The sequence below is a fragment of the Coffea eugenioides genome, chromosome 2 (genome assembly GCF_003713205.1).
Source record: "Coffea eugenioides isolate CCC68of chromosome 2, Ceug_1.0, whole genome shotgun sequence".
Taxonomy (NCBI): domain Eukaryota; kingdom Viridiplantae; phylum Streptophyta; class Magnoliopsida; order Gentianales; family Rubiaceae; genus Coffea; species Coffea eugenioides.
Window position 1 is genome coordinate 30682840 of NC_040036.1, and position 72089 is coordinate 30754928.

The 72089-nt window shown below is 33.3% G+C and overlaps 2 protein-coding genes, 1 non-coding gene and 1 pseudogene across 3 annotated transcripts; 3 read left to right on the forward strand and 1 right to left on the reverse strand.

Annotated features, from left to right (window-relative positions):
• The first annotated feature begins 1714 nt into the window (after window positions 1-1714).
• On the forward strand, window positions 1715-16393 carry LOC113762293 (furcatin hydrolase-like). Its single transcript, XM_027305677.1, has 13 exons — window positions 1715-1882; window positions 2019-2088; window positions 4624-4682; window positions 4789-4864; window positions 13330-13407; window positions 14020-14107; window positions 14285-14552; window positions 14652-14767; window positions 15127-15344; window positions 15460-15491; window positions 15701-15803; window positions 15887-15989; window positions 16228-16393. Exons 1-13 carry the CDS (start codon window positions 1715-1717, stop codon window positions 16391-16393), a joined length of 1545 nt encoding a protein of 514 aa, XP_027161478.1.
• Window positions 16394-30277: 13884 nt separating this feature from the next.
• Window positions 30278-30384, forward strand: LOC113764215. Its single transcript, XR_003467501.1, has one exon. It is a non-coding gene; the product is annotated as a small nucleolar RNA R71 (small nucleolar RNA).
• A 5132-nt stretch (window positions 30385-35516) lies between these two features.
• On the forward strand, window positions 35517-44351 carry LOC113762292 (annotated as a pseudogene).
• Window positions 44352-54659: 10308 nt separating this feature from the next.
• LOC113759460 lies at window positions 54660-55349 on the reverse strand. The gene has a single exon (XM_027302038.1). It carries the CDS (start codon window positions 55347-55349, stop codon window positions 54660-54662), a length of 690 nt encoding a protein of 229 aa, XP_027157839.1.
• Between the last annotated feature and the right edge of the window lie 16740 nt (window positions 55350-72089).

Here is a 72089-nt window from a genome sequence, read left to right on the forward strand (position 1 = left end):
TCAATCTTGAACAAAATTTCAAGGTCATTAAGAAAAATCCAACAAATTTGAAAGCTATGTTGTTCGATTTGATTAAACTTATTTACACTTCATGTATTAATACTCTAATTCTAGATTGTTTCGTCCAATTGAAAGGGATGATTGCTAATCCGGGGTCTCTCCATTTCTCAACGTCCGTGAACTCTTAGAAAATTGGGGGTTTTATTCAGTTAATTTGTTGAATTCTCTGTGATTTGTAAGTGCAAATTTCATTGACAAACTTCTCTTGTGGATTGTGACAACTGTAGGCAACGCACCTCACATATGACAAATTCTACACTTACCTCCACTCATGCACAAGAATAATTAAAGAATTTGAGGACCTTTAATGCATTATATAAAATTCACCAGATTTTGCCAGATTTCCATTTAATCATAAATCTTGGGTTTGTCAATTAATATTCTGTCTCGAGCTGATTTGCATGAGCTGTCACAAACCCATGAGAAGATTTGATGAAGTACACAAATAATGTACTCATGAAAGATTGTGATCTCTTGTACATTCAAAGCCATGTCCTATCTTTATGGTGTTACATGTTTGAAGTAAGGCTTTCAGGATCAAAATGAGAGTACAAGTAAACCAATTTTTTTTTTTAAATTTTTTACCTACTAAAAAATATTTTTTTTTTACCGACCAATTTTATTCTTGTAAGACCTTTAGCTGTTTTATTAGTGGAATTAAATCCTTAATTTCATAAAGATGCAATTTAACCGTATTAAACAAGCATACTTTATTCATAAGATTCTGCAGCCAAAGGACTTGCCGGCTTCATTGTGGATCTCGTCATCTTTGCTATGTTATTAATGTTGACTAATTCACTTGGAAACTAGAAACAACCAAATAGCCACGTTGCTATAAATAATAATTTGCAAATGATAATCTAAAGTATGCTGTAGTTCCAAGTTATATATTGGCATCTTTTCAAACTTTCCAGTCTCCAGTCTCAATTCTTTCTTTCTGATTACCATCTCACTACATATATAATATAACGGAAATTATACAATAAACACTTTCGACAATCTCTAATTAATGAATCATATCTTCTGATTCTTCACATCCTATGCTCATTGGTGATATTGGACTAATAGTTGACGAAATCTTTGGCATAATTGAAGAAATAATTGATTAATTACGACGTGCATGATCGCGAGCAAGAAAACTCTCTAGATGAATAGCAAAACATGTGTATTGAAACAATCAACAAGTGCACGATGTGTGTTGAAAATCTCTACATTATTTTTCAACTCTAAGGCCCTGTTTAATAATCTAATTCAACATTTAAATTTAATGGATTCAGATATTAATATGTTCAAAAGCGTTTGATAATTAAAAATTAAATATATGTATTAATTAAGTGGCACTGAATTTTTTAAACAAAATTTACTCCCAAAAATAAATGATGAACTATTCACTTATCTCTTAATATAAAATACACTCAAATGTATCAGATTTAGTACTTAAAAATTCTACATCTTAATAAATTCAAATTTTAAATTAGAGATTAGTTTTATCAAATGTACCCTAGGTAAATGTGTATTCACGTAAAATTAGGATCACAACATTGTCTTATAATTTCATAAAAGTGCACGATGGAATCCACGTGTTTAGACTTTAATCGCAGTCTATTTAAATGAGTACCCAAGCTAATGGTGACTTTATCACAAGGAACTAAAAATGGCAGTTCAAGGGTCTAGTTTTGTTAGCTTATTAATTTTAGCAAACTTCTTGTCTGTGAATGTACTTTCAGCTGGAAGTACTGCACCAAGCAATATAACAAATGCACTAAAACGGAGCAGTTTCCCACCGCGGTTCATATTTGGAGCAGCTTCCTCGGCATATCAGGTACATAAATTTCTTTGGAATGTTCATAAGCTACATTTTAACATGGGCTTAATCATGGTTTGCAAAACTAATAACATTGGTTTACTAGGGATTCATTCAAATTCTTAGTTGATTGGTAATTTGCAATTTTTCGCAGTATGAGGGAGCAGCATTTGAGGATGGAAAAGGCCCTAGTATTTGGGATACCTACACCCACAAATATCCAGGTTTCTTTCTATCTCTTTCCCATTTCACAAAAATGGTGTGTTCTGCAGTGTACTTTATTGTCTTGCCCAGCCTTTTAGCAGGGCCATGCTACAGCGGATAGGACGAACACCAGAACCAAAATACAGGATAAAAGAAAAAAGATTATGCTAGACTTTCGAGGTTATAAGAGTTGATCAATGAACAAGAAGCTTGAATAAGTTTGGGAGTTCCTTGATATGCAAACCTTGGCGAGGCAAGCATAACTTTAATATTAGAACATAGTATGCAAATTGGATTGAGGTTCGGCCTTAAAAAAATTATGAACAAAAAAGGGTGAAATATACACCCAAAAAAAAATTGAAGTGATTTTTATTTCTTAGCTAGCCTTTACACCTTTAAGAACACTATATTGGAACATATTTATCTCAAATTTTAAGGAGTTGGTTTCCAGAGATCATTTGTTTCTCCCTTTTCATTAAGAAGTTGACTATACTCCATTGGTGTTTCTCTATTAAGTTCACAAAAACTTTTGCATTAGTTTACAATAATTTTCCGCTCTAGGTTCTCCTTAATTCATACCTAAACTCTAATGGTATTAACGACTGCAGCCCATGATCTGAAGCTGTTAATTTAACTTAGGCCTTGGTGTTTATTAGACGAATTAAAATTTGGTGCTCTTAAACAAGAGAATTAAGATTTGCTATGACTGTCATACAAAATGGATGATGAATCTTGCTTCAATTTAAAACCCAAGAGAGCTTCCTTTTTTCCCTTTTCAGCAATGTTTTAAAAACTGGACTGTTAATTGAACCGTTGAAGTGAAAGGGTCGAGGTTCAACTGGTCGGACCGGTTCAACCCTGGTTCAATGAATTTTTTTAAAAATAATTTATATAAATATATATGCACAAAATAAGACATGTAATAGACTAATTTAATACTTTATATGATGAAAAGTTTACTATTTTTTAATAACTTGGATTTTTAAAAATAAAATTTTTAAATTATAAGTTAAAACAAAAAAATTTCATCTCAATTTCAATTATATCTAAATCCAACCCAAAAATATCACAATATTTTGAAATTATACAAAATTCACGTCTATGAGAATTTAGATATTGTGAACTTAAATTTTAATTTACGTTTTGGGATTTAGAGATTGCAATTTAAAAAAGGAAGTTTGGAGTTCGAAGGAAGTCAAGAGAATCGAAAATAGAAATGTAAACTTGATAAGAAACAAAAAATGAGATAAAAGTGAGTGGTTGTGGCATTAAATAATTTGGGTTAAAGAAAAATAATTCTTTTTTAACTTTTTTCAATTTAATGGACAAAAACAAAATTAAAAGATGGAAGAAAACATCAATAAATTAAAAATAAAGAGGTTTGATTAAAAAGGGAGTGACAAAAGAAAAGAGGATAGAGAGAGAGAGAGAGAGTTGAAGATTAAAAAGAAAGAGTATGAGAGAATGAGATTTTGTAAGAAAAATGGAAAAAAAGAAATATGAGTGTTGTTTTATATAAATAAGTTATAAAAAAAACTAATAAGATGTGATGTAATGGTACAACGGTTAATACATTGGTATTCTATTACAAAGATCTTGAGTTTGAATCTTGATAGCTGCATTTTGCAAAACTTTAAAAAAAAAGGGGGAGGGGGGGGGGAAGTTGAAAACCGGAAACCACCGGTTCAATCCGGTTCAGCGGTTTTCATGGTTCGACCGATTTTTTGACAAAGTCAACTATGACATAGAATCGGACCAGTGCCATGGCCGATTCGTGGTTTAATCGGTCGAACCGTCCGATCCGATCCGATTTTCAAAACATTGCTATTCAGTTTTCCCACATCAAGTAAGATAAAATTGATATTACGTTGAAAAGAAGAAAGAAACACATTTTGCTAGAAAGTGGGATGATTGATAAAGTGTTTGGTCAATTTATAGACGTGTCATTGATAGAGAACACTCTGACTTTGGCACAAAACTATGGCTACCATGAGAAATCGAATATTGTTTAAGGCCTGGGTCAGCCATTGCTGTTTCAATCTCCTAGACAAAACTGCAAAGAGTTATATTAGTTAATCTTAGTTTTTAGTCCACTCAGTAATTTTCTATTTCGTAGCAGACGGGACTGTCAGAATAGATTATGATTATTCTTGCTTGCATTGTTATCAAGAATCAATCAATTTTCTGACTCGTTGGCATCGTCAAAATTAAACTTAATCTACATTTCCACTCTTGCCTTAATTAGGGGCATGCAAACTTGACCCCTTTGAGTAAATGGCTACAATTGTTCTGACAAAGTATTGTCATATTACAAACGTAAGTTGAATACCGAGTATTTGATGTTTCCAAGCCAATTAAACTAGGTAAATGATTCAATTTTGTATTTCTTTTTCTTGAAAACACAAGGGTTTCTCTCAATGATTTCACTTCTTTTTCCCATCAGTCATGTGTCATAAGGAATCTAAGGGAACTAATAGGGAATGTAAAAAGAAAAAATGATGGGAAGTATTTCAAGCACTATATATTAATGTCTTGGTTCTTTTATACATCTGTAGAAAAAATACTGGATCGCAGCAATGGGGACTTGGCTGATGATTTTTATCATCGTTACAAGGTAACAATAATTTCATTGAAGAAGACGTACATGTAATTGGACGTTTATGCTGAAAAGATTAATCATAACTGATAAATCCATGTCTAATATCGATTATGACATGCAGGAAGATGTCCGACTAATGAAATTCATAGGTTTGAATGGATTCAGATTCTCCATCTCATGGGCAAGAGTTTTACCTCGTAAGTTGGTTGAATTTTACCGTTTCATTCAGCACCAGTCAATTTTATCATGTCATGTTCTCTAGAAGGAAGATAATCGAATGTATAAATGTTAAAACAGTGTTGTAATCCGGCTTCCACTTCTACGTACCTAATTATTTTCATCCACTTGGCATTGCATGTAGATTCGTACATGCTTAATAACAAAAGCATTAAGTTGACTTAAGGATGAATTTATAATGTTCTTTATGATAAACCCAAGAGTTAGGGTAGAAGATGAATAGCTCAAGACTTTAGATCCAATCTATAGTAGATTATCCATTATAATATTGTACCAAGTACTCGATGTACTAACATTTAAGTCTATCCAATTACTAATCCGGTCGAAGTTTTTTAAAAGGATTGTCTACAATCAAGAGGAAATTCAGAACACTATACGGAGTAATCTCTAGCTATATGAAGGTTGATAAGTTCCTCTGGCTGGATATTTGTAATAGGATCACCATCAACTAATTCAGTGATATAAAAATTCGTCAATAATTTTCTTGTCTACATCAAATAAAGTTTTTCAAATAGGGACAGCATATATGCATATACCTACACACACACATGTAGAAGGAAGATGACCGAATCTACAGAAGTTCGAAAGAGAGCTCTATTCCAGCTTTTATTTCTACCTGATAATTTTTTTCATCAACTTGGCTATTGTCATGTTGTGCATGTAGATTCATACACAGTGAATAACAAAGCACTGAGTTGACTTGAGGATCATTTTAGAAAGTGCTTATGAAAAAACCAAAACTTAGGGTATAACATGAATGAAATAGACTTTAAATCCATTGAAAATCCATTAAAAAATGGTACGCAGTACTAGATGTACATGTAATTGCAATGCATAAATTTATTTGGTAGATCTCATAAGTCAGCGACAAAAGGGTAATAATTAAGGGGCCTAGATTATTCCCTCAGGTAAGGGGAAAATATATAGCTTACACCCAAGCTATGCCTTAATTCAAACTTTGCCTACCTGATTGTCATGTTGTGATGTAGATTCATACACAATGAATAACAAAGCATTAAGTTGAAATGAGGATGATTTTATAAAATGCTTTATGACAAAAAAAGACTTAGTACAAGATGACTGAAACAACTTTAAATCCATTGAAAATCTATTAAATATGGTGCACAGTAGTAGATGTATATGTAATTGCATTACATGAATTTACTTGGTAGATCTCATACTTTGACCAAACCTCAGCGCCAAAAGGGTAATATATAGGCCGGCTTAGATTTTTCCCTCAGATACGGGGAAAATATACAGCTTACGCCTAAGCTATGCCTTAATTAATTCAAACTTCGCCTACTTGAGTGTCATGTTGTGTATATAGATTCACACATAGTGAATAACAAAGCATTAAGTTGACTAACCATGATTTTATAATGTGCTTTATGAAAAAAACAAGACTTATGGTACAAGATGAATGAAACTGACTTTAAATCTATTGAGAATCCATTAAAATATAGTATGTAGTAGTAGATGTATATGTAATTGCACTGCAGGAATTTATTTGGTAGATCTCATACTTTTACAAAACTTTAGTGCCAGAAGGGTAATATACAGGCCGGCTTAGATTATTCCATTAGGTAGGGGGAAAATATACAGCTTACACCCAACCTATGCCTTAATTCAAACTTTGCCTACCTGGTTATCATGTTTTGCACGTAGATTCATACATAGTGAATAACAAAGTATTAAGTTGACTTGAGGATGATTTTATAACGTGTTTAATGAAAAACCATGACTTAGGGTACAAGATGAATGAACCAGACTTTAAACCCATTAAAAGTCCATTAAAATGTGGACGCAGTAGTAGATGTATATGTAATTGCAATGCATGAATTTATTTGGTAGTTCTCATACTTTGACCAAACTTTAGTGCCAAAAGGGTAATATATCGGCCAGCTTAGATTATTCCCTCAAGTAAGGGGAAAATATATAGCCTACACCCAAGCTATGTCTTAATTCAAATTTTACCTATCTGAAGTATTAATTGCATGAGTTAATCCACCCCATAAACTAATCTGTTGAGTCAAATCAATTGTGACATCACAATTTATATGAAGAAGATACCCAAATTGGGGATGCATACTTATCTATATCTATACTATATGAAAAACACCAATATAATTTAGTGGTTCAATGATTTAGTTTTCACTTTCTAATGATACCCTCACTAGATATTCTAAAAGCTTTGCCATACTTCTAAATCTAAATGTCTTATTTTTACTATGTTGAGGTTATTTTTGTAATTTTGACTTTGTGGTTGTACTTTATAAATAGAGTTTGATTTAGAAAAGGTTTAGGTTTTACTTGAAAAATAAAATTAGAATTGTATTAGAGAATTTGTTCGATGATGAATTTCTTCTTAATCTAAATGTCTTTTTTTATTATTATTATGTTGAGGTTATTTTTGTAAGATTGACTTTGTGGTTGTACTTTACGAATAGAGTTTGATTTAGAAAAGGTTTCGATTTTACTTGAGAAATAAAATTAGAATTGTATTAGAGAATTTATTTGATGACAAATTTCTTCTAAATCTAAATGTCTTATTTTTACTATGTTGAGGTTATATTTTTATAATATTGATTTTGTGGTTGTACTTTATGAATAGAGTTTGATTTAGAAAAGGTTCAGGTTTTATTTGAGAAATAAAATTAGAATTGTATTATAGAATTTGTTTGACAATGAATTTTCTAAATTAAACACAAATACAAAAGAGAGTTCCTTTCAACTAGAAAAGCTCTGTATTGTGTTTCTATTGTTTCTTTTGCCTCTTTTCATTCTTTTGTGTCTTAAGAAATAGAAGATGAAATTGTAGTCATTTTTTATGTTAGGTAGATTAAACACTAAAAGTGAAAGAAAAGAAAACTAGAGATTCTATTCCTGCCATCCACTTATAAGGATAGTCTAAAATACTAATTAATAGCATGATAAGTAAAGTTACATATTTACTCGGATATTAGCATTTGCCTGTGTACATTGAGTTATGCTTCTACCTTCATTACTATATATTTGTTTTTGGACTGGGAGTTGAGAATTAGCATAATTTAAGTATAAGAACCCTTTTGAAAACACATTATATCATTTTTATTTTGTTTCTTTTTCTTTTTGGGTACAAAAAGGTATATTATGTTAGATTTAGTGAATATCATCCTTATGATTTTGAAACTTTCCCTTCCGAATTACTTAACACTTAATACAAGTAGTGAGTTATGGCCCCATGCATAAATTGGCACATCTCAACTCTTTTGCATCATTTACCAATTGAAAATTTTCTTCTCCACTTTTTATTGGTTTCCTTGCCCTATAAGGGGAAATTGGAAAATAATATTGGTGAGCAATTGTTAACCATCAAGTGAAAGATTATCTTAAATCTCAATCTAGAAAGAATGGAAGATGGAGTTTAACAAAAATAAATATTGAATATATCATATGGAAAAAAACTTAAATTCACTTATTTCCTCTTGGAATGGAACTATTATTGGATGGCTTCTGAAAGGCATCCAATACTAGAATGAAAGTTTCTTCAAATTGTTTTTAGGAATTATTACTATATACAAACAGGAGAGAGACTTTACGTTTTGGGAATACAACCATCTTTAGCATATAATCGTCTACATTGAGTACTTATACATTAAGTTTCTTAAGGAATAATTCTGGAGATGATCGTGGGTGTAGAATTCTCGAGATGATTTTTACAAACTAGGGATAATTTCAGAAACCTCAAAATAATTTCATTGACCTCCCTTGAGGTTTTGAAAATAACACTGACCTCCCCTCAACTGATTTTGGGACCCATTGCTGATGTAACCTCGAATGAATTTACTACTTTGCCCTTATGCATAAAAGGGTGATGAGAAACGAATTTCTGGAAAAATATAATTAGGTCATTAAATAAATCAACTAATTAAATGATATTAACTATAGTTCTATCTCTAATAAGCCAATGTAACTACACTTAAGAAATGGCACTAATTGATGCACCAATATGGACCCATTTTTTGTGATTGGACATGACTTCAGAGAGCAACACAAGGATAGTATTATACGAAGACTTGGAGAAGATGGAAAAATGGAGCAAAAAGAAGGAGAAAAGTATGGCTCCCCTCATGTTAAAATCTGCTGATTTGCATTAAGATTATTGACATGCTACCCACTCATGCTTTCGTATATGGTTGGCATTAGTGACAAACAATCAATGGTCATGAAATTTGGCTTTGCAATCCTCACTATCTGCCTGATTCATCTAGGGCAGATGGTGTTTGAAACTATCTTGGATTGCATCGATAGTTATGTAGTACTACAACTGCTACAATTATAGCAATTTCGAACTAATGTCAAGTGACTTGTGTTGCCTTACTAACTAGTTCAACTAATAAGTTGTTGCTTATTATCTCTTAGTAAAGTTATAGTAGTAGTCATCAAACAACAGTCATACATTTCTTCCAAATATAATCCAACTGACAAGTACTACTGGTTTACTTCTTACATAATCAGAAAACACTTAAAATTGTTGATACAATGTCGTGGCACTTTTACATTTGTTACGAGAGTTTATCCAATTGATTTTGTATTTTGGATGAATATAGATACAACACCTAGTGTGATATTTATGATGAGTATCATGTTAACTATGGCCTTTGGTTGTTCCAGCCTTGCCACTTTTTATTACCTCAAAATTAGATAATCACACTAAAAATAAATTATTTCTTGAGTTGCTTGAGCCGTTTATATGCTTTTGAAAGAAACTTAAAATATGGCCATTGCACTAGCCATTTGTGCAAAATGAAGCTTCAAGTTGTTGTTACTGCACTTTCCCTAATTGCTATTATACCTACTAGAATTTACTACTTATGTATGTCTTTTAATAGTTTTCATTATTTACTAATACAAGTTGTGGATAAGCAAAAAGGGCATATGTGGAACACAAATATCATCTCACTCCTCAAAATATTTTTTTAATGCTCATTTTTCTGACATGGGTTGATCATGTTACTACAACTATAAGTTCAGGGGAGGTTTCTGTCATTTTCAAAACCTTAGGGGAGGTCAATGAAATTGTTGGAAATCTCAGGGGAGGTTTCTGAAATTATCCCTACAAACTATGGAGAAACGAACAAAGATTACATAGACTAAAAGATCTCAAAAAATGTCATCAAGATTGGCACATGAATATCTTTAGACATTCTCTCACAATTTCAAGACCAATGTGAAACTTTCATTCTATTATTGAAATATAGAAAAATAATTTGAATTCATTTATTTCCTCTTGGAATGAAACTATTATTAAATGACTTCTGAAACGCATCCAATAATAAAATGGTAGTTTTTTCAAATGGGTTTTAGGAATTATTACTATATATGAAAAGGAGAGGGACTTTTGAGGAGAATAGTTTTCTATTACTATATATGAATAGGAGTGCGATTTTGAGGAGAATAGTTTTTTTATTATTCAAAGGAGACTTTGAACCTTACAAAAACAAAGGAGAAAGGTAAATACTTGAGAGTCGAACATAATGGACCAAACGACAATCTAGTTAATGTCCCTACCAATTGAATTAGGTCTTAGGGACCTTGAAGATAATAATTGTTATATGACTTATTACAAAGAAAAGACACGGAACTCATGACTAACACAACTGTCAATTGTGCCTACAAATAAGAATCAGTAAGGGCAAATTAAGTACTTAAAGGAAATAAATAATTTGCAAAAGCATATAAAATGATAATAAAAGTAAAATTTTACATTTGGAAATGGTAAGAAACAACCATCTTAGCATATAATTGTCTACATTGAGTAGCTCTACACTAAAGTTTCTATATATAACACTTTAGTTTTTATGTTATGAAATTCTTTTTAAAGTAAGTTTTCTCCCACAAAGAATTTTAAAGATGATTTTTATAAATTATGGAGAAATGAACAAAGATTACAAAGACGTAAAAAAATTACAAAAAATGTCTCAAAAAATTGCATCAAGATTGGGACATGAGTTGAAATGTCTTATACTGCTACAGTATATTACCTGTGGTGACCAAAACTAGAATCATTTTTCAAAATATCCCGATGCTGCTTGTGAATGTAGTTAATGATATTGTGACTGCTGTGAAATTTACACTTTACAGTAGCTTCATGGTCTAATGTTCCTAGAACAAAGGAGAATTGACTTTGTTCCTTGAATGAGGTATTGATCATTAATACTTTGAAGTAGTTTCGGTTTAGTTAGATACTGCTTCTCTTGATAGGGATTAGTTGTATCATTTCCTTCCAAGTTTTGGTCTGAGTGTATAGAGTGAGTCCAATTATATGTATACAGAACCTCTAAAGCAAGCCTTTTGTTTGATCAATAAAAATTTTTACTTTTGCCAAAAAAAAAAAAGAATGGGACATGAATTATCTTTAGACATTCTCTCATAATTTCAAGACCAAGTTGGATTCCTTATCGATTGTATAAAATGGGTCATGCACAAATTAACTTTGCTTACATCAAGTTAACTTAGAAAATACTAAAGCTTTTGAATTGTTTTATAAAATATCTAGAGGCCAGTGGTTCACCCTTTTCTCTATAATGAAAATTCTTTCTTTTATAAGTAATTTCATAAGAAAGCTCTAAAAATTTTGTGAAGAATATTTTGTGATAAAATCATTATTATGGTGAACATGTAATGTTGGATTTTTGAAACATCTATTTTTGAATAAACTTGGATCAATCTTCCCTCTCAATAATGACTAACTTTTACTATGGTTTTCCTTTGGACAAATGATAATAAGTTGAGTTTTGTTTTGATTTCATTGCAATATCATATTCTCTTATTAATATAGGAGGTAATGCTACAATAAAAGAGTCAATAATTTTGAAGTATGTAGGGTTTGTTTTATTGAAATTCAAAATTTGTTCATGTGTCATCCATCCAATTGTGATAGTGTATACACTGATAGTACATATAAAATTTACTCTAATAACTTTACAATTATGATACGTTTTGAAAGCGTAATGCTTAATTTTCAAAACTTGTGGTTATTCATGGAAAAGATAAACTCTAAAAAGAATAAGAAGAAAATGAGCCAATATATTAAGAGTTGCAATTTGACATTGTATTAGGATGTGTGCTACCATTGTGGGTCAATTGTTAGCAGTATAGATTGTTTTATTTTTGTCGTATAGAATTTGATGCTTAATGTATGATATTCTAATTGATATTAAATTCTTTTTGTACAAATTGTAACAAAACACATTACAATGATTCCTTTTACTGCTAATGAGTGTAAGCTAATGAACTTCTCTTATTAATTGAAGTCTTATATTTTGCTAAATAAGATATAACAATTGTCAAAAGATGGCAAGAGATTAGCATATGAAGTTTAGAATAGTAGGACATCAAAATAAGTGAATAAAAGTATTTCTGCCATCAAAATACTACAATTTCATTGAATTATAGCATTCAGACAAGTAAACCAATCGACCATTATTATTGTAACTATTTAATTTACTCTTCAAGTAGCGGTGTAAAAGAATTTGGAACATAGTGAACATTATATAAAGACAAGATTTTATGACTTGTGCCTAAAGACTTAAAATCAATGTTAGGAAATTGTTCAAAAAGACTTGTGGAATAAAGTTTACTATTTTTTATAAGCTAAAATTATTGTTCGGACAAAAAGACTGTGGACTACCGACGGGATGGGTTTGATTTAAACCTTTATGAAGTGTAGATTCATCATATGGTAGTCCATGATTATCAAAGGATTATTAATTTATATTTGAACATGTATATTAACCATTGGATGAGTGCTTCATTTAATTAACTTTAACTCTTCAAACAATTTCAAATTAATTATATTACAATTTGGTTTAATAAAGGCATCTTTGACTATTAAGCTTATTGATAATGCCTTAAACCCAAAAAGCAACAACTGAAACACTAAAAATTGAATTATTGAAATTGGAAGAAAATACCCAAATAAAGTACCCTTTACATGACTTTCAAAAATTAAAAACCGTGGAACATAAAAAAAAAAAAGATTTACTTTTCACTCACCATATTGGTTTTGAGCAAACATAACCATTGGTTCTGTTAGAGAAGTAGGTTGATAGCGTTGCAATACTTTAAATAGTTAAAACTTCTATTCTTGTAAATAATTTTAGGCGAATGATTATTTTAGTATGTATCATGAGAACAAATAATTACAATATGCAATGCATGTGCTGCTATACTAGTTATATATAAGAATAATTTTCCTTTTCATATATTGTCTGCAAATTTTTCATTTTGTCAAAAAATTCACTAGTTTTTCATTGATATACATAGACTTGCTTACTAGACATTATTGTAGTGCCTTGGAGCTAGACAACACATTAAGATTCAACTGCAATTATATAATTTTGCTGACATTTTTTCCGTTCTTTTTTAAATACAATTTTGAAAGATGGTAAGCTCAGTAAAGGAGTGAATAAAGCAGGCATAGCCTTCTACAACAATCTTATCAACGATCTACTATCAAAAGGTCAGATTCTTCATCTATTATGAAATCTCTCTATATTTTGTTTTGTGTGAACTCTAATATAGTGGTCAACATGAAAGTCTTTCATTTCTTAGCACCTATTTTCCCCAATGCATGAACAATATGCAATGCTCCTTGTGTTATATAAACGTTGTTAGTTAATCCCATTGCAGAGGACTTAATTAATTGCTTTCACAAAATGTGCAACTTTTAATATAACCTTTTATGACAGAAATAATCATTAAGAACATTAGGCATATCTTCGTTGAACCTTTTATCACTTTAAGAGGGCAATCTCCTATTTATATGCCTGTAAAGACTCTTATTGATTTTATGTATTTTAGATGATTCAAACCTTAAGAACAGTTTGAAAAAAATATAAAATATTTGTAGATGGAGATATTTTAAACTATATCGTACAGAAAAAATAGCAAATCTAAATTGAACAATTCAATAGTGAATGTACTTTAGTTTCAAAATATGGAAGAGGTGTCTCAAGAATTATGCAAAAACTTTATGGGAGGTAAATGTAAAATTTATATAAAGAATTGGCTTTAAATTTTAACCTCTCGTTCTTATGTCCCACATCTAATGTTTATTTCTGCAAACCAACAGGTATACAGCCTTTTGTGACACTATTTCATTGGGATGTTCCTCAAGTGCTAGAAGATGAATATGGTGGCTTTTTAAGCCCTCATATTGTGTAAGTGCAATTTTCAAGAAGCTACAAATACGTTTGTATTGTAACAACATAATACGACTAAAATTTTCAAAATAAAAAATTGACTAGCACAAATATCTGTTACTTTATTTTCTCTCCTAATATGTCAATTGAATGTCTAAATTCTGACAATAATAATTACTATATTTTTGCTGGCAGGAAAGATTTTCGAGATTTTGCAGAGCTTTGTTTTAAAGAATTTGGAGATAGAGTGAAGCATTGGAGCACCTTCAACGAGCCATGGTCTTTTGCCACTGGTGGATATGACTCTAGCACCATAATAGGCACTCTTGCACCAGGGAGGTGTTCAGCATGGATGAACAAAGGATGCCCAGCTGGGAATTCTGCAGTTGAGCCTTATTTGGTTGGCCATCACATTCTGCTTAGCCATGCAGTTGTTGTTAAATTGTACAGGGACAAGTACAAGGTGAAATTTATAAATTGCTTTGTAAGAAATCAAATTAGTGTGCTTGTTAAATTGATGAAAACTAAAAAAATCTTGTCATTTATTTATTGTGTCGCATAGGCATCTCACAAGGGTCAGATTGGGATAGTGCTTGTGACTAATTGGATGATGCCTTTCTCCAATCTGTCGGCCGATGTTAATGCTGCCCAACGAACCCTTGACTTTTTCTATGGATGGTGAGTTATTTTTCATCATGTAAAAGTTCTCTTCCAAAATAACCAAATCATAGTGAGGACTAGTAATTTGAGAAGTTTGCAGGATGAAGAAAAACCTTGCCCAAACAATCAAGTATATAGCTTATTCAATTAGGATAGAAATTTTGTATTGTACATTATTCATGTTTTATACAGTAATGTTCAAAATGATTTTGACTGAAAAATAATTTAGTCCTAATTCAAGCTTTGCTATAGAGTTATGTACCCTAGTTCTTAATTAGCTTGCAACACTAAAATCAGCTGTGGCTAGATTTTTCTTGAAAGGCATGTTGTGACTAGTGATTGTAAGAAATTTGTGATTAATTTCATGATTTTGGCAGGTTTCTGGATCCCTTAACCTATGGAGATTATCCAAAAATCATGCGTAGCATCATTGGAGCGCGGTTACCAAAATTCTCTCCTCAAGAAAAACTTTTGCTAAAAGGCTCCATAGATTTCCTTGGAGTAAATTACTACACTTCAAGTTATGTCTCTAATATTCATGCTGCTAACAGTGTCAATATTAGCTATTCCACTGACCTTAGCGTTAATCTCACAAGTAAGTCTCTGGACAAGCAATGATTATTTGAGTTCTCATCTTTTGTCAACAAATATTTGTGAATTAATGTTAAATCTACCTCAGTAACATTGTCTGGTTATCCATAATTTCACAGGTGAACGAAATGGAAAACTAATTGGAGCACCGGTATGTTTATTTTGAAAGAAATTAAATTTGCAAAACATGGATAAATCCACATAACAACATATATTTGATTATTTCATCCACATTATTACTTTGAGAAGTTGTTTTTGGAACCTATTTTTTTTTATTTTCATCTTCTTTCTAGTGTATAATCTTTTTGTCCATTCTATATATATTCTTTCAACAATTGACTTTAAGTTACTTATTTGCAGACAGGAGTAAGTATCTTTTACGATTATCCAGAAGGGCTTACAGATCTCCTTGTCTACACAAAGAAAAAGTACAACAATCCCGTCATCTATATCACTGAAAATGGTAATTAAAAATGATTACCATTATTATGTATACAATTCACTCGAGTGAAAAATTCACATGATTTTGTTGTTATTAATTATCAGGAATTGGAGATGCCAATATCCATACTGTAAAGGAAGGAGTGAATGATCCACAAAGGATACGCTTTTACCGTGGCCATCTTTCAGCAGTGAAGGCGGCCATCAAGTGAGTCTATAGGATATATTATAGGAAAAATAGTCAAAGAGGGATTATATAGAATACCACCCTGCATGCTGATTAGATTTTAAATTTTTTTCTGCTCGTATTTCTTAAAAATAAAATAAAAAAATTGAAGGACGGTGCAAATTAACGACTAATGAATATGTAATGATAATTTGTTTTAGAATTATTCACTTTATTACTTACACTTGCCATAATATATATTCGACTTTGATTTTTGCAGGGCAGGTGTTAGAGTCAAAGGTTTTTTTGCATGGACGTTCATAGACACATTTGAATGGGGCTCAGGTTACACCTTGAGATTTGGCATTAACTATGTTGACTTTAAAAATGGACTTAAAAGGTACCCCAAGCGTTCAGCACTATGGTTGAAAGGATTCCTCAAGTAAAGAATACGTACTAGATTTTCTTCTTAAGCATGTCTTTGACAGTGACTATGCTCCAAAGTCAATGAACTTTTAGGGTTTAATATGCAATTGAATTATTTATATTATAATAAATGACATCTTTATTATATTGATTGTTCATATACTTTTATTTATATGATAAAATCCTTAGCATAAATCTAATCAATGAAATCATAAGAATTATAATGATGAGGTACATTCGATTGTTCATGAGGTTTATTCTTAAATATCACTAGCCAAAGTATTGAGAAAATAGGATATACTATACCGCTTCTATATGAGAAATAGTATAGTTGATTTACTATAGTATGTGAGACACATAAATTAATATATGAGTGATTGATAAGATGGTCAAACTCATTACATTAATCCACATAGAAAAATCCTTTAAGTGCCAAACGATCAATCTCTAAGTGACGTTTATGTAAGTGATTCTTATATTTAAAGATTATCATAGTATTTTGAATATGGATAGTTATACTTTGTCTGCTACATGATTGTTCTTGTAACAAGGAATGCCCATATCATTAGCATGTCAGTTTATACTTGTAATAAGGAAAGATGGCGAATAACCTATAAGAATTTACCACTTTTTATAAAACAGAAATTATCTCATGATTAGCCCCTTGTAAAAGTATAATTCCAAATTCTTAGCGTTAAATGAAAAATGTCTTAGAAAGTGTTTCTAAATACTCCTTCATTTGAGTTATATTTTGGTATAAGAAATGACATTGATCAAATAACAAAATAGGCACAACTGATTTCAAGATTAATGTGAGATAAGAATAGTAAAAGGATATAAGTTACATAGTCAACATTTACTGAAAGACAAAATCATCCACTTGACTTTTTTTATTACTTAAGTGGTCATGATGCATTACTAAATCCCAATCTTGATCTATAAGAATGAATTGATTTTGGTTAGTGGATTCAATGATAAATTAAAAGGATTTTTAATTTATCTAGTTCTTATTTATTAAAAAGTATAACTCATACTTATTATCAACGAATAAAAGAATCTAATGGATCACATACATTAAGAACTTCTTTAATTGGATTAAAAGAATTTCAAGTAGAGACTTCCAAAATAAGTTTTTATAACTTGTAGTTTAGTGTATGAGACAAATTAAACTTGAGGGACTTATGAAGAAATAAGCATAAGTCTTCCAAATATAAGAGTTACATTAGAATAAGTAAGTTAAATCTTATTGAAAACTGGTTTTAGATTTTCATAAGGATATGAACAATTTATTTGTATATAAATACTCGTTAAACATTTGCTAGTAAGATTAATCGATACACAACTTGTCTTGTAAGATTTTTGAGAAAAAACTTGAGAGAAAAAACTTAAGATAGTTGCGTGGACTTGATTCCGATTCTCGATTTCCATACCCTCTTAACAAACGCCACCTTAAACTGTATTTTCTACTTCGACAAGGTTTTTGTTTAAGAGAAAAATTCAAAAGGAAAATTTGAAACAATCATAAGTACACATGCATGTAGTTGCAAGTCTAAATATTTTGACCATTAATTTAAATGTAACTTTAGTTAAATCTAGCCAATTTGTAGAAGGATATGTTGATGAATCAACAAAGAACAGGGGGTATATACAGAATAAAGAGCAGAATCTACTGGATGAACATATTAAGAACAGAAAATAGTACTCAATAGTACAAAGAACCCGAAATTTAGTAGGACAATGAATATGGAGATTTTTTTTACATTTTGGGACGTGAAACACAATTTTTTCGACTAATGAATTGAAATGTTTTAGCCGGTTCACATGGTAAAGAGACTTCATTGTTACACTCGTGTTTCACATGTAAAGCATAAATCTATTTTGGGAGTTTCAGAAAATTGAGTGAATCCATTGCAAATGCAGATTTCACGTGGAAATAGTTAATTTGTTACTAAGCCTCCTTTAATGCTTCAAGCCTAGTGTTAGGCCAAAAAATGAAAGCAAATTAGTCCTTTTTGACAAGTTCTGTACTTGTTAGTGCATGTACTTGAGTCAGTGGCAAATTAGTCCACCAATTGATTGATGACAAAGCTAAAGAAAAGGTGAATATTCAAATTATTTTAAATGGGAATTAGATGTTAGCTGGCTATTGCATGAAGATAATAATTAAAACTGACAATGCTATAAGATGGTATGGTAGTTCATACATTGACATCCCTGTATGGCTTGCACGGGCGAACCTGTAGAACCTCAATGTTTCAGACTTCCAACTGGAGGTAAATTATTATGATTAATTTTCTGTAAACTAACAGTGTATACACTTTCATCATTGAATGCATGAAATATGATTCGAATTCAAATTTGAAACCCAAATTTTGCATACGTGTCATGCATCCAACCGTGATAGTGTATACACTATCAGTGTATATAAGATTTACTTAATGTTTCAGACCTCTAACTGGAGGTAAATTATTATTATTTTTTCATTCGTAGAGATGAAATAATTTTCCAATTCGTCCTATTTGGTCTGAAGAAGACAAATTGCTAGAAATCAATTGAGTAATATTGTTCAGCAGTTCAGCTATATGTTATTGTCTTATTAATTAGTAAAGCTTTTGACGCGTTTTTAATATACGTACAAGTTAAAATCCAATTTACACTCGTTTGACTGCAAGTATACAGGTCAAATTAGTAGTTTAGGGCATGTATCGGGTCGATCCCACGAGGAGCAATGTCTACAAGTACTAGGTCCTTATTTCTTCTATTATTTAGACTTACAATAAAATTGAGCAAGAAAATTGTAAAGCTACTACCTACAAATCTGATTTAATAAATGCAAGATACAAATGGAGAAATTTCACTAAAAACTTGAATCTAGGGATGTAGATTCCACTTATGACACAAAAGATCCAAATGAATAAATTTAACACTTGTTACTACTCTTGTTTAACTAGGGAGTCATTTCCAAAAATACCAAAATCCCATTCTCATGATAATAATGGTTTAGAACAGCTTAGTTTTTCCTAATCTCTTGGCAAATAACTAACTCTGTTCTTGTTCATGCATGAAATGCAGATTTCAACCACTTGAATGTATTTCTATTTTCATGGACTTACAACTCAAGCTCTACTTATGTTATTCCATTGTTTTTACCATTTCTCAATGAGTAATACAACTATAAACCTACTATTGGTGATCAAACAACAATAAGTAATCAAGCATACACAAGTAGACAAGTTACTACAAGATATCACAAGTGTAAATCACATTCAATTTATATCACTTGGCCATAAGTTTCATCTACTCCCTAAATATAGAAATTTAGCTATTCATGGATGATATAACAATCAAATTAATAACTTCATTGATGGAAAACATGACAAGTTACAAGTACAAGAAGGATAAAGAAAAGCTTAGCCAAGTTAATGGTGAAACCCTCCAATTTCTGCTATGACTTGCACTAGATGATTACAAGATGAAGTCTCCAAGTGCTCCTTGCAAGTTTTTCTAGATAGAGAGAAAAATGTCTACCAGCAAGAATGCTAGCTACGTCTCCTCTTGACTTCTCCCTCTTGTTCTGCATAAAAGCTAATTGAAAGTTCTCTTTTTCTCCCCTCATGATTCCAAAAATCTCAAAATTTTTAAGAAAGTCAAAAGAAATATTGTTTTGACTTGACAATAAATCATATTATCCTTCTTTTTGCTTCAGAAGCATGTGCTACCAAATTCTCTCACCAAAGATAGCCGGAAAGTAGTATGAAAAAGTAAGAAAACCGGTTGTGTCACTTGCAGAGGAGAGAGGCAGATCTGAGCCCTGGATTCGAGGGCTTTAGTACGATCCGAGCTCGGATCAAGGCTGCTCGAGGCCTTTTTCACATGAATCCGAACTCGGATCGACTGACCTTGGATCCACCAATCCAGAAGTACAGACGAGGGCTCGGATCCTCTTGTTGCACACGGATCCGAGCTCGGATCCCTTTTATCAATTTCCAGATTTTCAATTCCTTCCTTTTTTTTTTCTTCATTTTTGCTCCTAGTTTCTCTTGTACTTTATCCTCCAAATGATCCTTGCTTTTTCTGTAGCTCGTACATGAAGTTCACATAGCAATATCCTTCAAAATATCAAGATTGAAGCAATAATCGACTCATTTAACAAGTTTTGATTATTCAAACAACACTTAAGCAATTTGCACCAAAAAGAGTTCAAATATGGCTTTAATCTTCTCAAAACATAACAAAAGATCATACCAAACTTGTACAAAATGTACGTTAAATATTCACTTATCAAATTCCCCGCAATTCACACATAATCAACTTCAATGATTCAAGAGACGAAACAACATATGTACTTTTGTCAAATTTAATTTCTCAAAACTTGAAAACCAATCATTATGCTTTTGTTCAGGTTGCACTAAATACTCATAATATCAAGTTAAAGAAAGATAATTATACCCTAATTTTAACAAATTCAACTTAATTTCTCATCCTAACCTAATTTCACTAATAAGCAATTCACATAGTCAATTTATAGCCTTCCTCATCCTATAACCATCTTTTTTCAAAATTTAACAACTAAGAGGGAATTATTCACACTTCATTTTACTTAAATAGTGAAAATGTCTTTTTACGCAAAAATCGACACTTTTAGGTGAAGATTCTCGGTTACTCAACATTTCACTTATTCAAATTGTTATGCATGCTCTTAACTCAAGCACCTTTTGACGCGAAAATTAACATTTTTAGATGTCAATCCCCGGTTACTCGGCACAAGAATTATTGGAGTAAAACAAATATTACTATTATTTTTTTTATAACACAATAACTAGATATTCCCTCATTAAAAATGTATAAGAATAATTAAAGGAAGAGTATGGCTTTTTATTGACTAGATCAATCACTTACTTGTAAAATTAAGCAAAGAGGAGAAATCTTATTAAACATGTAAAATTATAGGCATAATTTTCCTTACTTAACCGGATATACTTTCTAAAATACAAAAATCCTAATTGCATAATAACCAATTCCAAGTTAACTGAGGATTAAATCTTCCCAAAATACATATAACATTTCAACAAATGGAAGAATTAGACACTTCAGGTTGGAACAATTTGGCCCATAAAAATGGAAATATTTGAGATATTTTGGCTATAATGAAATATTGAAAAAATTTTAAAAAAATTTTGACAGAGTTTTCCCTTATAAATGGACAAAACTCCCTGTCAACATTCCCAATTTCAAGAAAATTATCCACATATCAATATTTTCAAATATAATTCCAACATTTCTAAACCACAATGAACTGAAAACATGCACTTCAAGACACAATCAAGACATAAGGTAATCAAAACACAAAATACCCTCCCCCACACTTAAATTCTCAATGTCCTCATTGGGAAAGAAGGGAAAAGAAACTAGTACTCTCCTATAAAGAAATGGTGATGCAATTTGAAGCCACGAACATCACGAACATCCAAATTCTGTTCAAACTGAAACAAGGGATATGGTGAAACATAAGTAGCACAAGATTAACAAAAAAAATGAAGACTTCAAGGTTTTAAACATAAGAAAAGCAAGAAAAACAAAAGACTTCAAAGCTGTTATGTTCACAACAAAAGAAACATCATCAAAGGGATCTTCACGGCTGTGTAGAATCAGGATCAACGCACTCCGTAACACCTTGTGGCCCATGGGATGTGCCAATGTGACCCTCCTCAGTGATAGGCATCCGAGAAGGCGAACGACGAATATGAAAATGATCTTCCAATGCTCGAAGACGTCGATCATGCCTCTCCAATCTCTCTGTGAGTACACGCTCGTGTTGGTCAATACGCTCCATGACTAGGGGTATGTATCGAATTCGAAATCGGTAATTCAGAAGTTTGAATTCGAAATTTTTCAAAATTTTGGTATCTGATAATTCGACCAAATTCGATTTCGAATTCACCAATTTCGAATTCGAATTCGTAACGAATTCAATTCAGAATTCGGTAAATTCTGATTTCACCGAATTCGGAAAATTTTAAATTTTATAAATTTTATATTACATGTATAAAAAATATATATATTAAAAACGAATTTGAAATCGAAATCGGAATTCGAATTCCGATTTCGAATTGTGAATTTGAAATCGAAAATTCCGATTTGAAAAACTCAATTACAGAATTTGAATCAAATTCGAAATACATGAATTCGGAAAATCCGAATTCGATTCCAATTTCCGATTTACCGATTCAATTCGAATTCGGTCGGTAAATCAAAATTTTTCGATTTTGCACATCCCTATCCATGACTCTGGTCTCCATGCAGCAGATGGTATTGAGAACTTCTTGCTACCGAGATCTAGAGGGAGGGGGTGGAGGTAGAATGGGAGGAAGTGGAGTCGGATGTGCCTCCGTTTCTTGAGCTTCCGGTCGTGGTGTAGGATGAGGTGGAGGTTGAGCGGAGGTAGAAGCTTCACTAGTGTCGCAAACCAAAGAAGCGCCAAAGTCCGTTGGAATTCCCAAGGACTTGAGTAACGAGACATTGACTTCATCGGCAGCCTTAGTGACAATGGCTCGCTCGGCTCCAAGAGAAACCTTGAGCTTCTCAAAAAGAAGGGACAGAAGACGAGGAAATCCAAAACAGGTTTCGCTGGCCCTCATGCAAGCTGTGGTACGCATATAGCTAATAATGATGCTGCTGAGAGGAATTCCTGTCAACTGCCGACCTATTCCATTCATCATCTTATCCAAAAAGTATAGGTCGCTATTTCGTACTTCTCTTGTGCCACTCCTCTTAGGTACCACATTAAAAGCAAAGAGATAGAAAATAAGGTGATACCTAAGCTCAAATGAATCGGCATAAACGAGGAGCTTTTTCGAACTTCCTCGTTCACGGTATTGACCCTTAAGACGTGATACGGCTTCTCCCACATGCCATGGATCACGTGCCTTAAACTCCTTGGTCAATTTAACATCTTCTCCATCCTCCTTGAGTTTGACAAATCGGGCGATTTTCTCTCGGGTGATGGCCACTGTGGCTCTGCTTGTCCTCCACATTAGCATAAAATTTTCGGAACAAGTTAGGATAGTAATGCCGAGGCAACTTCAGAATATTGGCCCATCCGAGTCGACCAAATGCTATGGAGACCTTATAATGATCATCTACCTCTGGTGTCAAGTGTTTTTCGATAATGATCTCCTTGGCTAAGCCTGCCTCATACCACTGTTGATTTTTTAGCAAGGTGAATCGCGTGGTATCATAGTCCGGAGTTGACTCCTCATGGCTAGTAGATGCCCTCTTACGTCGTGAATATGGCGGCGACTCAAGAGAAGGAGATTCCTCCACTGGTGATTCCTCAGGTATTGAAGGAGTGCGCTTTTCACTTGAAGAAAGCGAATTCGTTCGAACAAAAGCCCTTCGTGTGCGAACCATGGTCCCTATATGAAAAAGAAGATCAATGGACATTAGAAGCAATCTTTACCCCTTGAAAATACACTGTAAAAATGTTGGAAAGTAATTTGAGAAAATTTCGGCAGAATTTCCCCTTGAAAAAGGAAGAAACTCCCTGCCAACCATCAACAAATTCAAGACCATATCGTACTTAACCAATTCACAAACTAAATTGCACATGTATTAAGTCCATTTCAATCCAAAATCGTATCACATGGCTTGAAAAATCCACTCACCACTCCATTTCTTGAAATTTTAAACACTAAGCAAAAAAAAGATAAAAACTAGAAATACAATAGATTTGCAAAGTTGTTGGGTACACATTCAAGCTTGGGAAACCACCTAAAAGTAACATTTCAATACTCATGCTAATATCATGCTCAAATTCAACCATTTAGCATTTTTACCCAAAGAATTCATACGAATTTATGCAAATAATCATATGTTGTCCTCTAATTGGTACAAAAGTAATCTCCATTTCTTAAAAACAAGTCAAACTGATCCAAAGAAGCAAGGAATTTTAGGTAAAATGTACAATGTGCCTTAACCTAATAATTGAGAAAAATTATACAAAAGATGTCACCATATTCACGAATTCCTCAATACTAAGCATAGAATTAGTTCCAATGACATGTAATAGCACAATGTAGCACAATTATACCACGAATTTTCAACATATATGTATTTTCCAAATATATAGAAAAATAGAAAAAATTAATAATGAGGAAATGTATAATTTCAAAGAAAGATGAAAATTCTTACTACAAATATGTAGAGTGATGCTAATGGGGGGTAAGGATGCCAAAATGAGGAAGAAAACAACCCAAATTTGTTGGATCAAAGTCTCTTGAAGATGATTAAAATCCCTTTCGAATGATGTTTTGATGCGAATTTGTTGAGGGTTAATGATCACAAGAGGTAGGGAGATGTTTTTATAGTGAAAAATTGGAAGTTTGGTGGTTAAAATGGGAGATTGGATAAAGGAGGCTAGGGTTCGGTGAAGAGAAATAGGAAAAAGCTGGAAAAATGCAGAATCAAAGTCTCGGTTCTGCTATATTCGCGAACCGATCTGAGCTCGGATCGGTTCCAACAGCCCTCAGATCCGATGGGCTTGGATCCGGTTCTTCAGAAGAACAGACAAGCCCTCGGATCCAAGTGGATCCGAGCTCGGATCTGTTCTTTTCTGCAATAATTGCAGAAACTGCAATTTTTTCAATTTTTCTTCCTTTTTCCGGCCAATTCCAAACTGCACCTTGGAAGAACTTTTTATCAATTCTAACCCTCCACGCAAGTGTAATATATCCTAAACACTAAATCCAACCTCTCAAAACATATCAAACACATTTAAATTGCAAATCGATGGGTGAGGTTCTTTGATCATTTTGGCACTTTAACACTAAAATTGCACTTTTAGGCATGAAATGCACACGAAATGAGTCAATGAGCATATACAAACATGTTATCACCGGAACTCACTTGAATACAATGAACATGCAATATTGGATATATGAACTGAAAATTTAGACACTTAACACAGAATCTAATAGAAAAAACTCCCTTTTTACAATTGTTGGTCAAGTGCACCTCCAAGATAGACGTTCATCATCCGGTAGCCCCCCTACAAACTATTAAAACATTAAAATTCACTCCAACTCATACAAAGCATATTAAAACACATTAAACTAAAGAAATTGTTGGATTGCCTCCCAACAAGCGCTTTTGTTTATAGTCGTTGGCTCGACTTAAAAGTTGGATTCTCAAATTGAAGAAGAGTCACCCAAGTGACATATAAGTCCCTTGGGAACGGTTTCACCCACTAAGTAGGATTTTAATCGTTGTCCATTGACCTTGAATCTTTCATTTCTTGAATTTGCCACTTCAACGGCTCCATAAGGAAATACTTGAGTAATTTCAAATGGTCTCGACCACCTCGACTTCAATTTTCCTGGAAACAATCTTAGGCGTGAGTTGAATAAAAGCACTTTTTGCCCTACCTGAAATTGTTTAGAAATAATATGCTTATCATGCCAAATTTTGATCTTCTCTTTATAAATTTTGACATTTTCATAAGAATGTAGCCGGTGTTCCTCCAATTTACTTAATTCAAGTAGCCTCCTTCCACCTGCAAGATTAAAATTCATGTTAATTGCTTTAATAGCCCAATAAGCTTTATGTTCAATCTCTACAGGTAGGTGACAAGATTTTCATAGACTAAACGATACGGCGACATCTCTAAGGGTGTCTTAAATGCCGTTCGATAAGCCCATAGTGCATCATCTAACTTTGTAACCCAATCTTTACGTGATTTATTCACGGTTTTCTCCAGGATGAGATTTATCTCTCGATTAGCTAACTACGCTTGTCCGTTGGCTTGAGGATGGTACGGAAGTGATGTCTTGTGTCTACAGCCATATTTAAATAATAAAGAATCAAGCTGCTTAGGTATGCCAAATCTGCAAAAAAATGTTCTTTTCCTTCATCACTTACTATAGCCTTAGGTATGCCAAATCTGCAAAAAATATTCTTTTTAAGGAACTGGAATACAACTTTAGAATCATTAGTAAGTAAAGCGATTGCCTCTACCCATTTAGAAACATAATCTACTGCTACTAAGATGTACTTATTATTAAAAGAATTAGGGAATGATCCCATAAAATCAATACCCCACACATCAAATAACTCAACTTCTAAGAAAGTAGTTAGGGGCATTTCATTTTTACGAGATATATTTCCAATTCTTTGGCATGCATCACAACTTTTAACATATTCCCTAATATCTTTATACATAGTTGGCCAATAAAACCCTGATTGTCATACCTTTGTCACAGTTTTTGAAGTGCTGAAATGACCACATGTTTCAAGTTTGTGACAATGATATAAAACATTATGTACCTCATCTTCGGGAATATATCTGCGCACCATACCATCGACACAATGTCTATATAGCAATGGTTCCTCCCAAAAGTAACTTTTAACATCATGCAAAAATTTCTTCTTTTGATGATAATTAAATCCCTTTGAAATCTCTCCACTTACCAAATAATTAGCAATATCTGCATACCATGGAGAATTGATAATTATTAGGACAAACTCATCTGGAAAATTCTCTTGGATAGGAACTTGATTCTTGACTGGAATATATTTCAATCGTGATAGATGATCCGCCACGAGATTTTCCGTTTTCTTTTTGTCTTTTATTTCTACATCAAATTCCTGCAACAAAAGAATCCACCGAATTAGTCTAGATTTTGCATCTTTCTTATGTAGCAAGTATTTAAGAGCCGAATGGTCCGTATATATGATAACTTTAGATCCTACTAAATAGGATTTAAATTTATCTAAAGCAAATATCACCGTCAATAACTTCTTTTTCGTTGTTGCATAATTGAGTTGTGTCTCATTTAGCAATTTGCTAGCATAATAAATGACATGCAACCTTCCTTCTTTCTTTTGTCCCAAAACTGCTCCAACCGTATAATCACTTGCATCGCACATCAATTCAAATGGTAGTGACCAATCGGGCGAAATTATAATTGGAGCAGAAATCAATTCCTTCTTCAACCTTTCAAAAGCAACCAAACAATTATCATTAAATTGAAAAGGGGTGTCTTTACATAATAAATCACACAGGCTTTACTATTTTAGAAAAATCCTTAATAAAGCGTCTATAAAACTCGGCATGTCCTAAAAAACTCCTTATCCCCTTGATATTGATCGGATGTGAAAATTGCTATATGACTTCAATTTTTGCTTTATCCACCTCAATTTTTTTAGAGAAAATCTTGTGTCCTAAAACAATTTCTTCTTTTACCATAAAATGGCATTTCTCCCAATTTAGTACAAGATTTGTCTCCTCACATCTTTGCAAAATCAAATCCAAATTATGAAGACAATGGTCAAAAGATGAACCATACACAGAAAAATCATCCATAAATATCTTCATAATTTTCTCAATATAATCAAAAAATATAGCCATCATGCAACTTTAAAAAATCGCAGGAGCGTTGCATAAACCAAATGGCATCCTTCTAAAGGCAAAAGTGCCATAGGAACATGTGAATGTGGTCTTCTCTTGATCGTCCGGAGCTATAGCTATTTGATTATATCTTGAAAAACCATCAAGAAAACAGTAAAATTTATATCCGGCTATTCGCTTCAATAATTGATCAAGAAATGGTAAAGAAAAATGATCTTTTCTTGTTATCGTATTTAGTTTACGATAATCAATACACACTCTCCACCCAACCACAAGTCTAGATGGAATCATTTCATCATTTTTATCCACAATTGTAGTTATTCCACCTTTCTTTGGTACAACATGAATTGGACTAATCCAAACGCTATCGGAGATAGGAAAGACTACACCTGCATCAATTCACTTAAGAATTTTATTTCTTACCACCTTTTTCATGTTTGGATTGAATCTTCTTTGTGTTTCCACCACTGGTTTGCAATTGTCCTCCAATAAAATGCGATGCATGCATATAGAAGGACTTATGCCTTTAATGTTTGAAATTGTCCATCCGATTGCCTTCTTGTGCCTTCTTAGAACTCTTAACAACTTTGCACACTGCTCATCATCAAGGTCAGCACTAACAATTATAGGTAAAGTGCTATTTTCTCCAAGAAATTCATACCTTAAGTGAGTTGGGAGAGGTTTGACCTCTAATTTTGGAGGTTCAACTTTCGAAGGCTGTGGAAGTCCTTTACCTTGGCCAAGACTTTCATAAACATTACCCCTTCTATATGGTGCTTGAAAATCCAAAATTTGGACAATTCTTCAATCTCTTCACAATCACCTTCTTGTTTACCTAAATTCATTAAACAATGCTCAAGAGAATCGAAATCAAAATTGACTTGGCTCATCTCTTGGGTTAGTTTATCAATGGTGCCAATAGAATAAGCATGATCGGTGAAAGAAGAGTATTTTTCCATTTCATTCAAATTAAATTCTACCTCTTCTTCACTTACTTGAAATTTAAGTTTGCTATTTTTGACATCAATAATAGTACCTGCAGTAGGTAGAAATGGTCTACCTAGAATAATTGGCATAGATATACCTTCTTCCATATCTAACACCACAAAATCCATTGGAATGATAAATTTTTGAACTTTTATCAATACATTCTCTAACACTCCCAATGGATATCTAATAGATCTATCCGTTAGTTGCAAAATAATACTAGTGCGTTTAAATTCATGCAAACCTAATTGTCTAGCCACTGTTAAAGGAATTAATGATACACTAGCACCAAGATCACACAATGCTTTAGAAAAGTTAATGTTACCTATGGTGCAAGGTATAGAGAAACTCTCCGAATCTTTCAATTTCGGTGGTAGCTTATTTTGTATGATGGCACTGGACTCCTCGGTTAATGCTATTGTTTCGCAGTCTTCTAATTTCTTCTTTGGAGTCATGATTTCCTTGAAAAATTTCGCATATGAAGGAATCTGCAAAATAGCATTGGCAAAAGAAATGTTAATGTGCAATTGTTTGAAAATTTTAACAAATTTTTCAAAATCTTTAGCAAATTTATTATGCTTGAGTCTTTTGTGAAAATGGAACCGCAGGAGGTGTCGGAATGGTAGCGGAAATAATGGTTGATTTTCTCTTGGACTCTCCGGCTATTTTTCTCCTATTTGCCTCTTGGTTCCTCCTGCTTTTCTCCTTGTTTTTCATTTCATCTTTCTCAACTTTCACCACTGGAAGATCTTCTAATTGTTTACCACTACGAAGAGTAATAGCCTTGATATGCTCCTTAGGATTAACCTCCGTTTTGCTAGGTAATTCTGCTTGATTTCGATTGTTCAAGGAACTAGCAATTTGGCCAATTTAGATCTCTACATTCCTGTACATTATAGTAAGTTGGTCCAATTTTCTTTCTACTCGCTCAAATCTGTCCGAAGTAACCTTTGCGAGTTTTACCACCGCAATGTCCCAACCAGGTTTTGTTTCAGCTTGTGGTTGCCTCAGTTGAAATCCTGGTGAATTAGTTGACCTTGGTTGATTACTTTGATCTTTCCATCCAAAATTTGGATGATTTCTCCACCCTGGATTGTAAGTGTTCGAGTAAGGGTTATTTTGAGTATTACGATTGTAATTGTTGACTAATTGTACCTGCTCAAAATCAACACATTCATTAGTATCATATTCCCCTTCACATATAGAGCAACAAGCTACATGTGCATTAGATGAAATTGAACTAACTACACCTTGTCTACTTAGCAACTTCATCACATTATTCATTTGAGTTCTCAGCATATTGAGAGTGTCCATTTCTATCATACCTGCGTGACATCTTGTATTACCTCTCTCATTGGCCCATTGGTAGTTATTTGCTGCCATTTCTTCTATCAAATTCTGAGTTTCTTGGGGTGATTTACTCATTAAAACTCCACCTACAGCTGCATCAATCATAGTTTTAGTAGAAAAAGATAAACCATTATAGAAGGTTTGTATGATTAACCAATCGGGCAGTCCATGATGTGGATATTTCCGTAACAAATCTCTAAATCTTTCACATGCCTCATATAATGATTCACCCTCTAATTGGCTAAAACTAGTGATATCCATTCTAAACTTAGCAGTCTTGCCCGGTGAAAAATACTTATTCAAGAATGTTCTTGATAAATCATCCCATGTGGTGAAAGTGTTAGGAGCATGAGAATGTAGCCAAATTTTAGCCTTATCTCTCAATGAAAATGGGAACAATTTTAGCCTTATAGCATCATCACTAACTCCATTCATTTTAATTGTATCACATATTTCCAAAAATGTAGCTAAGTGTGAGTTAGGATCTTCTACTGTATTATCTCCAAATTGAGATTGTTGAACCATTTGGATAAGTGATGGTTTAATCTCAAAATTGTTAGCATTTACCGTAGACCTTACTATGCTTGTTTGAGACTCTTGTGTTCCCGGTAGAGCAAAATCTCGTAGAGCTCGCCAATTTGCTTCATTTTCTGCCATTTCTTCTTCAAATGGTAGTTCTATTAAGATTTCCTCTATCGGTTGCCAAATTTCTTGTTCTTCTTGCTGTGATGTATGCCTCCTTTGTCTATATAGTGTTCTCTCAATTTTTGAATCGAAATGTGCAACTTTCCGAGATGTCTGGTGCATACACTATAACAAAAATAAGAAAAATTATGCAACTTCAATTGTCAAAAACTGATTAAAATGCAAAAATAACTATAAGCAGCTTAACTAATAAAAATAAAGTTGTCTAAATTAATAGAGATTATTAGTCTCTAATATTGTCGCACCCTGACAACGGCGCCAAAAACTTGACGGATTTTTAATATACGTATAAGTTAAGATCCGATTTACACCCGTTTGACTGCAAGTATACAGGTCAAATTAGTAGTTTAGGGCATGTATCGGGTCGATCCCATGAGGAGCAATGTCTACAAGTACTAGGTCCTTATTTCCTCTATTATTTAGACTTACAATAAAATTGAGCAAGAAAATTGTAGAGCTACTGCCTACAAATCTGATTTAATAAATACAAGATACAAATGGAGAAATTTCACTAAAAACTTGAATCTAGGGATGTAGATTTCACTTATGACACAAAAGATCCAAATGAATAAATTTAACTCTTGTTACTACTCTTGTTTAACTAGGGAGTCATTTCCAAAAATACCAAAATCTCATTCTCATGATAATAATGGTTTAGAATAGTTTAGCTTTTCCTAATCTCTTGGCAAATAACTAACTCTGTTCTTGTTCATGCATGAAATGCAGATTTCAACCACTTGAATGTATTTCTATTTTCATGAACTTACAACTCAAGCTCTACTTATGTTATTCTATTGTTTTTACCATTTCTCAATGAGTAATAGAACTATAAACCTGCTATTGGTGATCAAACAACAATAAGTAATCAACCATACACAAGTAGACAAGTTACTACAAGATACCACAAGTGTAAATCACATTTAATTCATATCACTTGGCTATAAGTTTCATCTACTCCCTAAATATAGATATTTAGCTATTCATGGATGATATAACAATCAAATTAATAACTTCATTGATGGAAAACATGACAAGTTACAAATACAAGAAGGATAAAGAAAAGCTTAGCCAAGTTAATGGTGAAACCCTCCAATTTCTGCTATGACTTGCACTAGATGATTACAAGATGAAGTTTTCAAGTGCTCCTTGCAAGTTTTTCTAGATAGAGAGAAAAATGTCAACCAGCAAGAATGCTAGTTACGTCTTCTCTTGACTTCTCCCTTTTGTTCTGCATAAAAGCTGATGGAAAGTTCTCTTTTTCTCCCCTCATGATTCCAAAAATCTCAAAATTTTTAAGAAAGTCAAAAGAAATATTATTTTGACTTGACAATAAATCATATTATCTTTCTTTTTGCTTCAAAAGCATGTGCTACCGAATTCTCTTACCAAAGATAGCTGAAAAGTAGTGTGAAAAAGTAAGAAAACTGGTTGTGCCACTTGCAGAAGAGAGAGGCAGATCCGAGCCCTGGATCCGAGGGCTTTAGTACGATTCGAGACCTTTTTCACATGAATCCGAGCTCGGATCGACTAACCTCGGATCCACTAATCCAGAAGTACAGACGAGGGCTCGGATCCTCTTGTTGCACACGGATCCGAGCTTGGATCCCTTTTATCAATTTCCAAATTTTCAATTCCTTCCTTTTTTTCTTCATTTTTGCTCCTAGTTTCTTTTGTACTTTATCCTTCAAATGATCCTTGCTTTTTCTTTATCTCGTACATGAAGTTCACATATCAATATCCTTCAAAATATCAAGATTAAAGCATTAATCCACTCATTTAACAAGTTTTGATTACTCAAACGACACTTAAGTAATTTGCACCAAAAAGAGTTCAAATATGGCTTTAATCTTCTCAAAACATAACAAAAGATCATACCAAACTTGTACAAAATGTACGTTAAATATTCACTTATCAGCTTCACAAATACTTGACCCTTTTAATTTTGGCTGCTACAAGACTAACTGAAGAAAGCCCTAGAAAGAAAGCAAGGGTTTTTTTTTTATACAGTTACATTAATTGCTATTAATGAGGTAATTATTTATGAAGATTTGACTCATTAATGCTGTCGTAGCTTTTTATTTCCATCTTTTTCCTTTTGTTAATTAATAAATTGTTGTAGTATTGATGGGAAAAATGTATTGGTCCCTGATATTTGTAGTTCCTATCTCATTTAAGTTGAGAAATTTTGATATATCACATATCTCTAGTTCTACCAACCACCAACTGCGGTCACAAGCTACCATGACCCAAAATTAATCACACCCTATTCACTGTACGATAAAAGTCATGCGCCAAAATAGCAGAAAATGAAGTGATGTGCGACACATCCTTCCCTACCGACAAAACAATCAAATTCGATCGAAAACATTTTCTTTTGATTTACGTTTTTGTGCAAGATTTGGCTATCTGCATTTTAATATTTGTCTTGTCACGTTCTTAACAAGTTTTTGTTCGTTTGTGACATCATATATCAACTCTAGTTTCACTTGAAATGCTACTTCTGATGTTGACGCATACACCACTACAAGAAATTTATACTTTTCATGACTTATCAAATAGTCACAAGTCAGAAAAAGTTTACTTCTTATTATGTGAAACTGATGATAGTCACAAAAAGTATGATTTTTAACTCACAACTAATGGAAGCGACATTCATTTATGAGTCACAATTGATTTTTGATTTGAAAATGAGAGTTAATATTTATATAGTCATAATTCATCTGGTGATTTGAAAGATCGACATTCATTCATGAATCACAATTAATTTTTGAGTTGTAGATGAGAGTCACTGTTTATATAGTCACAAATGATCTTGTGATTTGAAAGATCAATTGTGACTACATAAATCGTGATCGTCATTTACAAGTCACAAAATCAATTTTAACTTGAAAATGAATGTTATTTATATTATTTGTGACTTAAAATGATACATTGTATGATTCAAAACTAACTCATTGCTATATCCACCAATTTCATGTCGTAAACAATGTTTTGAAAATCGGACTGGACCGGCCGGTTCGACCGGTTGAACCGCGAACCGGCCATGGCACCGGTCCGGTTCAATGACATTGTTGACTTTGCTAGAAAACCGGTCAAAGACCGGTTGAACCGTGAAAACCGCCGAACCGGATTGAACCGGCGGTTTTCCGGTTTTCAGCTTTTCCCTCTTTTTTTTTTTTTTTTTTTTTTTTAAGTTTTGCAAAATGCAGCAATCAAGATTCGAACCCAAGACCTTTGTAATAAAAGACCAATGTATTAACCGTTGCACCATCACATCTTATTAGTTTTTTTTGATAACTTATTTATATAAAGCAAACACTCATATTTCTTTTTTCCATTTTTCTTACAAAATCTCATCCCCTCATGGCTCTTTCTTTTTAATTTTCAACTCTCTCTCTCTCTATCCTCTTTTCTTTTGTCACTCCCTTTTTAATCAAACCTCTTTATTTTTAATTTATTGATGTTTTCTTCCATCTTTTAATTTTGTTTTTGTCCATTAAATTGAAAAAAGTTAAAAAAGAATTTTTTTTAACTCAAATTATTTAATGCCACAACCACTCACTTTTATCTTATTTTTTTGTTTCTTATCAAGTTTACATTTTTATTTTCGATTTTCTTGATTTCCTTTGAACTCCAAATTTTCTTTTTTAAATTGCAATCTCTAAATCCCAAAACGTAAATTTAAATTTAAAGTCATAATATCTAAATTCTCAGAGACATGAATTTTGTATAATTTCAAAATATTGTGATATTTTGGGGTTGGATTTAGATATAATTGAAATTGAAATGAAATTTATTTGTTTTAACTTATAATTTAAAAAATTTATTTTTAAAAATCCAAGTTATTAAAAAATAGTAAATTTTTCATCATATAAAATATTAAATTAGTCCATTACATGTCTTATTTTGTACATATATATATTTATATAAATTATTTTTAAAAAAATTCATTGAACCGAGGTTGAACCGGTCCGACCGGTTGAACCTCGACCCTTTCACTTCACCGGTTCAATTAACGGTCCGATTTTTAAAACATTGGTCGTAAAAAGTAAGTTTTTTCTTAATCACATTAATTTGACAAGTCATGAAAATTTTAAATTTGTTGTGTCAGAATTACGTAGGTGTTGTTTAAATCTTACATTTAAAATTTATACTTTAATACCTTGTTGTGACATTTTAGACGATAAACAATCGGGACGGTTGTGTCTCCGTGCCATTAAATTAGTTACATTCTAGAAGTTAAGCCAATTATTATCTTGGGCATCTAATACATTCATGACTTTTACCTCTTCATGTGAAGGGAATGCATTGACATAATTCAAAACATTGAGGAACAAATACCAAAACACATTTCCCGAAGAAATAACCCACAAGAGTGCAAAATATGACCTTCACTCGAGAAATGAAGCAATGTATATCTTACTAAAAGCAATGTTTAGCATGCTTTCAGCATCACTTCATGAACCAAGAAGTGATTGTAACAAGGTAACTGAAGAAGAGCCAAATTATTTCTGTGCATGGAAATGATCTCAACTGGGCACATATTGATTAAATAGCCCGACATATAAGGCCTACAATATCAATAAAAATCTTATCCGATGGAATGCGAAAAACGTACACGTTACATGCTCGTTATCTTCTTGCTCGGCACTCTATTTAAAGGATTGGCCAAACGAATCTTGATTATAATGAGAACCATGGCAGTCGAAGGATCTCTTTTGTTAGGAGTCTTATTAATCTTGGTCAATTTGTTAATCTTCAGTGAGCTTGGTGTTGCCCAGGCACCAACTTCTAATATATCTATGCCATTCAACCGCACTCTTTTCCCACCTGATTTCATATTTGGTGCTGCTTCTGCTGCCTATCAGGTAAAACACAGTTTTCTGTGGATTGTTTTAGAAAGCAAATTTTTTCTAATGGTACATACATTTTATCATCCACACTCACACTCAAAGTTGTCCTATTTTTTCAGAAATTTAATACTTGAGAGATTTCTAAGCTCTAATTGGGTGGCCTTTCCACATTATTTCAGCAATCCCGGTGCAAAAATTAATGCCACCAATAACTTATGTAAATTTGGGAAGCAACAATTATTTGACAATGTTTATTTTCACCATCCCAATAAATTTTCGATTCTACCCTCGATAGTCTGCAAAATAGTAGTAAGTTAGACAAGCAAATCCGTATATAATAGAATACAGTTTAATTGGTGAAACGCTTCACGTGTGATTTATAGCTTCATCTGTGCCACAATCGAGTTCTCTTTGTCTTTATTTAGTGGTCATGCTTTTGTGCTGTTTGTAGTATGAAGAGGCAGCATTCGAAGACGGAAAGGGGCCAAATGTATGGAATGTCTTCGCCCACAAACACCCAGGTCTATATCACCCTTTCGGATGTTTTGATTTTTATTTGACATTGTCACTTGTAACCCTGTAACAGTTTTGCAACTAAACTTTGACAGAAACATCAGCCCTGAGGAATACATTGCAGATAAATTTGTGATTTTAAACCGCTAAAAAGTTTTAGCTTTTGCAATTAATTAACTTGTTCAACACCATTTTTTTTTAATTTGGAAAAATGGATTAAAAAGAATGACAAAATTTTCAAGCACTTAATGACATGAATGACTAAATTTTCAAGCTTTCAATGACATGGTTCTTTAATTCTTACTGCAGAGTTTATATTAGATCACAGCAATGGAGATGTAGCAGATGATTTTTATCATCGTTACAAGGTTTGATTTGATGTATTCTTTAATTCAATTAGAGAAAATCGTTGTACTGTTAAGTAGTTTAATCGAGCCAAACATTCAAATGTTTAAACTTGTCTGTTTAATAAAACAAATTTGAAAATTTTTTTTGCAGCTTTTTTCCTTTTTCGGAGCCAAACCCAAAGATACTTTTATTCAAACGAGCTCAATTAGTTTTATGCTTATTTTTCACCTCAGATAAAGATATTACAGTTACTTCTTGCAGGTGGATGTACACCTAATGAGTATGAAGGATTGAACGGTTTTAGATTTTCCATCTCATGGTCAAGAGTTTTGCCTTGTAAGACATATGCTTTCATCTCAAACTAAGAACATTTAAATTCAATTTCTCTTTCAATTCTGCCAATGCGGTTGGAGGATAAAAATGGTAGTCCTCATTCACTCGATGACTTGATCCCATATGCAATGCTTAACCTATGTGTCAGTAGCCATTGAGAATTTTAAATTTGTCCCCATATATCACCTTCTATTATTCCTTTCCATAACCAAGCACTTCAAAGTCGAGAATTCGATTTTCTATTTTCTTTTCTTTTCTTTTTGTGTGGGCCCTATATCCTCAAAGTCGTTTAACATTTTTGACAAGTGCTATTTACTATCTAATGTTGAAATTTTTTTTTGAATAACGTGTTAAGACAATTTACTTGAGGGAGGGATTGGTTGAATGATATGGGAGAATGGAGTATATGTGAGAGATCCCAATTTCAAACACTTTCACTCACACTTAAAAAAGAAAAAAAAAAAAAAGACAATTTACTTGGTTAACCATCACGTTGTGGTAAAGAACAAGAAGAAGCTACAGGATCACTAAAATCCGTGCCAATTTTTCAAGGGAACTATATAATGTGTCGCATTTTTGTCTTCACTAAAATTATATTTGCAGAATTAGTTTTTATCATTTGAGTGAATTGAACAAATCTCACCGTTCGTATAATAGAAAGAAAACGTTCTTGAATTGGAACCTAACAATCTAAATACGGATAGTGCATATTTTTCTTTAGGCAAACAAACATATACCACATCTTTGGCAATTTCACAAGAAATAATTTGGCAATCCAGATTTGCTCGTGCTAAAGAAGGGAAAAGAAATACTATACTACACAAACACACACAAATATATATATGTATATGTATATGTGCGCACACGCAGAGAGAGAGAATACCCTATCTATGTTTATACGTTGATACATGTTGATATTTTATGAGAAATACCCGTTGACATTAACTTGGTTGTCCACTTTCTGTTTCCAGATGGGAAGCTAAGTAGAGGAGCGAACAAGCTAGGGGTGGCCTTCTACAACAATCTCATCAATGAACTTGTCGCAAATGGTTAAGAGTCTCCATCAAATTATTGAGATATCTATCCTTTTGTCTCCATTATTTCTTACATAGATTGCCATATATAGTAAAACTAAAATAAGACTAATCTTGGCTTTTTACAACACCTTAAAAAACAATAAATATGATAGTAGCTGTCAATAAGGCTAAGTCAACCCAAATAATTTCGGCTACTTCTTAAATCTTCAGTTTCTATGATTTAATTTTATAGTGTATAAGGTTGCAAGGACCTTTAAGAAAATATTTATATTTAATTAAGAAACTTTTAATACTAATTTAGATTATTTTCCTTAATTACAATATTATCTACTCATTAAATGTTACTTTCGAAAAAATATCTCTTAACCACAGTCCTGTATTTTCGTTAAAATATCACTTTAGATAGTGAAAGTAGCCACCATGGGCTTACTAGTCTGCCATAGAGGTGTATTCGAGCCGAGTCGAGCTTGAGTACCGCTATACTCGAGCTCGACTCGGCTATAATATAATTATACTCGAGCTCGAGCTCGAGCTCGATCGAGTCGGAGAATCACAGCTCGAGCTCGAGCTCGATCGAGTCCTTAAAAAACATATTTTTCTTTAGGCAAACAAACATATACCACATCTTTGGCAATTTCACAAGAAATAATTTGGCAATCCAAATTTGCTCGTGCTAAAGAAGGGAAAAGAAATACTATACTACACACACACACAAATATATATGTATATGTATATGTGCGCGCACGCAGAGAGAGAGAGAGAGAGAGAGAGAGAGAATACCCTATCTATGTTTATACGTTGATACATACGTTGATACATATTGATATTTTATGAGAAATACCTGTTGACATTAACTTGGTTGTCCACTTTCTGTTTCCAGATGGGAAGCTAAGTAGAGGAGCGAACAAGCTAGGGGTGGCCTTCTACAACAATCTCATCAATGAACTTGTCGCAAATGGTTTAGAGTCTCCATCAAATTATTGAGATATCTATCCTTTTGTCTCCATTATTTCTTACATAGATTGCCATATATAGTAAAACTAAAATAAGACTAATCTTGGCTTTTTACAACACCTTAAAAAACAATAAATATGATAGTAGCTGTCAATAAGGCTAAGTCAACCCAAATAATTTCGGTTACTTCTTAAATCTTCAGTTTCTATGATTTAATTTTATAGTGTATAAGGTTGCAAGGACCTTTAAGAAAATATTTTTATTTAATTAAGAAACTTTTAATACTAATTTAGATTATTTTCCTTAATTACAATATTATCTACTCATTAAATGTTACTTTCGAAAAAATATCTCTTAACCACAGTCCCGTATTTTCGTTAAAATATCACTTTAGATAGTGAAAGTAGCAACCATGGGCTTACTAGTCTGCCAGATGGGTTTATTGGACCTCTTCTTGGGCTCAATCAAAACCCAAATCAGTTGGCCTATTTAACAGAACATCCCCAAAAGTAGGACCAGCCCATGTTGATTAACTTCCACATTGGGTGTAAAATTTGCAGTTACTTTGATTAACAATCTATTTTGGCGTCAAACAACAGGCCAAACACCCCATTTGTGACACTACATCACTGGGATCCTCCTCAAGGCTTAGAAGATGAATATGGTGGCTTTCTTAATGTCAGTGTTGTGTAAGTGATGAATGAGTCACAAAAACATTCAATATTACATGGTTTGTAGCAATGAAGAAAAAAACAAACCATTTTCTTTGGCATCGGTCGATAAATGGATAAACAAATGAAAAATTTTGGATTCGTCAGGCATTTTTCGAAACTTCCTTTATCTTATTCATTGCTCCCTTCAATTTTCTTAAATTTGTTTCATTCTTTACATCGCCTGCAAAAGAAATGAAATATTTACATATATCCTGATGAAATTTTTTTTACTTAACATCAGTGACAACTAAAAGTAGTTTTGTTGGCATAACTTATTGACATGTATTTTTTTCATAATTGTTACGCCGGGTCCTGATTCCTAAAGCTCAGAAATACAGCTATGCACTGCTACATTACAAATGGTTATATTAATTCTTGGAGGGCAAATTCATTTGTTTAGTTCCTCTAATCTTTTCGCCAGGGATGATTTTCCGGATTATGCAGAGCTTTGTTTCAAAGAATTTGGTGACAAAGTGAAGTATTGGTGCACATTCAACGAGCCATGGACATTTGCAACTGGTGGTTATGACTCTACTACTGCAATAGGCAGCATCCCCTGGAAGATGTTCTGCCTTTATGGGCAAATGCGAGGCTGGCGACTCGTCGACTGAGCCTTATTTGGTTGCCCACCACATTATCCTTTGTCATGCAACCGTATCTAAACTTTATCGGGAGAAATACAAGGTATTGACTCTAACCTTGCTAGCCTTATTAGGATTAATGGTTCATACACTTGACAGTAAAGGGTAAATTACCACTTCTATCCCTTCCCGCATAATTTGATACTTTATCACATGACTCCCTTGTGATCTAAGACTAAGTTTTCAAATTCGAATCGGACCAGTTAGTTCAACCGATTGAACTGGGAACCGGTGAGGCATCTGGTTCAAGCTTAGCTAGAAAATCAGCTGGCAAAAGATTCAGTCAAATCTGGTCAACAACCGGGTTGAACCGGAAATATCAGGATTTTGAAAACCTGATTCTTGGTTTCCTAAAGTTCTGCAACTTTTTTTCCCAAAAAAGAAGAAGAAGAAGAAGAAGAATCAGCCTTTCTTTTCCTGTTTTTCAAGCAAATCTATAGCAGTGAACTTGTTGCCATTGATAGATCTAAACAAGTAATACAAATCTAAGATCAAGAAGGAAATTTTACAGATATAAGATCAAGAAGCAAAATAAGAGAAGAAAAAAAGAAACGTAGATGGATAGAAGAGAAAGAAATTAATAAGTTTTCATGTTTTTATTTGAAAAATATAGAAAAGAGAATCAAAGATGAAGACCCAGAACTACAAGACAAAATTGATAAAAAAAAAAAAAAGATTAAAAGACACAAGGAAAGCCAGAAGACGAAAGTGTGAAAGAGAGGGAATAGGAACGGAAGTTCTAGAAACGTGAACTATATTGATAGCATATGTAGGCCATAGAGTGCGAAACTAGAGATAGCTACCTTAAGTTTTTGAACATTTCATTTTTCCCCTACTGCTTTTTAAATTATTATCAAAGTTCCTAAAACTTTTTCTAATGTCATTTGCATCATCAATTTTGATGTCCATTTCAAATATGTCTCATACATTTAGTTATAGACTTAGAATTTGAAAATAACAAATTGGAGTCGGACTTTAATGCTTTTGAATTTTATTAAGCTTTGTGTTATTCATAGTTTGTGAGGTTATTGGTTGGGTTATATGTGCTTAATTTTTCAAAGTTGGTTTTGTTTTGTGTGTAGGATATGTGGGAAATGTGTAAGAAAAAAGGAAAATACCAAAGTGTATGTACTTTTTTATAGCATTTAGCATTTATATATTTAATACATATTTATGACATCATGATGATGTTATCCTGTTCTTAAACAAGTTTGATTTCGGTCGAACCTATTGACCTCAATCCCTGAACTTGATCGAGACATTGTCTGGTTTGAGTTCTAAAACATAGGTTTAAGGACCTAAATATTATCTCATCATAGTTTGGAATAAAGTATCACCATTAGTTTTTCCGTTAAAACTAATAGCTAATAGTAAAAAGTCAAAGTCAAACTAATAAATTAACAAATTTACTATTTCACTACTTTTTTTCTTTTTTTTTCCTTTTCTTTCTATCTCTCTCCATTTTTTTGGAAAGATAAGAGATGATTTTGAAACCCTATACTTTGGCCTACAAATCTTGGTGTTCTCCAAATACAAAAGAGATGGAAGGGAAATAAAAAATAAGTAAATAAGAAAAAAAAGATGGAAAGAAAATACAAAAAATAAATAAGAAAAAAATACCAAACCTTTTTTTTTTACTACAAATATCATTATAGGTTGAAACCAAATCTTTAATGGTATTTTCTATTTCTTATTTATGTATTTTTTATATCAATTTCTTCTTTTAACGTTTGGAGGAAAAGAAGTAATGAAAGGTAACTTTGTCAATTTCTTAGTGTGACTTTAACTTATTAATATTGACTATTAGTTTTAATGGAAAAACTAACTATGACACTTTAGTCCATAGGGGGGTTATATATAGATTTTTAAACCATAGGAGGGCTATGTGATGAAGTACCAAATCGCAAGGGAGTAAAATGTAATTTATCCAACAATAAATGATAATTTTACACTAATAGATTTAGATGTATGATTTATGTGTAAAAAGAAGAATTTCATATTTGAATCACGGTCATGTATCATGCATTTAAAGTTGAAAAACTTAATCCACAATCTTATAATATTGGCGTTGTAAAATTATTCCCATATATTTTGAGACCAAAATTTTCTTTCATTTAGCCAATTTCCCTTTCAAGTTTTGCACTTTTGCAGCCCACCCTCTCCACTACGTTAATTTCCTTGTAAAGGTTATACTGTGTTTCTTTGATGTATTCTGGAATTTTGTAATTCTGAGCCAACACTGATTTGTGTAAACAATGGAAAGTAAGTTTGGGCAAAAAAAACAAAAATCTTATATGAGTTTTTATGTTATGAAGCATCTCAAAAGGGGCAAGTGGGCATAGTGCTTGTAACAAATTGGTGGATACCATACTTCAGCTCGAGAGCTGATGCAGTTGCAGCCAAACGAGGTCTAGACTTCTACCTAGGATGATGAGTGAAAATTTAGGTGCTAAATTTCCTTTTCATATTAAATATTTCTATCTATTTTTAAATAAAATAGAATAGTTCTTGAGATGAACCTCTCAAGTGTTGAAAGAGTTTAAACCTAAACAGCAATCCATGAAATTGGCAGGTTTCTTGATCCATTAACTTATGGTGACTATCCAAAAGTTATGCGCGAATTCGTGGGAGGTCGATTACCAAAATTCACTCCCAAACAATCAGCATTTATTAAAGGGACCTAGATTTTTTGGGAATAGAATAGTTCTTGAGATGAACCTCTCAAGTGTTGAAAGAGTTTAAACCTAAACAGCAATCCATGAAATTGGCAGGTTTCTTGATCCATTAACTTATGGTGACTATCCAAAAGTTATGCGCGAATTCGTGGGAGGTCGATTACCAAAATTCACTCCCAAACAATCAGCATTTATTAAAGGGACCTAGATTTTTTGGGAATAAACTACTACACTTCAAATTATGCCATTGATCACCCCGTGGCAAATACTGTTAATGTCACCAATTCAACAGATGTTCACGTTAATATCACAGGTATTTCCGAACAAAACCAACAAATTCTTGCCCTTCCCTCACGAAAGTCTTAAGTTCAATATCAGATTTTACCTACGTGATCTGTTATATATTTCTTGCTTGATAGAGGAAAGAAATGGAAAACTCATTGGGGCCCCGGTACGTTTAATTAATTTTACAAATTCCTAGTACTATTAAAGTAACGTGCAATTCGATTAATATATTTTTGAAATTTATTGGCTCGTTGCAACTATTCATTCTACTTCAACTAATTTACTTTTAAATGCATAATTTGTAGACTGGGGCTGGTATATTGTACGTCTATCCCAAAGGGCTTACGGAGCTTCTTCTATATGTAAAGGAAAATTACCAGAGTCCAACAATCTACGTTACAAAAAATGGTGAGAAACATAACTAGTAGGAAATGCATACAAGTTTGTCTTATGATATGTTGAAGTAATTTCTTTACTCGAATCGGGTTGAGATCCGAGAACTTAGACGTCTTAGTTCAAATTCCCCCATCTTCTTCTTATTTTTTAAATTCTATTCTTTCCTTACTAGCAAAAAAAAACAATTTTAAAAACAATTCTTTACTTGAATCACTCAACTTCCTTTGCAATATTTCAGGATTCGCGGAAGTCAATATTGACACTGTTGCCATAGGAGTCAATGATACTCATAGGGTAGATTTCTACCGTGGTCATTTCAAGGCCGTTCTTGGAGCCATTAAGTGAGTTCACTTATTACTTTCAAGTGCCAAATTTAATAAAATTTATCAAAATGTACTTTCCAAGTGATTAGAAGTTAATAAAATTTAATACAATATCTCCTCCATGTTAAGATTTCAATGAAATGCCAAGTTTTCTTTTTTATATTATGACAATCTAGTAATGTACAAAAAATGTTTTCCTAAATTGGCATATGATATATGAAAAAATATATATATATTGAAGAAGAAGTATGTATTAAATTATACTCAAGATTGCTCTACTAAATTTTTGCAGCAAGGGTGTTGACGTTAAAGGATTCTTTGCCTGGACATTTTTGGACACATTTGAATGGGGCTCAGGTTATGGCATGAGGTTTGGCCTTAATTTTGTGGATTATAAGAATAACCTGAAAAGGTATCCCAAGCTTTCAGCACTTTGGTTGAACCGATTCCTCCTCAAGTAAATTGGAGTTGTTACGTTATGAAATTATTAATAAGTCATGTGTATTTTTGGATTATTGGGCAATGCAAAATACATTTCAATGGGAAGTTGTGAAAGGCCAACTATATGTCTACTTGCGTTTCTCATTTTTGATATTGAAAATAATTTAAAACTTCGTTTTCTTTCCTATACGTATTAGTTGAAGTCGTTTTGTGACTTTGTCTTAGTCTTCATTGTGATCCATTGTGATTTCCATTTGGTCTGATTAGACAACCAATAGATTGTTGCCTGAAGTTGAGTAAGCAAAAATAGTAACCTCATATTCGAAACTGGATGTTTATAAACATCCGACTTCTTTTTTTTTTTTTTTGATGAAAAGCAAATTTCATTAACATCTGACTAGTGCAAGATCGAAGAGGGATAAATCCAATTTTAGTTTCATACAGTTATAATATACTTCTGACTACCAAACATACAACAAATCCCGGTGGTTGAAACATTTAATATGCTGACACGTATATATTTCCTTCATAGAGTATTCAGACTCAGCCACAAATTTAACCCTAATTTCTGTGGTTCGATTTTCAACCTTTCCATGGTATTTCCCCCTTTGTGAGGTTGTAATTAAAATTAAAAAACAAAATTCATCTACAAGTTAAGTGACGCAATGATTGATTCTCCATTAAAAGTGATACAATCAAATTTCAAGAAACTAATAACAAAATGTCGGTTCAGGGTGTATACAAATCTTTCATCTAATTTGTCTAATGATTGACCTTTTTTAATAGTGTCCAGTCAAGCACACACCCGAACAAGTACTTGGCATATTCTTAGTGTGATGTGGAATTTGATATCAGCAGAGTGGTTAGTAGCATATTTCTGATATTTGATATTGTTGGCAAAAGCAGCAAGCTCATGATCCATCACTAGCCATCACTTTCACTTTCCGTAAATTTGCAGTCTTTTCATTCTTGTCCGAAAGCATTTCTTAAGAAGTTTTGGCTTTGTTTCCGACGCCTGAAGGTACTTACAAACTAGAAGTTTGGTTCAATCCTTAGAATCGAAATTGTTAGGAGTGTGCAAAATCGAAAAATTCCGATTTACCGACCAAATTTGAATTGAATTTGGAATTTTCAAAATTGGTAAATCAGAATTCGGAACTGAAATCGGCTATTCCGATTTCGAATTATGCAAATTTGGTTCGAATTCAGTAATGAGATTTTTCAAATCGGAATTCGGAATTCTTATTTCGATTTCAAATTCGTTTTTCATATATATATATATATATATATATAACATTTACATTATAATAATAATTTTTATATTTCTGAATTTGGTGATTAGGAATTCCTATTTCGATTTCAAATTTATATTTAATATAACATTTATATAATAATAATAAATTTTATATTCCTCAATTCGGTGAAATTGAAATTTATTGAATTCCGAATTGAATTCAGAATGAATTCAAATTCGGGGTTGGTGAATTCGAAATCGAATTCGGTAGGAAATTCTGATGCCAAAAATTTGAAAAATTCCAATTTCAAAGTTCTGAATTACTGATTTCGATTCTTATTCACACCCCTAGAAATTGTAATCCGAATCATATACAAAAATTTAGTATGGATTTTGGCTAAAGGTATGCTTTTAGGGATGCCGATTCACACCCCTAGAAATTGTAATCCGAATCATGTACAAAAATTCAGTACGGATTTTGGCTAAAGATATGCTTTTAGGGATGTTTACTAGTATAACAACTGTCCATGTTCCAAATTTTACATTTTAGGGGAACAGTGCTTTTTTGGCATCTTCTTTGAATTTTTTTCACTACAGGTGCCAGGTGGAATTCGAACCCCTGACCTATAGTCCATTCAAAGAGGGACTTAATCCCTTTTTGGTGGTCACTGGACCAAAACTCAGTAATTACTAAAAATCACGTATCAAACATAATTTGGAATAAACAAGCCATAAGGGTCTTTTCATTTTAAACTACTAGGGAGGGACAGCCCGCGCGACACGCGGGAATTTGATGCTTGTGATTCAAGATAATTATTAATTATTGTTTAATATTTTGTAGTATAGGAACTGAAGTATGATGATTTTATCATGTGATTTTAATAGAAAAATCATAAGTTACATAGTGAGTCAATAAAATAATGTGCAATGAAACATCCTTATTGTTATACTATGTAAGAATCCGTTGTGATCAAAGGTTATGTTTGAATTTCAATCGCAAAGATAAGGATAGTTTGAAAATGTAAGAATGTTTAAAGTGCAATTGAAAATTATCCAAAGGTGTCTTCTAAAACTTATCCAAGATGATAAAACATTTTAAAGTATCAATTGGTCCCCTCATCTCTCGAATCTATATATGTTCGTGAAAGATCCCTTAAGCAATGCTTCTGATTTCTCCCTCGACTTAAGCTCAACCTGAATTATCAAGTCAAGTTTATCCATCAATCACTTTGCGTCCAATGTAATCTAAAATAATTTTATTTTAGACTAACTATTTATATAATTTGGTGGGCATAATACGACTTAATCACATGTTTCTTACAGAGATAATAATGCCCAAAAATGATAGATAGATAAGAAACTTAAGTGATCTTTTTCAAAGTTTTGTAGAAACTATTCAGATTTGGTGTTTTTGCTAGTGGCATTTCTTTATAATCTCATAAATAAGTTCAAATCTGCATAATTGTTAAAGATCTGAATTGAAACTATCTTGATTATAAAAAATTGGTGCAAATAATATTTTCTAAATTTGAAATCGTAGAAAATGGTAACTAAAATCAGAAGAAATTTCTCATATGAATTCGAATTGCAAACTATAGGTAGAAACTGCTTAATGATATTTTCCAATGTTTACTTGTATGAGTATCCAATATAGCAACTCTACTTAATTGACTCGTTTGAACTATGGATAACAATTGCTTCAATCAAATCAAGAAACATTATTTATCATTGTACAGCATACAATTATGAGTAAATGAATTAATACAATGCAATCAAAATGATGCTATAGCTAAAGCATTTAAACTCATCAAGTTCCACTACAAATTCTTTTAGATAGCATAAAAAGCAAATTTTTTGTATTTAAAACTATATAAACAGTAGAATACAAGAATGAGATCTTAACATGGAAAGCAAATAGAGTGCAAATGACATCTTAGTACTATGTAGCATGATTAATTTTCTTTTTTAGTTTCAATGAAGTACAAAATTCTAAGTTAATAAATTTTACAGTCATAAAATTCTCAATTAAAATAAACACAAGTTGAATTCCAAATCATATTACATGAAAAAATAACTACTTGAACTATACTATATCCATAATATACAATGCTATAATAATTCTGTTCAACCATCAAAAAATTTGTCAAGCATTAAACTATTGGCAGAATCACCAGGCCGCGACTCCATCCCTTCTTGCTATGCTTACTGCAACACCCACACTCATAAGCCTATTGCCTCAAACCCTCAAGTTTCAATCGCTTTCATCGATTTTTTATACCTTAGTTTCAACAATACTGATTAGCGTCTTCAAGCAATCTGAGACCTTAAAAGAAGATGTCAAGGTTGGGGCTTCTTCATTGCAACTGCCGGATCATACCCTTTTCTTTTTTCTTTTTTTTTTCCACTTGGGAAATTGGATTCCTAGCTACTTGGTAGCAACAAGACATCGGGAATTCTGGAAATTCAGACTCCTTTCTTTCGAGAACTGTCAAAATATATCATGCTTCTACATAGTTTAGTTTGAGTGATATATAGTATGAGACGGTATGTGTAAGTGGTGAAGCACGACATACGAGAAAGTTTTTTTTTTGGTAAAATAAAGATGTATTAAAACAAAGTCAAAGTCTATAGAGTAATAGTTAAAGTACAGTCATCCGTGTGCTGATGACACCCTTTTAAGTCTTGCAAAAGTAAGGGAAGGACAAAATCAGGATAGGATTAAAAAAAGGTGGAGTCTTCATTGCTGCTTCTTCCCCAGTCCACTAGCATGTCTACACATTTGTTTGCTTTGCGGTCGTTATGGTAAACACATAACTGCTGGAATGTAGTCAACAGATCCTTGGAGTCAAAAACAATAGGAGAAAGTTCATGAGAAATAAGGTTATTTAACTTAAATAAAGAGATAATACCTTGGCCGAGGAGGAGAAGATGATAAAATTGCTTTTCTGATTATTTTAGAAAGTGACAACATTATCTCAAATCAGAGACAGAATCTCTAGGATCTACTAAGAAATACAATACAATTAGTCAGTTTTTGGAATTAGAAGTATCAAAAAGCAAACTATATGGAGTTCTTGAATAAACCAATCATCAGAAAAAAAAAATTACATTCGAAGAAGACAAACCCAAAGAACTAACCTCAATTTAAAGGAAAAACTACGCTTCCACCAAATATTTAATAGCCATAATAAAACTAAAGGGGTGAAACCGAAAAAGAAGAAAGGGTATCGGCTAAACATGGGGGCATAAATATGATAATGATTGTTCGGATAATAATTAAGTTAATTAATTGTAATTAAAATCCAATTATGTAAACATCCAATTAATTCCTTAACAGATGATAAAGGTTTCAAGAAATTGGAAGGCTTGGATGTTAGTATAATAAATGATTAAAAGGGGTTTTATGTAATTCTATCAAAACACAAGCTTAATTCAATTGTACTTAATACCCAACTTGGCACCAAACATTGTAACATACACCCCTAACCTTAAATGTCTGAAAGGTTATATAAGTAATTATAGCGAAATTAAAGCTGCAATGACTTGTACTCAATGCTCCAATTATACTTTAAACACTCTCGCATTCCCAAAATAGCCCTACCCTTGCAGTTGAAATCTAAAAACCGTCTTTGTCCTAAACTCGTTCTTGTATAGTATAAGGATTCTTACATGCCAACGTCAGAGATAGCGTAATTAATTAGTAGTACAGGGAAAAAAAAGAGAATAAAAAAAGAAAAAGATTAGTAGTATGGGAAAGTTATCATAGCATTATGTCTTTTACTTTTCTTTTTTTAATGCAGTGTACTCGCATTTCCAGTAAGAATAGATCGTGTCAGGGTTAAGGCTAGTGTATCCAAGCTAGAAGAAACTAATACTATGCTACAGACAATAATTCACGCGCATTTTCGGCAACCAATGTCTACTAAGATTGTTATTAATTTCTTTAATTTCCCAACCTCAATCTTCCATTCCTTGAGCCTCTCATCATATCACGAAACCCCCATCAAACAATCTCTAAAGATCTCAGCTCTTCATGATTTTTTCTTTTTTCTTTTTTTTTTTTAAATTTAGATCGGACAATGACTCGATTGAGATCAAGTATCAGGAGTTAATGAATTCAATCGAATTGGACTAGTACTAAAAGCCGGATGACATCAGCATGATATCATAAAAATATTTAGTAAAAATTATTTTATTATAGGCAAGAGTACATACAAATATATTGTTACATGAATAAAAGGGTTAATTTTGTCTCTCAAGTTTCATTCCCAAACATTACATAATTCAAATAACTTTTGAATCAAGCTAATATTTGATGTTTTCAAGCTTTAAATACAAATTGATGGACTTAAAACCAAATTTGTGAGGCCCATTTGAAAAAGTAAAGAAATTAAAGCTACATATGAAATGCTAGAAACCCTCATGGGAGTCATTTTAGTTGTCAAAAAAATTTTAAGGTCAAAACATGTTAGGAAATTGGCTTAATTTCTTTTAGATAAGTTTCTTGTTTCATGAGTAAAAAAGGTTGTATCACAAATTGGTCCGAGAGATGAAAAAAGAGCGATTAATATATAAATAAGGGCCCAAGACCTAATAGTTTAAACTTTTGGGTCAGAGTTGGATTCCTGACTCACATATTGAGCTCTTTGATAGATTCTCTCGAGGTGTTTCTCCCTATCAAATTGGTATCAGAGTTTTAGGTTGTGAGACTGGGCTACTCATGGGCAAGTGGATTCTTCTCGGAATTGGACCGATGAAAATTCTCTTCTTGATGGTGGACCGAAGTGCCAAGGAGTTTGGTTAGTGTTGGACTAGGTGTGCCATGGGTTTGGCAGGGGGTCCGGTTGGGGTTAGACCAAGAAGCCAAAAGTTGGCAGGGGTCCAGAATGTAGATTGGATGTTGAAGAAGAGTGGGTTCATGTTTGGGAGAAGAGGTGGCGTTAAGTAATAAGGTAGGTTTGCGTTGAGTATTAAAGTGGATTCGAAGAAGGGCTTGTAAATTTGGATTTAATGTGCGGCTTACTCATGAAGGGGGAGATTTGTTAGATTCATGAGTAAAAAAGGTTGTATCCCGCATTAGTCCGAAAGATGAAAAAAGAGCGATTAATATATAAGGAACCGAGACCTAATAGTTTAAGTTTTTGGGTCAGAGTTGGGTTCTTAACTTACATATTGAGCTCTTTGGTGGACTCTCTCGAGGTGTTTCTCTCTAACAAAGTGGTATCAGAGCTTGGTTGCCAGACTATGCTGCTCACAAGTACTTGGATCCTAACAAACTAAATGGTTGGATCAAGAGTTTGGTTACTTATGATTGGATTCTAGTTAACTATTGAGATCAAGTGGGTTGGTGACTGTTACCCATTGAACAATTTAATGAGTGGTATCCTTGTTTCAATGACTTGGCAAAAGTATTGATGGTGAAGGATGGAAAGTCGAAAAGTGTGGAGATACTTGACGACGAATCTAGGCAGGTGATTCAAGGGTCAAGGAAAAGATGGAGTCCAATGTTGATTTTGGACGTGAATCGGTAGAGAGTTTCTTACACCTCCAGCGGTTGATACTTCATCCCGATGGCTTTTAGATTTCGATTATGTTTTTTGGGTGGTGTGGTACGTGTCCCAAAGAAACAAAGAGATCTAATTTCTATGCGCCAGAAAACTCTGACAGTTATGAGTTTTTCATTTTAGGTGGAGTCTTGGAAACCACACGTGGCGAGACAGTCTTGAGGATGGGAAGAAGTATAGTGATTTTATCACTTGGTTGCCTCAATGATTAGGTTAGAGCTCACAGAAGGGGATCCTGGATTGCAAGTGGTGATGAGAAGAAATCCTACAAAGGGAGATGATGAATTGAGGCACCTTCTCACGAGTCAACTGGAGGTTGAACTCGGGGTAACTACACATGTTCATTTGTCGATTGAATCGATTTGCTGTCAGAACTGTATTGATTCAGATGTGTAGTTCGGTACCATATTATTTGGTAGTAAGGCAAATGGTTGCTAAAAGAAATTTTCACCAAGGTGGAGATTTGTTAGGAAATTGGCTTAATTTCTTTTGATAGGTTTCTTGTTTTGTGTGGAAGCAACTAGTTTCTAATTGGTTTTAGTTATTTGAAGTAGTAACCACGGAGTTCTATATTTTGTTTAGAATTATAAGTTATTTCCTATTCTGTACAAGTCTAGAAAATAGAATTGGTTTCCTATTGTTATTTGGTATTTTGGCCAAATAATATTCTCTATAAATAAGTGAGTTGGCATACTACACAAAGGACACACAAGATGCGACATATAGCCTTAGACATAGGGTGAGAGAGGGTTCTTGGGAGATAAAAGATAGTATACAAGGGTTGGGTTTAGATTTAAGTTGTATTCTTGTATAGGGTTTTCCTCTCATAATAAAGAACAAGTTTCTCTCCGTGGACGTAGACTCAATGGTGGAGGCGAACCACGTTAAATATTGTGTGTCGTCTATCTTTCATGCTTGTAGCTTGTTCCTTATTAAATTGTTGTGCACTTGATGTTTCAATAGTTGTTTATTCCACATTTGAATCCTAACAAAACATAGCAATGAAAAAACTACAGACAAATGTTCAATTATTGACTCTGTTTGCTTCGTTGAAAGACAAAAAGAGTCGATGTCCTCCTCCTGCTTCTCTGCCTTCTGTATCCTAGACACTTTGTACTTCTAAGGTTTTTCTTCCTTTTCTTTTTATTTTTTCTACTTTTAATGCTTTGTTTTGTTTTCTTTATTTATCAACACAAAACATCAATTCATCTATTCTGCACTCTTTTCCTCTTTTCCTCTTCTTCTGTTTTTCAAGTTTTGAATTCAAAGTTTGGATCAACAATTTTTCCTTTCTTTCTTGCTTTGCCTTTTTTTTTTTTTTGCCCTTTTTGATTTTTCCATTTTGATGTTAGATCTGTAGTGGATCTTGCTTGACAAATGAATTAAGTATGATTTCGTTTGTTTTTTTTTTCTTCAAGAGAATTAAGAAAAAAATAAGTTAGAAAAAGAAAAACAAAGAAAAAATGAAAATTGGGTTTTGATCGATTTTATCGATTCTAGGTCAAACTCAGGTTTTGACCGAATTTTTTATTGGCGAGATTTTGTTGTGACTCGGATTGGACGCCTAATTAGTTCCTGTTCAATCGATCAGACCGGCCAATCCACTCCAACTTAAAAAACACAGGATTTTTGTCAAAGCCCTACCATTATTCTCTTCTACTTCCCTTTATGTAAGCGTATACGTGGAAATAACAAGAAATATTTTTAAAACAAGAGGTATAACTTATAGCTACATACTTTGTTTTCACAGGAATTAATCAAGATACACTATTGCTCAAGCTGAGAATAAAATATGATTTCATTTGATTGCAATCACTACGGTACTTGATATATTAAGATGTGATTGCAATTACCCCTTAAGGAAGCTGAAAGACTTCAATGAATGGTAGCTGATCTCAATCGGCTGTTTTAAACTCCTAAAGTACAGATAAGACATACGCAACAGATATAATATTTATTTGGCAGTTTCAGAATAGGAGAAATACATTTTTGTTGCTCTGGATTTTTCGCTTTATTCAAAGAATTGACCGGAGAAACTGTTACCAAATAGAGCAACGGCACTTATACATTGTATTTCCCTTGATTTTGTTTTTATACAATGAATTCCTGAACTGTATAAGCATAAAAAAAAAAAGAATAGGAAAGCCCTCGATCCTGCACTAATGTGTAATTCCTTATTAATTGGTGACAAGTATTTTATTCCACAAAAACTAGACAATCAATCAAGTAACGTCAACAAGTACAAGCGGGGGAATTCTAGGTACAGATGGGAAAATACCGGGTACGGAAGCTAATGCTGGAATTTGACAAATTCTTCTTAGGATCAGGAGGAAGAACGAGCGGATTAGATGGCCTCATCAACTGTCTGAATTTATTATGCATTTTCTTACATGTCTATGAGTATACACTATCTCAAAGGTTACAAAGTACAAAAGATATTTCCTCCTTTTTACCTATTTTGGGTTTATTCTTTAGTTGGATACTGTTCAAACTTTCGTTACACCACTTTACATCGGAAAATGATTATTAATTAGCTACCCCAGTTAAACCAATTAAAGTTTGATTATTCTTTCGTTTTTTTTTTTTGGTCAAAAACATCAACAATTTCATTTCTGTAATCAAACTATACAAGAGCTGTCTATACAATCTGAACTAATGTCCAGTCATCAATGGCAAGTCACTACCATTAATATCAACATCCTATGTTAACCACAGCGCTTCCCTCGGATATCATGCAGGTATTGCAAATTTGGACGTTATGATCATACTTACCTCACAAACATTGGAGCAACTCTGATGTGATAATGTTACTGGCCTAGTACGAGACATTGAAACTTTCCTATAACGCACTTTCCTTTATATGGAAATCTCCGGGAAAAGTTTTACCGGGAAACAAACGATCTGGTGGAAAGTTTAATGTTGTGGCCCATGAGCTTTCCGGTGACTCACTTTTTTTTTTTTTTTTTTTTGCAAATCCCGTACACACAAGAGAAGGAAGCCAGTCCTGTTTTATTAGACATGGAAATAAATAGCAAAATGGAGGGAGACCAACCCACACCCTCCAATACATGAAAGAATCATAAATAAGAAGTACTTACTCCTTTACAGAAGAAGTCGTTCTAAGGTTATAAAATTCTTGGGTATCCAGTCTTACTAGCGTTCTACATTATCTAGGTAAATCCACTAGAGTAAAAAAAAAAAAAACACTGCTGTAAAGTCCTATCCCAAGAAGCTAGCGAGTCAGCTGCCGCATTTGTCTCCCTAAACACATGCACCACGGAAGATGATAGCTGATGGATAAGATGGCAAATATGTCAAAGGCTCAAACATAGAGGCCAAGTCGTTGACACGAAAAAATGGACTGAGAAAATTTGAGGATAAACTGACACGTTTAGAATTTATATTAATTCATTTATTCTATTATGTTTATGGGCTGCATAAACAGCAATTTATTCTATAGAGTACAGGGCAGACTTATTGATATGCATGATTGATTACATAGAGTCAAAGCATTTAGCATGCACTGCAACTTAGTTATTAAATTTAGCCTTGTAGTCCTTCCAGAGTTGATCGACGGACTTCCCCAGCAGCTCAACAAAATAATGATTACTGTAACCATTTCTCATCTTCTTGTTAAGTTGTGCAATGAAACCATTTTTCCGGCTATTGCAGTAATCAAGAAAGCGAGCGGTGACATCGTATCCTTGATCCCACCGGTCACCCTGACCAGGTTTCACCCAATGACTAGGTGCATACCCAGCTTTAAGCCTCACATAATCCGCGATTCCTTCAATCAATCCTCCTGGAGCCCGTCCGTTCCCATTCCACTGCCAAACGTGCGTCATCTCATGATAGAGAACCCCAGTAATCTCTCTTCTAACATTACCCGAGTAACCCTTGATGTACCTTGCACTTACGTGAATCTGATTGCTGATGGTATAGGCAACACCATTAATGTCGTCAACGAACATGTCAACTTTCTGGACGTTTTTTCTGTCGGCCCAAGTGTTCTCCTGGAAGATCCTCCATATGAAATTTGTGGCGGAGTTGAGTGTTTGCTTGCTGTATTGAACCCCGATGTCCCTCCTGAATCGGGCACCACCTGGGGTGGACGCGGCAGTGTTCGTTACGGTGTATTTCACTGCATTGGTTCCCTGGATGACTGCTACTAAGAGAATGACCGCCAAAGACGAGAGGAAGAAACTTTTCTGTTGAGCCATTGGGTATGCTGTGTTGACTTTGGAGTTTCTAGTTTTGGTGGATGTTTTGGATTTGAAGGGCACAATGGCTTTATATAGAGCAAGACCTTGCTAATACTCACATAGATAGTCTTTCTTGATTCTTGTCATCAATCAATGCACAATTTTTCCTTTCTTAAATTTTCTTCAATTACTTTCACTCTATCTCTACAATTATACTTGACTATTTCTTAATGGCAGCAGTTGTCATTCATAGCACAAAATATGAGCACAAGACAGTCAATTTATATAAAACACTATTAATCATGTCTTAAACTATGTGCTTTGCTTCTCGGAATTTGTTATTCAGCGTGAATCGCTGTCATAATGTATGTTAGTCAAATCTAAAGTTTCTAATATTATGTGCGGGTGGAGCTGTGAAGAGAGTACCAAGTCCAAGCTCCATTATTTTAAAGTTTAAAGTTGCACTGCATACTGACAAGGGATAATTTGAGAAACTTCCTTGAAGTTTTTGATAATTTCATGAGGCTCACTATGGTTTCAAAAATTACAGCTACCTCCCTTACCCATTTAAAATAACAATACTAATCTTAATATTTTAATAAAACTCTCTTATTGCCATGTTTATACAAAGGATGGATTTTATATTTTTTTTCTTTTTTCTTCTTATTCATTTATCTTATATTTCATTAGAAGAGTAGAAGAACTATCAATGTTATCACTAATATCATCCAATTTTTTTGTAGCTCTTTTTTTTGTATCAAAATCAATAATAATTATAAACAAATGACCCAAAATCACTACCAAACTATGGTAGTTCCATCACTAAACTAGTCCATAAAATTTTATTAAAAAAATAGTTCATAAACTTAAAAAACACAAGGTAACACTTTCTTCTCTATCTTAACAATAATTTCATTGAAGAAGACGTACATGTAATTGGACGTTTATGCTGAAAAGATGAATCATAACTGATAAATCCATGTCTAATATCGATTGTGACATGCAGGAAGATGTCCGACTGATAAAATTCATAGGTTTGAATGGATTCAGATTCTCCATCTCATGGGCAAGAGTTTTACCTCGTAAGTTGGTTGAATTTTACCGTTTCATTCAGCACCAGTCAATTTTATCATGTCATGTTCTCTAGAAGGAAGATAATCGAATGTATAAATGTTAAAACAGTGTTGTAATCCGGCTTCCACTTCTACGTACCTAATTATTTTCATCCACTTGGCATTGCATGTAGATTCGTACATGCTTAATAACAAAAGCATTAAGTCGACTTAAGGATGAATTTATAATGTTCTTTATGATAAACCCAAGAGTTAGTGTAGAAGATGAATAGCTCAAGACTTTAGATCCAATCTATAGTAGATTATCCATTATAATATTGTACCAAGTACTCGATGTACTAACATTTAAGTCTATCCAATTACTAATCCGGTCGAAGTTTTTTAAAAGGATTGTCTACAATCAAGAGGAAATTCAGAACACTATACGGAGTAATCTCTAGATGAAGGTTGATAAGTTCTTTGATAGGGATATAATTATGCAGTTTATTTGTGGTTATTTGATCTTAATTTTGACAGTTTATTATGCAAAGTATTGGATTTCTGCCCAGATTTGGTATTTGTGTTATTTGCAGGCGAAGTGGTGTTAAAAGTGCCAAAAAGAGACAAATTCCAGAAGATTAGGCATTATAAGGCGTGCCCACGCCAGACAAGGTAGAGTTGCGTGAAAATGACGGACCGCGGGTCCTATCCCTTGGACTACCACCTTTCTTTGGAAACAAATTCTGAACTTACGTGGGATTAGGAAGCCTTTTGAATGAAGACTTTTGGCAGCAACACTATAAATAAAAAGACAGCAATAGACTAGGGCATCTTCTGTCTTGGACTTGTCTCTTTGTTTTTTTTCTTTTTCCTTTTGAACGCAGGTAGTGAGTGGCGGCCGATACCTTTTACTACTTCCTTAATCAACAAAAACTCCATGAAAACTCCAAATTGCTTCATGATTATGCGGCAAGGCTAGTTCGTTTATCTAGTTGAGGAATAAATCAAGGATCGGGGCACCATAACTGTGAGATCGTTTTAATTGTTTTCTTTTTAATTTATATGTTCATGGGTATTTGATTATTCTCTATTTTTTCCTGAGTTATTATTGTTTAGATTTATTGGATAATTAGGCCTGTTATTCGAGTGTCTAAATAATTGATAGCCAATTAGGATATTGGCGCGTCGCCTTTAAGCATCTTGATTAATGGCAAACTAGATAATTTCACCGCCTCGCAAGCGGTCTAATTTGGATCGTGGGGATAATTAATCTAGCCTAAATAAACCCGCATGTGTGTTTGTCATCTAGAATTGGGTCTTTCTAATTCCTAATGTTGTGGCTACATTAAATCCTGTGAGCGTTTCTGGGGTTGTCTAGTCACAAGAGGGTAGTTTACGAGCATCTCTTGACTACCATAAAAGTAAGGAAAGATTGGTGGTTGGGCGCGTCGCTTGACCACTATAATCAGTTTATTCGTGAGTATATGAATTGTCCCTTGTATCTGTGATCAGTTGTGTGCTTTGGTGCCAAGATTAGTTCCTTGACTAGGTTGTTTTAATTAATTGTTATTTGTGTAATTTGGTTCCCGCTATTTTACTCAACTTTGAATTTCAGTTTTTACTCCTTTTTAATTAGTTGGTACTGTTACTAAAATTCCTTCGCCATTTTCCTGTGTGATAAAGCTACCGGTTCCCTGAGTAGACGACCCTACTCACCACTATACTCATCTAGTTTTGGTAGTAGGTCTAATATAAATTTTATTTTTGGTAGTTTGACACCCACCAAATTTTGGCGCCGTTGCCGGGGAACTGGTGTTTGAAGTGATTTATTGCACAAGTTTGTTTTGTTTAGTTCGTTCCACCTTTTTTTTTTACTAGCTATGGCTGCTAATCTTCCGTATTTTGGTAATGGATTGGATTTTATTTCTAGAAGGGGTTATGAGACTCATGTTTTTTCTCATGATCGATTGGATGTTGCAAATTGTGGAAGTTATTTTGCCTCAAATCATTCAACCAACATATACCCCACATTCCAAGATGGTCTAAGTGCTCTAATCGACACTTTTGGAGATTTTCCACCTCAATATCAAATGTGGTATGACTCTTACTCAAACGGGTATGATCAAGGATGGTGGGACAACTCCAATTTTAATTATACGCCAGAGCCAATAGATTTTCAACATCAATATCAACAGCAACAGCCAGCATCCATGTCAGGTATGTCTCTTGAAGAAATGGTTAAATTAATAGCTACTAACACATATCAATTTCAACAGGAGACATATAAATTTCAACAGGAGACAATGGATTTTCATCAGGAGACACAAGCGAGCATGCGTAACTTGGCAAATCAAGTGAATCAATTAACATCTAGGATAACGCAATTGACTTCTCAAATGTGTAAGAAATTGCCCTCGCAGACTATTATCGATCATGAGGAAGATGAGAGTGCAATTATCCTGACAAATGACATGAAACTGCAAGAGTCTCAAGAAGACAGATCTAAAGATATAGTTGAAAAGAAAGTTAAAATGCAAGAAATGAGATCCGAACATCAAATTGCTCAAGTGAATAAATCTAGTGCACAATCGTCGAATACGGTGACATCTCCTCCATTTCTCAATCAATATTCTCTTGATTCTTATTCTTTAATTTCTGTTAGTGAGATTGATTTTATTATGCCAGAAAATTTTGAGTTTCATGACAGGAATAAGTTAAGAGTCATGATGACAAAATATCTCAAACCAATAAATGCTCTTGATGGAGGAGTGAGTGAAGATTTAAGGTTATTACTTGTATGTTTGGCACCATCTACAAATTCATGGAAGACCGTACCTCGTGTGCTCAAAGATTACTCTATCTACGAGGGTTATCAGGATTATACAGAGGACGAAGCATTGAAACGAGCCACAAGATTTTATCCTCCGTGAATAAACAGGGCAACGTCTAGCCAAAGACGTTAAAGAAAGGCGCTTCTTGGGAGGCAACCCAAGGCCTCCATTTTTTGTTATAGTTCTCTTTCGTTTTTCGTTGATTTTGGGTTGTTTTGTTTCATTGCAAGTGTTGGGCAGAAGACTCTGCCTTATAAGGCGTGGTCACGCCTTACAGCAACCCTAGTCGACTCTGGGGACACAGACTTGGATTTACAAGGCATTCCCGCGCCCTATAAGTGATGCTCTTGAACACCGTAGAAATGCTTGGGTAGAAGACTCTGCCTTATAAGGCGTGGTCACTCCTTACAGCAACGCTGGCAGTCCCTGACACCTCCTCTATCATGGTGTTTTGCTGCAGTTTTATTCATTCAGGAAAGTTTTTTGCTCCCTTCACTTGACTTCAACTTTTCGTTCTTACATTGAGGACAATGTAGACTTTACGTGTGGGGGGGAGTAGTCTAGCTTTTCCTTCTTACTGCTTTTCTTTTCTCTATTAAAAAAAAAAGAAAAAAAAAACCTTTACCATGCCTTTTGGACTTTTATGGTTAGCCCTGATAAGCAATGGCTAGATTTTCAAATTTAACTATTGTTACGGTTTTAGATGATAATATGTTAAGTATGATATGGTAAAATTTTAGGATGACTCTCTGGTAAATATTTGAGATTTTGTGACTCTTGCCATTTCTCTTGGTTAACTTTTCTAGGCATTGTAAATATTTTTCTGACATTTTTGTGTGAACTGGTTCAATTATTAATCTTAATTCTCCATGTTAAGGAAATGAAGCAGGCTTGCATGGTTTTAATTTTACTTGGGTGTTTATTTGTGAATAATATTCGGCTATACTCCGCTGGTTATCATTGACTAGTAACCGGGGGTTTTCACCTAAAGTGTCGATTTTCAAGTCAAAAAGCAGCGATAATTATGAGTATGTGGTCTTTAAGCGGTTAAAGTTGAGTAACCGGGCTCCTTCATTAGAGAGATGTCGGAGTTCAAGACTTAAATGGCTCAAGACTAAGCACTTCCTTCAAGAAGGAAAAAAAAACAAGAGGAAAAAGAAACAGAAAAAAAATGAGAAAATGAAAAAAAAAAGTATACGAGCATGGAAGTTTGTGAATAATTGTATTGCCTGCGGATCCATGAGTCTTTATGTTGAGATTTTGCTTAATAGTTGGACCGGTTATTTTAAAAAAAAAATGTTGGTTGGATATTTTCTATTCTTAGATTAGTTAGTCAGGATTTGAAAGAGTCGTTGGTTTTAAAAGCTAGTTGGAGAGTTATCTCGTAAAATTTGTCATCAGTACTTGACAGTTATTTAAATGATACATTGGCAATAGTTGCTTCGATTAATAGCCATTGTTTTGAATTCGACTGCTGCAAAAATGTTTGCTCGCTTGGGTGTGTATTTAAAGTTTGAAATGCTTGAGGACAAGCATTGTCTTGGTGTGAGAGAATTTGATAGGGATATAATTATGCAGTTTATTTGTGGTTATTTGGTCTTAATTTTGGCAGTTTATTATGCAAAGTATTGGATTTCTGCCCAAATTTGATATTTGTGTTATTTGCAGGCGAAGTGGTGTTAAAAGTGACAAAAGGAGACAAATTCCAGAAGACTAGGCATTATAAGGCGTGCCCACGCCAGACAAGGTAGAGTTGCGTGAAAAAGACGGACTGCGGGTCCTATCCCTTGGACTACCACCTTTCTTTGGAAACAAATTCTGAACTTACGTGGGATTAGGAAGCCTTTTGAATGAAGACTTTTGGCAGCAACACTATAAATAAAAAGACAGCAATAGACTAGGGCATCTTCTGTCTTGGACTTGTCTCTTTGTTTTTTTTCTTTTTCCTTTTGAACGCAAGTAGTGAGTGGCGGCCGATACCTTTTACTACTTTCTCAATCAACAAAAACTCCATGAAAACTCCAAATTGCTTCATGATTATGCGGCAAGGCTAGTTCGTTTATCTAGTTGAGGAATAAATCAAGGATCGGGGCACTATAACTGTGAGATCGTTTTAATTGTTTTATTTTTAATTTATATGTTCATGGGTATTTGATTATTCTCTATTTTTTCCTGAGTTATTATTGTTTAGATTTATTGGATAATTAGGCCAATTGATAGCCAATTAGGATATTGGCGAGTCGCCTTTAAGCATCTTGATTAGTGGCAAACGAGACAATTTCACCGCCTCGCAAGCGGTCTAATTTGGATCGTGGGGATAATTAATCTAGCCTAAATAAACCCGCATGTGTGTTTTTCATCTAGAATTGGGTCTTTCTAATTCCTAATGTTGTGGCTACATTAAATCCTGTGAGCGTTTCTGGGGTTGTCTAGTCACAAGAGGGTAGTTTACGAGCGTCTCTTGACTACCATAAAAGTAAGGAAAGATTGGTGGTTGGGCGCGTCGCTTGACCACTATAACCAGTTTATTCGTGAGTATATGAATTGTCCCTTGTATCTGTGATCAGTTGTGTGCTTCGGTGCCAAGATTAGTTCCTTGACTAGGTTGTTTTAATTAATTGTTATTTGTGTAATTTGGTTCCCGCTATTTTACTCAACTTTGAATTTCAGTTTTTACTCCTTTTTAATTAGTTGGTACTGTTGCTAAAATTTCCTCCCCATTTTCCTGTGTGATAAAGCTACCGGTTCCCTGAGTAGACGACTCTACTCACCACTATACTCATCCAGTTTTGGTAGTAGGTCTAATATAAATTTTATTTTTGGTGGTTTGACACCCACCATTCTTCTGGTTGGATATTTGTAATAGGATCACCATCAACTAATTCAGTGATATAAAAATTCGTCACTAATTTTCTTGTCTACATCAAATAAAGTTTTTCAAATAGGGACAGCATATATGCATATACCTACACACACACATGTAGAAGGAAGATGACCGAATCTACAGAAGTTCGAAAGAGTGCTCTATTCCAGCTTTTATTTCTACCTGATAATTTTTTTCATCAACTTGGCTATTGTCATGTTGTGCATGTAGATTCATACACAGTGAATAACAAAGCACTAAGTTGACTTGAGGATGATTTTAGAAAGTGCTTATGAAAAAACCAAAACTTAGGGTATAACATGAATGAAATAGACTTTAAATCCATTGAAAATCCATTAAAAAATGGTACGCAGTACTAGATGTACATGTAATTGCAATGCATAAATTTATTTGGTAGATCTCATAAGTCAGCGACAAAAGGGTAATAATTAAGGGGCCTAGATTATTCCCTCAGGTAAGGGGAAAATATATAGCTTACACCCAAGCTATGCCTTAATTCAAACTTTGCCTACCTGATTGTCATGTTGTGATGTAGATTCATACACAATGAATAACAAAGCATTAAGTTGAAATGAGGATGATTTTATAAAATGCTTTATGACAAAAAAAGACTTAGTACAAGATGACTGAAACAACTTTAAATCCATTGAAAATCTATTAAATATGGTGCACAGTAGTAGATGTATATGTAATTGCATTACATGAATTTACTTGGTAGATCTCATACTTTGACCAAACCTCAGCGCCAAAAGGGTAATATATAGGCCGGCTTAGATTTTTCCCTCAGATACGGGGAAAATATACAGCTTACGCCTAAGCTATGCCTTAATTAATTCAAACTTCGCCTACTTGAGTGTCATGTTGTGTATATAGATTCACACATAGTGAATAACAAAGCATTAAGTTGACTAACCATGATTTTATAATGTGCTTTATGAAAAAAACAAGACTTATGGTACAAGATGAATGAAACTGACTTTAAATCTATTGAGAATCCATTAAAATATAGTATGTAGTAGTAGATGTATATGTAATTGCACTGCAGGAATTTATTGGTAGATCTCATACTTTTACAAAACTTTAGTGCCAGAAGGGTAATATACAGGCCGGCTTAGATTATTCCCTCAGATAAGGGGAAAATATATAGCTTACACCCAAGCTATGCCTTAATTCAATCTTTGCTTACCTGATTGTCATGTTTTGCGTGTAGATTCATACATAGTGAATAACAAAGCATTAAGTTGACTTGAGTATGATTTTATAAAGTGCTTTATGAAAAAATCAAGACTTAAGATACAAGATGAATAAAACAGACTTTAAATCCATTAAAAATTTAGTAAACTATGGCATGTAGTAGTATATGTATATTTAATTGCGCCGCATGAATTTACTTGGTAGATCTCATATTTTGACCAAACCTCAGTGCCAAAAGGGCAACATATAAGCCGGTTTAGATTATTCCATCAGGTAGGGGGAAAATATACAGCTTACACCCAACCTATGCCTTAATTCAAACTTTGCCTACCTGGTTATCATGTTTTGCACGTAGATTCATACATAGTGAATAACAAAGCATTAAGTTGACTTGAGGATGATTTTATAACGTGTTTAATGAAAAACCATGACTTAGGGTACAAGATGAATGAAACAGACTTTAAACCCATTAAAAGTCCATTAAAATGTGGACGCAGTAGTAGATGTATATGTAATTGCAATGCATGAATTTATTTGGTAGTTCTCATACTTTGACCAAACTTTAGTGCCAAAAGGGTAATATATCGGCCAGCTTAGATTATTCCCTCAAGTAAGGGGAAAATATATAGCCTACACCCAAGCTATGTCTTAATTCAAATTTTACCTATCTGAAGTATTAATTGCATGAGTTAATCCACCCCATAAACTAATCTGTTGAGTCAAATCAATTGTGACATCACAATTTATATGAAGAAGATACCCAAATTGGGGATGCATACTTATCTATATCTATACTATATGAAAAACACCAATATAATTTAGTGGTTCAATGATTTAGTTTTCACTTTCTAATGATACCCTCACTAGATATTCTAAAAGCTTTGCCATACTTCTAAATCTAAATGTCTTATTTTTACTATGTTGAGGTTATTTTTGTAATTTTGACTTTGTGGTTGTACTTTATAAATAGAGTTTGATTTAGAAAAGGTTTAGGTTTTACTTGAAAAATAAAATTAGAATTGTATTAGAGAATTTGTTCGATGATGAATTTCTTCTTAATCTAAATGTCTTTTTTTATTATTATTATGTTGAGGTTATTTTTGTAAGATTGACTTTGTGGTTGTACTTTACGAATAGAGTTTGATTTAGAAAAGGTTTCGATTTTACTTGAGAAATAAAATTAGAATTGTATTAGAGAATTTATTTGATGACAAATTTCTTCTAAATCTAAATGTCTTATTTTTACTATGTTGAGGTTATATTTTTATAATATTGATTTTGTGGTTGTACTTTATGAATAGAGTTTGATTTAGAAAAGGTTCAGGTTTTATTTGAGAAATAAAATTAGAATTGTATTATAGAATTTGTTTGACAATGAATTTTCTAAATTAAACACAAATACAAAAGAGAGTTCCTTTCAACTAGAAAAGCTCTGTATTGTGTTTCTATTGTTTCTTTTGCCTCTTTTCATTCTTTTGTGTCTTAAGAAATAGAAGATGAAATTGTAGTCATTTTTTATGTTAGGTAGATTAAACACTAAAAGTGAAAGAAAAGAAAACTAGAGATTCTATTCCTGCCATCCACTTATAAGGATAGTCTAAAATACTAATTAATAGCATGATAAGTAAAGTTACATATTTACTCGGATATTAGCATTTGCCTGTGTACATTGAGTTATGCTTCTACCTTCATTACTATATATTTGTTTTTGGACTGGGAGTTGAGAATTAGCATAATTTAAGTATAAGAACCCTTTTGAAAACACATTATATCATTTTTATTTTGTTTCTTTTTCTTTTTGGGTACAAAAAGGTATATTATGTTAGATTTAGTGAATATCATCCTTATGATTTTGAAACTTTCCCTTCCGAATTACTTAACACTTAATACAAGTAGTGAGTTATGGCCCCATGCATAAATTGGCACATCTCAACTCTTTTGCATCATTTACCAATTGAAAATTTTCTTCTCCACTTTTTATTGGTTTCCTTGCCCTATAAGGGGAAATTGGAAAATAATATTGGTGAGCAATTGTTAACCATCAAGTGAAAGATTATCTTAAATCTCAATCTAGAAAGAATGGAAGATGGAGTTTAACAAAAATAAATATTGAATATATCATATGGAAAAAAACTTAAATTCACTTATTTCCTCTTGGAATGGAACTATTATTGGATGGCTTCTGAAAGGCATCCAATACTAGAATGAAAGTTTCTTCAAATTGTTTTTAGGAATTATTACTATATACAAACAGGAGAGAGACTTTACGTTTTGGGAATACAACCATCTTTAGCATATAATCGTCTACATTGAGTACTTATACATTAAGTTTCTTAAGGAATAATTCTGGAGATGATCGTGGGTGTAGAATTCTCGAGATGATTTTTACAAACTAGGGATAATTTCAGAAACCTCAAAATAATTTCATTGACCTCCCTTGAGGTTTTGAAAATAACACTGACCTCCCCTCAACTGATTTTGGGACCCATTGCTGATGTAACCTCGAATGAATTTACTACTTTGCCCTTATGCATAAAAGGGTGATGAGAAACGAATTTCTGGAAAAATATAATTAGGTCATTAAATAATTTATCCAGAAGGGCTTACAGATCTCCTTGTTTACACAAAGAAAAAGTACAACAATCCCGTCATCTATATCACTGAAAATGGTAATTAAAAATGATTACCATTATTATGTATACAATTCACTCAAGTGAAAAATTCACATGATTTGGTTGTTGTTAATTATCAGGAATTGGAGATGCCAATATCCGTACTGTAAAGGAAGGAGTGAATGATCCACAAAGGATACGCTTTTACCGTGGCCATCTTTCAGCAGTGAAGGCGGCCATCAAGTGAGTCTATAGGATATATTATAGGAAAAATAGTCAAAGAGGGATTATATAGAATACCACCCTGCATGCTGATTAGATTTTAAATTTTTTTCTTCTCGTATTTCTTAAAAATAAAATAAAATAATTGAAGGACCGTGCAAATTAACGACTAATGAATATGTAATGATAATTTGTTTTAGAATTATTCACTTTATTACTTACACTTGCCATAATATATATTCGACTTTGATTTTTGCAGGGCAGGTGATAGAGTCAAAGGTTTTTTTGCATGGACGTTCATAGACACATTTGAATGGGGCTCAGGTTACACCTTGAGATTTGGCATTAACTTTGTTGACTTTAAAAATGGACTTAAAAGGTACCCCAAGCGTTCAGCACTATGGTTGAAAGGATTCCTCAAGTAAAGAATACGTACTAGATTTTCTTCTTAAGCATGTCTTTGAAAGTGAGTATGCCCCAAAGTCAATGAACTTTTAGGGTTTAATATGCAATTGAATTATTTATATTATAATAAATGACATATTTATTATATTGATTGTTTATATACTTATATTTATATGATAAAATCCTTAGCATAAATCTAATCAATGAAATCATAAGAATTATAATGGTGAGGTACATTCGATTGTTCATGAGGTTTATTCTTAAATATCACTAGCCAAAGTATTGAGAAAATAGGATATAATATACCGCTTCTATATGAGAAATAGTATAGCTGATTTACTATAGTATGTGAGACACATAAATTAATATATGAGTGATTGATAAGATGGTCGAACTCACTACATTAATCCACATAGAAAAATCCTTTAAGTGCCAAACGATCAATCTCTAAGTGACGTTTATGTAAGTGATTCTTATATTTAAAGATTATCATAGTATTTTGAATATGGATAGTTATACTTTGTCTGCTACATGATTGTTCTTGTAACAAGGAATGCCCATATCATTAGCATGTTGGTATATACTTGTAATAAGGAAAGATGGCGAATAACCTATAAGAATTTTCCACTTTTTATAAAAGAGAAGTTATCTCATGATTAGCCCCTTGTAAAAGTATAATTCCAAATTCTTAGCGTTAAATGAAAAATGTCTTAGAAAGTGTTTCTAAATACTCCTTCATTTGAGTTATATTTTGGTATAAGAAATGACATTGATCAAATAACAAAATAGGCACAACTGATTTCAAGATTAATGTGAGATAAGAATAGTAAAAGGATATAAGTTACATAGTCAACATTTACTGAAAGACAAAATCATCCACTTGACTTTTTTTATTACTTAAGTGGTCATGATGCATTACTAAATCCCAATCTTGATCTATAAGAATGAATTGATTTTGGTTAGTGGATTCAATGATAAATTAAAAGGATTTTTAATTTATCTAGTTCTTATTTATTAAAAAGTATAACTCATACTTATTATCAACGAATAAAAGAATCTAATGGATCACATACATTAAGAACTTCTTTAATTGGATTAAAAGAATTTCAAGTAGAGACTTCCAAAATAAGTTTTTATAACTTGTAGTTTAGTGTATGAGACAAATTAAACTTGAGGGACTTATGAAGAAATAAGCATAAGTCTTCCATATATAAGAGTTACATTAGAATAAGTAAGTTAAATCTTATTGAAAACTGGTTTTAGATTTTCATAAGGATATGAACAATTTATTTGTATATAAATACTCATTAAACATTTGCTAGTAAGATTAATCGATACACAACTTGTCTTGTAAGATTTTTTAGAAAAAACTTAAGATAGTTGCGTGGACTTGATCCCGATTCTCGATTCCCATACCCTCTTACCAAACGCCACCTTAAACTGTATTTTCTACTTCAACAAGGTTTTTGTTTAAGAGAAAAATTCAAAAGGAAAATTTGAAACAATCATAAGTACACATGCATGTAGTTGCAAGTCTAAATATTTTGACCATTAATTTAAATGTTGACTTTAGTTAAATCTAGCCAATTTGTAGAAGGATATGTTGATGAATCAACAAAGAATAGGGGGTATATACAGAATAAAGAGCAGAATCTGCTTGATGAACATATTAAGTACAGAAAATAGTACTCAATAGTACAAAGAACCCGAAATTTAGTAGGACAATGAATATGGAGATTTTTTTTACATTTTGGGACGTGAAACACAATTTTTTCGACTAATGAATTGAAATGTTTTAGCCGGTTCACATGGTAAAGAGACTTCATTGTTACACTCGTGTTTCACATGTAAAGCATAAATCTATTCTGGGAGTTTCAGAAAATTGAGTGAATCCATTGCAAATGCAGATTTCACGTGGAAATAGAAATATTGTTTTAACTTGACAATAAATCATATTATCCTTCTTTTTGCTTCAGAAACATGTGCCACCGAATTCTCTCACCAAAGATAGCCGGAAAGTAATGTGAAAAGGTAAGAAAACCGACTGTGCCACTTGCAGAGGGGAGAGGCAGATCCGAGCCCTGGATCCGAGGGCTTTAGTACGATCCGAGCTCGGATCAAGGCTGATCCGAGGCCTTTATCCGAGGCCTTTTTCACATGAATCCGAGCTCGGATCGACTGACCTCGGATCCACCAATCCAGAAGTACAGACGAGGGCTCGGATCCTCTTGTTGCACACGGATCTGAGTTCGGATCCCTTTTATCAATTTCTAGATTTTCAATTCCTTCCTTTTTTTTCTTCATTTTTGCTCCTAGTTTCTTTTGTACTTTATCTTCCAAATGATCCTTGCTTTTTCTTTATCTCGTACATGAAGTTCACATAGCAATATCCTTCAAAATATCAAGATTGAAGCATTAATCGACTCATTTAACAAGTTTTGATTATTCAAACAACACTTAAGCAATTTGCACCAAAAAGAGTTCAAATATGACTTTAATCTTCTCAAAATATAACAAAAGATCATACCAAGTTTGTACAAAATATACGTTAAATATTCACTTATCAAATTTCCCGCAATTCACACCTAATCAACTTCAATAATTCAAGAGATGAAACAATATATGTACTTTTGTCAAATTTAATTTCTCAAAACTTGGAAACCAATCATTATGCCTTTATTCAAATTGCACTAAATACTCATAATATCAAGTTAAAGAAAGATAATTATACCCTAATTTTAACAAATTCAACTTAATTTCTCATCCTAACCTAATTTCACTAATAAGCAATTCACATAGTCAATTTATAGCTTTCCTCATCCTATAACCATCTTTTTTCAAAATTTAACAACTAAGAGGGAATTATTCACACTTCATTTTACTTAAATAATGAAAATGCCTTTTTACGTGAAAATCGACACTTTTTGGTGAAGATCCCCGGTTACTCAACATTTCACTTATTCAAGTTGTTATGCATGCTTTTAACTCAAGCACCTTTTGACGCGAAAATTAACATATTTAGATGTCAATCCTCGGTTACTCGGCACAAGAATTATTGGAGTAAAACAAATATTTTTTTTTATAACACAATAACTAGATATTCCCTTATTAAAAATGTATAAGAATAATTAAAGGAAGAGTATGGTTTTTTATTGACTAGATCAATCACTTACTTGTAAAATTAAGCAAAGAGGAGAAATCTTATTAAACATGTAAAATTATAGGCATAATTTTCCTTGCTTAACCGGATATACTTTCTAAAATACAAAAATTCTAATTGCATAATAACCAATTCCAAGTTAACTGAGGATTAAATCTTTCCAAAATACATATAACATTTCAACAAATGGAAGAATTAGACACTTCAGGTTGGAACAATTTGGCCCATAAAAATGCAAATATTTGAGATATTTTGGCTATAATGAAATATTGGAAAAATTTTAGAAAAATTTTGACAGAGTTTTCCCTTATAAATGGACAAAACTCCCTGTCAACATTCCCAATTTCAAGAAAATTATCCACATATCAATATTTTCAAATATAATTCCAACATTTCTAAACCACAATGAACTGAAAACATGCACTTCAAGACACAATCAAGACATAAGGTAATCAAAACACAAAATACCCTCGCCCACACTTAAATTCTCAATGTCCTCATTGGGAAAGAAGGGAAAAGAAACTAGTACTCCCCTATAAAGAAGTGGTGATGCAATTTGAAACCACGAACATCACGAACATCCAAATTCTGTTCAAACTGAAACAAGGGATATGGTGAAACATAAGTAGCACAAGATTAACAAAAAAAATGAAGACTTCGAGGTTTTAAACATAAGAAAAGCAAGAAAACAAAAGACTTCAAAGCTGTTATATTCACAACAAAAGAAACATCATCAGAGGGATTTTCACGGCTGTGTAGAATCAGGATCAACGCACTCCGTAGCACCTTGTGGCCAATGGGATGTGCCAATGTGACCCTCCTCAGTGGTAGGCATCGGAGAAGGCGAACGACGAATATGAAAATGATCCTCCAATGCTCGAAGACATCGATCATGCCTCTCCAATCTCTCTGTGAATACACGCTCGTGTTGGTCAATACGCTCCATGATTCTGGTCTCCATGCAGCAGATGGTATTGAGAACTTCTTGCCACCGAGACCTAGAGGGAGGGGGTGGAGGTGAAATGGGAGGAAGTGGAGTCGGTTGTGCCTCCATTTCTTGAGCTTCCGATCGTGGTGTAGGATGAGGTGGAGGCTGAGTGGAGGTAGAAGCTTCACCAGTGTTGTGAACCAAAGAAGCGCCAAAGTCCGTTGGAATACCCAAGGACTTGAGTACCGAGGCATTTACTTCATCGGCAGCCTTAGTGACAATGGCTCGCTCGGCTCCAAGAGAAACCTCGAGCTTCTCAAAAAGAAGGGACAGAAGATGAGAAAATCCAAAACAGGTTTCGCCGACCCTCATGCGAGCTGTGGTACGCATATAGCTAATAATGATGCTGCCGAGAGGAATTCCTGTCAACTGCCGACCTATTCCATTCATCATCTTATCCAAAAAGTATAGATCACTATTTCGTACTTCCCTTTTGCTATTCCTCTTAGGTATTACATTAAAAGCAAAGAGATAGAAAATAAGGTGATACCTAAGCTCAAATGAATCGGCATAAACGAGGAGCTTTTTCGAACTTCTTCGTTCACGGTATTGACCCTTAAGACGTGATACGGCTTCTCTCACTTGGCATGGATCACGTGCCTTAAACTCCTTGGTCAATTTAACATCTTCTCCGTCGTCCTTGAGGTTGACAAATCGGGCGATTTTCTCCCGGGTGATGGCCACTGTGGCTCTGCTTGTCCTCCACATTAGCATAAAATTTCCAGAACAAGTTGGGGTAGTAATGCCGAGGCAACTTCAGAATATTGGCCCATCCGAGTCAATTAAATGCTGTGGAGACCTTATAATGATCATCTACCTCTGGTGCCAAGTGTTTTTCGATAATGATCTCCTTGGCTAAGCCTGCCTCATACCACTGTTGATTTTCTAGCAAGGTGAATCGCGTGGTATCATAGTCCGGAGTCGACTCCTCATGGCTAGTAGATGCCCTCTTACGCCGTGAATGTGGCGGCGACTCAAGAGAAGGAGATTCCTCCACTGGTGATTCCTCAGGTATTAAAGGAGTGCGCTCTTCACTTGAAGAAGGCGAAGGCATTCGAACAACAGCCTTTCGTGTGCGAACCATGGTCCCTATATGAAAAAGAATATCAATGGACATTAGAAGCAATCTTTACCCCTTGAAAATACACTGTAAAAATGTTGGAAAGTAATTTGAGAAAATTTCGGTAGAGTTTCCCCTTGAAAAAGGAAGAAACTCCCTGCCAACCATCAACAAATTCAGGACCATATCGTACTTAACCAATTCACAAACTAAATTGCACATGTATTAAGTCCATTTCAATCCAAAATCGTATCACATGGCTTGAAAAATCCACTCACCACTCCATTTCTTGAAATTTTAAACACTAAGCAAGAAAAAGATAAAAACTAGAAATACAATAGATTTGCAAA

Bases quoted from the DNA above. Each gene is read 5' to 3' on its own strand.
- LOC113762293 (XM_027305677.1), top strand. From the start codon at position 1,715: ATGGCAGTTCAAGGGTCTAGTTTTGTTAGCTTATTAATTTTAGCAAAC. The intron at 1,883-2,018 runs GTACATAAATTT...AATTTTTCGCAG, and splicing joins CAGCTTCCTCGGCATATCAG to TATGAGGGAGCAGCATTTGA. The intron at 4,683-4,788 runs GTAACAATAATT...TATGACATGCAG, and splicing joins ATTTTTATCATCGTTACAAG to GAAGATGTCCGACTAATGAA.
- LOC113759460 (XM_027302038.1), bottom strand. From the start codon at position 55,349: ATGGCTCAACAGAAAAGTTTCTTCCTCTCGTCTTTGGCGGTCATTCTC.